General features: G+C 37.4%; 3 protein-coding genes across 10 annotated transcripts in view; all 3 read right to left on the reverse strand.

Moving 5' to 3' along the window:
* Nucleotides 1–4737, reverse strand: part of LOC132618386 (uncharacterized) — a 5066-nt gene extending 329 nt beyond the window's left edge. Inside the window, exons 1-6 of the mRNA XM_060333446.1 lie at nt 4603–4737; nt 3089–3218; nt 1031–1200; nt 553–826; nt 267–433; nt 1–40 (exon numbers count right to left, since the gene is read on the reverse strand). The exon at nt 1–40 is cut by the window's left edge and continues 329 nt beyond it. Of these exons, the coding sequence (XP_060189429.1) occupies nt 1–40; nt 267–433; nt 553–826; nt 1031–1200; nt 3089–3218; nt 4603–4630 (809 nt within the window). The 5' untranslated portion in view covers nt 4631–4737. The remainder of the gene's footprint in view (nt 41–266; nt 434–552; nt 827–1030; nt 1201–3088; nt 3219–4602) is intronic.
* An 18745-nt stretch (nt 4738–23482) lies between these two features.
* On the reverse strand, nt 23483–32885 carry LOC132619555 (BTB/POZ and MATH domain-containing protein 2-like). The gene is made up of 6 exons (XM_060334420.1): nt 32758–32885; nt 24564–24733; nt 24434–24458; nt 24098–24370; nt 23957–23979; nt 23483–23646 (listed from the first exon to the last, which is right to left on the reverse strand). Exons 1-6 carry the CDS (start codon nt 32883–32885, stop codon nt 23483–23485), a joined length of 783 nt encoding a protein of 260 aa, XP_060190403.1.
* Nucleotides 32886–39965: 7080 nt separating this feature from the next.
* On the reverse strand, nt 39966–54922 carry LOC132618961 (ubiquitin C-terminal hydrolase 12-like). 8 transcript variants are annotated; one of them, XM_060333945.1, is made up of 6 exons: nt 54523–54722; nt 53514–53643; nt 41807–41976; nt 41318–41591; nt 41056–41201; nt 39971–40505 (listed from the first exon to the last, which is right to left on the reverse strand). In XM_060333945.1, exons 3-6 carry the CDS (start codon nt 41970–41972, stop codon nt 40357–40359), a joined length of 735 nt encoding a protein of 244 aa, XP_060189928.1. In that variant the 5' UTR covers nt 41973–41976; nt 53514–53643; nt 54523–54722; the 3' UTR covers nt 39971–40356. The 8 variants fall into 8 exon arrangements, with proteins under 8 accessions (XP_060189932.1, XP_060189928.1, XP_060189930.1 ...); XM_060333947.1 differs by lacking the exon at nt 54523–54722 and adding an exon at nt 54392–54467; XM_060333946.1 differs by lacking the exon at nt 54523–54722 and adding an exon at nt 54231–54367.
* Nucleotides 54923–72089: the final 17167 nt, after the last annotated feature.

Below are 72089 nucleotides of genomic sequence, written 5' to 3' on the forward strand. Positions count from 1 at the left end.
AACCCCCAATTTACCCTGGTAGTTGAAAACCAAATACAATCTGTAAAAAGTAAAATAAAATAAAAAGGAAAATCAGAAACTATTAGAAATGCAACAAAGAATCTAATATTTTGAAAAAGAACACTAGGTTTTGATTTGTAGTGGTATTCGTCTTGCAAGAATTCAATATGAAGTGACACAAATAGAAACAAATGATTTCAGATATTTAAAGAAGTTTCACGTGACGAACTCAAGTGAACTAGGTAATAAATAAATATTTGCCTTACAAGATAGCTTTTTGCATCCACCATTTATCTGATCCTTGAGGCAAATGTTGCAATTTGCCTTCACTTTCTGATGGCGATCAAAGTCCTTAGCATCAACAGAACATAAGAATATTGAGATATTACGTCCCTTATTTTTTACATTGCCTTTTGGATATAGCCAGAGCTTCCTACACAAGAAATTAACGCAAGGATTCAGAAACAAATAAATTCAGAATAAGTGATGGTACGGTGGGAAAAAACAATATACACGACAAACAATTATGCGCCAAGGAGATGAAGTCAGTACCATTTGTAATCTCCCACAGTAAATTCTTCAGAAAACCAATCTTCGCCAAGATTGGAGAAATTACAGATCTTCCATTCACGCTTAAATGAGTCATTAGATTTTACCATGGACAAACATTCACCAATTGGTTGCCTTTGGACGACAAATACCTCTGCTCCAAAGACACATTTGTCGTCAACAAGGTATCCGTTAGAGGATTCTTTGAATGTTCCGTGAGAAAGAAATTTGGGAAGTCCCCATAAAGACTTGATAGGTTGAAAGCGCCGCATTTTTCCTAAATCAAGGCATTGTAGCATCATATCAGTTGAGCCAATTATTGAAAAATAAATAAGATGGAAGTTACTCCGTTTTATATTATCAACTCAGCCTATCATCAATGTTATTTCAATATCATACCAAAAAGCTTAGATGAGATACACTAGAGGAAAATGTATATGCTAAGAAAAGAAATAAGATGTATAACACACTAATACTGTACCTCGCACTGAAAGATAATTGTCACGGAGTTGATTGAACACAAAGAAGGTAAATATAGCATTGACCTCCCAACCAGCAGGCAGGAAACTAGTCCTTGAAATGGCCAAGTAAACTGAAATATGTTCACTTCCCTTATCGCTTCCCTTTCCATCAGGATAAATGATCATTTTCCTGTATCAACTCCAAAATCCATTCAACAATATAATTCAAATCATTTAGGACAAACTTCAATTAAAATGATCCACTGTTCTTTATACTAAGAATGATCATAATTCGTTAACTAAGTAACATACAACTGGCCACAATTTTGTCCTATTTTATAGTAACATAATTTAACTAGCCACAGAGATGACAAAAATAGTGTGAATGACATGATTTAAGAAAGAAGTTTTAGTATATTAACGTTAATTTCTGCACAGAACCAAAGAGAGAAAAATCTATCATTTTTTGACAAGAACCATAATGTCTCAGTGCATGGGAAGTTCCACATTAGCAGAAAAATGTGAGTGAATAATCAGCCTAGTGCACACGTTTTGAATTAGCTTCCTATTGAAATATCTTAAAAGCCTTTAACCAGTAGTCTGTTGGTTGGTTAAAGGGTAATTATGGATGGCATGTAACAGGTGCATGGGTATTTAGTATAAAGGAACAGATATTTTGTATGGAAAAAAACAGAATGGAAATTTGATCTTTCCTTCAGATCTGTATTGAATCTCTACAATTTGTTGGTCGCATGTATGAACTTCAGCTGATTTAGCTAAAGTAAACATTTGCTTTCCTGTTTCAGACTAAACAATTTGTTAGACTATTTAAAATCAAGCTGAACTTTCCCAAAGTCATCATTATTAATCCACTTCTTATTCTCTTTTTTTTTTTTTTAACATAATAAGGATCTACCATCTCCCAAATAGTTGTTACTCTTTTTTTTTTTTTTTGGGGGGGGGGGGGGGGGGGGGGGGCGCTAAAGGAAGGAATTTTAAATTAAGAGTCATTACAAACAGGGATTGATTTGGAAGATTCAGTCCCTATCACTGTTGTCAAAGGTGCGCTTAAGCCTTGAAGGGAGGCATGAAACATGTTGAGCGCTTTGCTTGCTTTAAGGGCGCTTCAGTGTCGCCATCATGTCTCTAAGACATACTTTTCCTTGCCAGTGAGTGCAGTCCTAAAGATGCGACACTAAACAATTGATAATTTTCTTTGTCCATATTTTTGTTATTCATGCTTATAATTATTTTTGTTATTCATGCTTATGATTATTAATCTTGGACTACACATACATATTTGTTTTTTTATCTACATTTGCGCCTTCTTTCATTATAAAGCCCATGCTTTATTTGCGCTTCGCGCTTTGTGCTTTGCGCTTTGCGCTCAGAGCTTTTTGGTACTTTGCGCTTTTGATAACACTGGTCCCTATGAAGTCTTTGCAGAAGGTAAATAAGCAAATAAAGGTAAAGAATTGTTACTCTATTAAGAATAAAACTTAGAGAGTCCCTGTACATTTGGTTCAAGGAAAGCGGGAGGGTAAAGGAAAGGGAAGCAAGAAGGTCAAATTGATATACATTTCCTAATCCAACCATCTCCTGTAATTATATGGTATAACTGGAAGGTAAGAAAACAGCATATACTTCCATATAGCTCAATCTACTAATTTCAGAAATCATTAAAACTTGAAAGTTCATACAGAGAGTAGCATAGCACCCGAACATTTCATTACCTTTAAATCTACTTCCTAAGCAATGAAAGGAAATGATTTTCTTGTGCGAAAAGGACCAAGGGAAACAGAATTTACCCCTACTGTTATCAAAGAATAGAAATAGCTTATGGTATTTTCCTTTTGACCTCTTGCTCCCTTCTACAACTCCTCATCATTCAGTTTAAACCAAACACATACAGTAACAAGAAATAGTCAACAGGACAATATCAAACCTTATTATTCTCACACTCCATCCTTCAAGAAGTGGGGAAGTCATTTAGCTTGGTACTTCATAAAATGTTCAATGGAAAATATAAATTTAAGAGCTTAATACAGCATTAGTGAGGATTGACATACAAGTCTTACCATTTATAACCACCAGCCTCAAATTCATTTGATTCAAACTTCTCAATGCCACTCTCTGAAAGTAGGGAGAAAGACTCAACTTTCAACAAGTAGTGTGCTGGTGAAGCCTCTCTAACTTCCACTGTCATTTCTGCCCATATTGCACATCAAACAAAAAGGATAAATGTTATTGCAATTATTCTTTTTCTAAAATTAAGGGTGAAAAAACTAGTCAAGTAAATGTTAGCTCCATCTAATAACCACAGTAGACAAAATATACTTCAATAAATAAAGTGTACTCTCTAACAGCTAAAACTTTTAGATAAAATGACACAATTCAGCACCATATCAAAACAGGCAAAAGGTTCCAGGTGCAAATCTCACCGCCACCCAAAAATCGATAAATATCTTAAGAATCTCGCAAAAAGCTTAAATAAGACGGTTACACAATTCAACAAAATAAGACCAGTCAAGTAATGTTAAAGTTCCATTTCACAATCATAAACCAGAAAATGTTTTTCAGTTTTTCCACGTTCGGTTGGTTAAAATGTTTTGAAAAACATTTTGACTAGCAAAACAACTTCATTAAAATCGAGGAAAATGAATAGAAGTGGGAAAAACATGTTCCATAAGTGACATTCCCAATTCGTTGTCTCCTCCCCTACCCACCAAACGCCCCCAACCCCACCCCTTGACCATTCTTCACCCCCGAACCCCCGCTCCCCACACCATCCCACCCCCATAGTGTTTTGCTAGGTACATATGGTTAGAATAGTTAGTGTTGATGGAAGTATATGAGAGATTGAATTTTGGAGAGAAATGAAAGTTACTCTTTTCAGAGACTAAATTTTTGTGGTTAGTCTGAAATTAATTAATACGTTTTTAGTTTAATTTAATTTCAAAAATGGCTGATATTAAGTGTCTATTCCTAAAAGATGTGTCTGCTACAAAAAGTCTTTTTGATCAGATGTGTGTGCTCTGAACAGAGACACTGATTTCTTCTCAATTTGAATTTAATTGGATTTAATCCTAGAGGAATTCTACCAGCAACACCGAAGTGGGAAGCTTAAATGTGTGCTCCGAACAGAGACACCGATTTCTTCTCAACTTGAATTTAATTGGATTTAATCCTAGAGGAATTCTACCAACAACAACGAAGTGGGAAGCTTAAATTAAATTCCTTAAGGACAGAGACTACTTTATTTCTTTCCCACTTCTGAAACCTATTTTTCTAACACATATAAATGCTCTGGGTTAATATTTTTTGCTTGCTTACCACACACCCACTTGTTTCCCAAGAAAACATTTTCCTTCATGCCAAACACACCCTTAAGCACAGAAAAACACAAAAATATAAGACAAACATGTCAAACCAAAATACGCATGCAGATGCCCGTATCAATACGTTTCTAGCAAAAGGATCGGCCAACATGTACTTCAACAACACGCACTTTGATATGTAATTTCATGCTTATTAACGCAAATATTCGAACACTGATTGGCCGCAAATAGAATATGCATGTAGAGGACTAAACCTTCATCTTCAAAAGCAAGCGATCCCATGTTAATGGTGCCTGAGCGTTATGCAAAACCCTAGTAGTTCACAATGTTTGTGTTCTTTAGGTTTGAAGTTCTTTCACTTTGGAGTTCTAAAAGGATTTGAACTTGCCGTGCGATTGGACTTTGGAGAGTCGTGCGTCTTTTATAGCTTTCAAGAAAGAGTTAAAAAGGGTTTGAATTTACCAAGCGTTTCCGGAGAGCACAATGCCTCTTTTCGTAAATACTCCAACAAAAAATTTAATGACTTTTAGTACAGTTATATAATCCATATATATATTATTTTAAAAGCATAAATATAAATGTAGATTCATCAAAATATCCCCTAAATGTTGATCGACTTTTATGCCTTTAAATATTTGTATAAATTAAGGATATAATTGTAAATCACCCAAGGATGGAATTCTTTTCGGATTTAAACTACACATGCCCGACCCTAGAAAGTTGGTATTATGTATAATTCTTTCCCTACATAATTGTTTTGGACGGATAGAAGTTCATCTAAAACAACAATAGTCCGAAAATTAGAATTAATCCTCCACTTCAACATACTCAGAGAGACAGAGACTATTAAATTGGTTAACTATTTTGTTTATACAAAAATATAATAAAATTATTAGATATCGTAAAAGTTTAATTATTTCTGTTAAAAATCATTCCATATTAGATAAAACTGTAATATTCAAAACATTGTATAATATCTAGGACTTTGAGATTTAATATTTCTCAAAATTTGTAATGAAAACGATTTGAGGAATCTTAGTTGTAATAGGAATGAATTCTTCGTAAACTTTTTCATTCTCTTTTACCTATTAAATAAAAGTTACCTTAGATTTAATTATTACCGTGTCTATGTTTTAATACTATGCAACTTTGTTCATGAAATTTATTTAACAAACGATCTTTGCTTATGGTGTCTTATAGCCTATTTGGCCAAGTTTATTTTTCCCCCAAAAGTACTTATTTTTTCAATAAGTGCTTATTTAAAAAAGGTGAGGTGCTTGGCCAAGCTTTTGAGTGAAAATAAGTATTTTTGAGGAGTAGCGAAACAGTTTTTCATAAGCTAAAAAAATAGCTTTTACCCAAAAATACTTTTTTGAAAAGTACTTTTGAGAAAAATACACTTAGAAGCACTTTTTAAAAGCTTGACCAAACACTAATTGCTGCTCAAAAGTACTTTTTAAATTAATTGGCCAAACACAAACTGCTTTTAGCCAAAAGTACTTTTTTGAAAAGTACTTTTGAAAAAAAATACTTTTTAAAATAAGCTATTTTTATAAGCTTGACCAAACAGGCTATTAATAATTTTATCACCAAGGTAATTATCACTGATTGTAAAGTCATTATCCCATAAAATATCATTATGGCACAATCTCTCAAATAGTTAAAAATTAAAGAAATATGGCACAATATCTCAAATGGTTAAAATTTAAAGTTAAAACCTCTTCTTTTTTTTTTTTTTTTTTAAGAAAAGAAAGTTAAACTTGATTGGTATTAGAAGTCTACACAAATTGATATCAGTCAAAAGTTTAGTTAAATTCATATTTGTTTTCTTATTTATTTTATAACTATTTTGTCTTTTACATTTCTAAGGAACATTGATACGGATCAATGTATCTCAAATTTTGTTTTCTTCTTCATTAGATACTAAATAATATCTCATCAAAGATATTATTACAAGTAATACTACTACCTAACATTTTTTTGTCCGTGATAAATTGATAGAGAATAATGTGCAGCGCACATTCGTAGAGACTCTATATAAATATATAAAGTAGAGACTTCTCGCTGATGTAGCACTCTAAAAAACAGTATTAGTATTTATTTATTTTTGTCAAATTTTTGCCTTTTTCAGTAACCAAAAAAAAAAAAAAAACTTAGCAAATAAAAAAAGGTGCCCCGTCTAGGAGAATTGAAGCATCCCTTGAAGACTATACCGAAACGGCTCCTTAACCTCCTCTTTTTCATTCCAGTACAACTTCTGTTTGTAATTTGTGACGCCTCTCCTCTTCTTCCTCGCGCTTGCCACCTTCTTCCTCTTTAGTGTCTCCTTCTCTTTTTCCTTGTGAGAGACACGCACACCAAATATCAAACAAATCAGTCCAAATTTCTGAAGAAAAAGAAGAAACAGAGCACAGATACGGCTTATTCCTCCCAACCAAGGAAAGAGTACGGGTGGTCATGGAGTGGGTAGCAACCGTTCTCTTCTGCTATTTAAAATCTATCCTCTGAGTCTTTGTTTTCAACGTATGGATGAGCATTTGGGGAAGAAGACGAGTTCTCATAGATTTCAAGCCTCGTCTTTCTTTAACAAAAAACATTTCTTAAAGTAAGTCTATATTAGTTTCCATCTTAGTTCTTTTACTGGTATGTTTGAATCTTGGATACTTAACGTATGTATCTTATAAAAATACTGAAGAGGCAAGTTATACACTCAAAAAAGGAAAAAAAAAATAGATTAGTGACAAAGCTTAGTGACTAAAAGTAGAATACTGTGAAGTGTGAACACGGAAGTTGATATGTAAGTCCTTATATTTGAGCGTGATGGACTATCGGTAATTACTAATGTTTAAACTATTAACTTGATTATAATTATGTTACTATCTTTACTACTATTCTTTTTTCCTACACTAATTGTTTGCAACTTTATATAACTTCTTTTGTGTACTTAATTTCATATATATTTTTTTCATTTTATGTATTTCAGAAATTTATAAAACAAAATTAAAGCTCTATAGAGCTTACGCCTAGGCCGGTGCTTAGTAAAATGTCTCGGCTCACGCCTTTCAAAACATTGATATGTACTTGTACATATTCAATTGGGGAAGATCATGTGGACACCAAAATAAGATTGTTGTATCAGTTTCTCGTTAATATGGATTTCTATTAGAAGATTTTCCATCAAACCTGTTTTTCTTACTTGCTATTGCCTTGCAACGGTTTCCACTATTTACTCCATCTCTTCAACTTCGTGCGTACATTGTTCCTCATGTATCAAGTTTCATTATTTTCGTTATCTTTAATCTGTCTGCGATTGAATCAATTATTATTTTTGCCTATTATCCAGTTCATTTTTATTTTGAGTTACAAACCAAGACATAAGCTGAAAAGAGTCAACACGAGTCTATAGGCCTATTATTTTTGCCTATTATTCGTTATCAAATTTTCGCTCCAAGAAATGTCAAAAGGTCTCCTCTCACTCCCCTTATTCACTTGTGTTATATTATGTCTTTATCTCTTGATTCAATTGTGCGAAAAATACTTTTCAAGAGATTATATTGTGGTTTTATCCAATAGGTACTCTATTATGGCTTAAGGATAACATAATTCCTCTTTGTTGAGAAAAGCAAAGGTCATGTTGTACAAAAGAATTTTTAGTGCAAACCATATTCCTGTATTAAAACTTTAAATAACCGTTTAGCTGTGGCATAATGACTTATTGCCTCCTCTGCAGTAGCATTATCAATTCTGTTATCCCTGTTTTCCATTTCGGTTATAGCCTGTTGTACTCATATTTTTCTTCTTTATAACTACTCAGTTTAATATGATTACCTATTACCTCTGGTTTTTCTATTTTTTACATTTTTCTTAATTTATCTTATGTGAGAAGATAAATACTGATATGTCACTACTAATAACCTTTGTACACTCTTTATTGGTAATTTAGAGTATCAACTGTCGCATTTAATTGTTATCTTAGTCACTGCATCTAAGCAACTGCTTATATAGTTCTAGATTGGTGATTAGGATAATATATCAACAAGGCATGTTTAACTGTTGTCACTTGTCTTGCTTTACAGCCTTGTGGGATATGAAGGCCTTCACTTCTTTGAACATGAGCCTTTAATTATTTTATGATGATACACTGCACTTGAAAACAAAATACTAAGCAATGAAGCCTGCTTACTGGTTCGTAATATCTTTAGCGTTTACCTGAATTTACCTTTTTTTTTTTTTTAAAAAATATTTGAATATTGGAAAAGGATGTTCGTAAGTTTAATGAGGTTATTTCTGATCGCGCGAAGTGCAGGTAAATTACCTAGTTAAAATAGAAAAGAGAACCAAATGAAATAAACTAGTACGAAGCGCATGCTCAATGGCCCTAAAATTAAAATTTAAAAAAGAGGCTTTTAATTTAGGGAAAAGGGGTAAATTTTATCCTCTACTATGCAAAGATCAATTTTATCCTCTGTTATACTTTTCATATAAAAATACCGTAATTATCCCCCGGTCACAATCCAACCAGAGGGCCATGACGGGCACTTGGAGCTAACCTACCGAGCACTACAAAATATACATACATCTCATATCCATACCTGAGTGGGCCATTGTGCTAGCTAATATATCTCATAATCTGTAGGGACACAAGCCCGAGAGAACTATACACATATATACGTCATCACACTGGGCCCATGTATATAAGCCGACAAGGCTGTCAAAATGATATAACAAAATATGGACTAAGGAGGACAAAAGACATCTAACTGTGCATATCTGTCTACGAGCCTCTACGTGGAATACATAACATAATAAGGATGGGACAAGACCCCGCCATACCCATCTGTACACAACGAAACATACCCGCCATACCCATCTGTACACAAAGATACATACCAATTGATCTGCAGCTCAGATCAAGTGAAGTGCTCATGTAAAACGCAGAGAAAACAACCTATCAGTCTGAATCGTCTCCTTGTCTACCTGCGGGCATGAACGCAACGTCCACAAACAAAAGGACATCAATACGAATCATGTACTAAGTATGCAAGGCATGAATAACAACATAATAAAAATGCTACGACCCAAATCGGAGGGCCGCGACTGACACTCAAGACCCTACTTGGCTGACTGCAATACTATTATTACACTCATAAGTCACAATCTTATGTGACCTTTTAAATTATGAAATGACGCTTTCGTCAGGTAAAACATGAAAAACCTTTTAATAAACTCTTTCATCATGTCAGGGACTTCTCCCCTATCGTTTAGTTAAAGAAAACCTTTAGTCACAATAAAATCTTTAAATCAATGCATATGAACACGTCGACCTACATAGCCGCTTTACACAACTGTCGACATCTCGACGCACTACCCACAGGAAACTGTCTGCAAAAGTCTCTAACATAAACGAGATACCATACATAAGTACTCTGACTCGGCAACACTCTGAATAGAAATGGAGTTCACCAATTCAGCTGATAGCCCGGGAACGTCCTATGGCAAGTGTCCTTTACTCAAATGTCTGCACTTGTGTGGCATGAGACACAGCGCCCCTAGACAAAGGAACGTCGGTACGAATAATGTACCAAGTATGTAAGGCAAAAATGAAACAACATATCAAGATTTAAAGGATAAGAAGAATCTATGAGTCAATTTGTACTTGTGACCATCGCTAAGGACCATCAATATGCATAATGTACTTTTGAAAACATGTAAATATGTATATGCAAATATAGGCCACATCGTGACCCCCTGTCAAATGTGCCTTATATTTATATACATGAACGCCACAACATATGCCACATCTTCACCCCCTGTCAAATGTGCCTTATATATGTACATGAAGCCACAACATAGGCCATATCTTCACCCCCTGTCAAATGTGCCTTATATATATATATATATACATGAACGCCACAACATAGGCCACATCTTCATCCCCTGGCAAATGTGTCTTATATACATACATAAACGCCACAACATAGGCCACATCTTCACCCCCCCCTGTCAAATGTGCCTTATATATGTACATGAACGCTACAACATAGGCCATATCTTCACCCCCCGTCAAATGTGTCTTATATATGTACACAAAAAGAATGAGAATTAGTGCAATGTATATAAGTATGCAAATGCATGATAATCTTTGTAAAACATCAAAAGACTCCCTTCGGAGCAACTTTAAGTTCAAAATGGGAACTTCTTCCCCGTTTCACTGTCTCCTTCGAGACTTAAAAAAAAAAATCAAATATGAAATGCATATGAGTAAAGAAACCTCATGAATGTCCCCTTCGGGATTTAGACACTATCATGGAAACATACGACCTATGGATGCCCCTTCGGGACTTAAAAAGTCAAGGAATAATCATAAAAAGGCTATAGGAATATCAAAGACTGAAGTAATCCTAGCGCTTCTAAGAGTAGAGTAATATGAAAGCTCGCTTACTCGTTTGTTCGTTCATATCATAGGATCATGCCAAAATGAAAGAAAGGATAGTCTTAACATACCTTTCCGGGGAGATAAGTGTGGAAGGCTCTAGAGAAGTGTGGAGATAAGAAATGGTGAGAAATTAGGTGATTTGGATGACTTAAAGGGGTATATATAGTAGTCCAATTCGGGTTGGGCTAGTGGCCCGAAATTAGTGGACTTTTTAAGAGGTTTCTAGAATTTCCGCGTAGGTTCACGGGCTTCTGGCAGTCCGTTTTAAAATGCCCATAACTCCCTACTACGATGTCGTATCGACAAATGGTTTGTTGCGTTGGAAACTAGACTCGACGAACTTCATTTTAGGCTGTTGAAACACCTCAAAACTCCTGATATACCCGAAGATAAACCTCTCTGAAGTTGACCTAAAATTTCTATCAAAAAATTTCTCAAATTTTCGACAAACTTATTTTCTTCGATTTGCTTGATTCCAGAACCTTTAGACACTTGCTTGACTCTTGTTAAAAGTATTCCTTAACCTTATAAAGGTCCCATGACCTCTCTGAGCTTACGTTAGTTTACTCACGACGCAAACAACGTGAAAATTTCCGTGGTGTAACAAAAAAGATATGGAAAGTAACATGAGATAAGAGAGATAACCTATACATCTGAATGCCTCATAAGACGGAAGTCATGCATACTTAAGCTTTTTAAAAAAAAATTCATACATACATATATACATATATATATATATATATATATATATATATTGATGCAGAACGTGCAGCTCGATCCATATATCATATCATCCTGCGTCCGGGGCATCCCGCGTCTGGGGTAACATTATAACATACCCACTACAGTGTTGTGCACATCTACATGTCATACCCGGCCGACTATGGTGCAGCTCGATGTGAGAAAATAGCTACATATATATAAAGCATGCACGAGAGCTCAAATAAAAGCTATAACTGTATCGCAGTGACGTAAGGTCGGTAAACCTCCGAGTAACATTATGGAACTATCATCATAAACATATCTCACCTTGAAAGAACAAAATTATAAGATGAGATCAACATCAATGAATAAAATCAATAATCATATGAGAAAGATCAATAATTATAAGACAATTATCAACAATCTCGTAAGAGCTTCGAAAATCATAAGTTTCTAGCATTTTTAGGAATAGAGACATTATGGATATCATGTGTAAATTCATAATAATAGGATCATGCCTTAAGAAATAAAGGAACAACCTTAACATACCTCGTCGTCTCTTTACTACTCCGTGCCTATGCTCCTGAGTTTGCAAATCTACATTCAAGATGATTTAGACTAAGTTTAGATTGTTGAAACGCTTATGAGATCGAACTAGACTATTAGGTGAGCTAACGAATTTTTGGAGATGCGAATTTTTGGGTAGCATCTCCCCTATATCACTTACTTCCACCAAATTCCAAAACAGCTCCCAAACTTCCTTAACAACATCAACAATACCATAATCAATAGGTTACATTCAATTTATGCTCAATTCAATACCAAAATTTCTTTTCATAATCAATCCATAATAACAACTTCAACACAATCCCTTATACACTTGTATACAACACTTCCTCATCATCATTATTATCCCTCATAGCAAGATTATACTCATAACATACTAATAATTATAGCTCAAGTTAATTTACAACTCAAAATATCATCAATCCATATTTGAACTTTTCCCCTTAACTCTTTTCACCTTGTACGACTTGCTAAACCTTCAAATCAACTTAACATAAAAGATAAGATGAAGAACATACCTTGTATTTGAAGAATTTCAACTCACACAACTTGCTGCAAGACTTAATCCCCACAACTCCAAGTGAAAAGCAAGAACATCCAACTTCCATAAATTAACTTAGGTTTTTAAGGTTGATCTTCTCTTGATTTGATTTGGAATGATTTGGAGTGTTTATGGATGTTAAGGGAAGCTTAGAGAGACATTAGGGATTTTATTTGGTGAAAAATGAGGCCCAAGTCGTGGAGAAATCAATATATAGGCCAAGTCCACCGACTTAAATTTTCTGGAAAATTCGAGCAAAGTACGTGTTACTGTTCATCCCATACTTTCAAAGTACGTGCTACTGTTCATCCCACACTTTCAAGTACGTGCTTCTGTTCATCCCGTTCTTGGAGGTAAAAAATTTCAACTTTCTTGAAATTTCGAGTAAAGTACGTCCAAAATGTACAGGACGTTCATTTTTGTACGGGCCGTAACTTATCCTGTAATTCTCAGAATTGTGATCTGTCAGTTGCATTGGAAAAAAGACTCGCTGAACTTGAATTTACATAGGTTATGGATTTCATAAATCCTCATATTCTAAGAGATATGCCTCTCTCAAGTTGGACCAAAATTTCTGTCCAAAATTCTACCAAGTTTTTCCAAAGTTTTGACAAACTTAATTCCTTCAATTCGCCTGATCCCGGAACCTTTAGATCTTACTTAACACTTGTTAAAAGTATTCCTTAACCTTATAAGGGTTCCATGACCTCTCTAGGCTTACGTTAGTTTACTTATGACGCAAATGACGTGAAAATTTTCGAGGTGTAACACCCTCTTCCACTTCTTCCTCCACCACAACTACATCCTCCTCGACACCACCATTGCCTCTACAAATTTAGCTTCGGAATGCTAACCAGTGCTCAAACTTCCCATACAATTGAGGCACTTGTTATTTGTTAGTACTCCTACTTAATAACTTCATGCATGATTGCTTACTTATTTAATCCATATCTCGAGCAAATTTTGAGCCAGTAACACCCAATTAATTTACTTTCACATCCCATCTAATATTCTTTTTGACCCCGAATTATCACATCTCTATGCATGTCAATGAACATTGAGTTATCCTCCTCTGAAACCAAAGAAGCAGAATGCAGTTGACAATAACCCTTCATAAGGAAATAAAGGGCTGTTATTGAAGGGAAAGATGAAATGGTCTGTCTGTTGATTGAAGAAATGTGGAAGAAGGAGAAGGGGAGGGAAGGGGTAATATGGGTTGGCCGCAGCGAAGTGACATGCCATGTGGCATCCACTTCATCAAATAGTCCTTCAGTGCCATGTGGAATTGTGTTTCCATTTTGAACAACCCTACAAATCTCTATTCTGACCAGTAACGTAAATGCATTCAATAGCGTTCTATCGAAAAGATTGTGATAAACTCGGTAACAGGGTTCCAGTCGGTTAAGCATGACAAGCTAATTAGCTATGCCAGTTTTGGATATGGACAGCAAGTTGTTATTCTGCAAACTGTGTGTGAACTTATAAGAAACAACTAACGCATTATGTTTAGACATCACCAAACTACTCATACTTCATCTCCGTTATCTCAGGACAGAATATGATGTTACTAAGGTAGTGGCGAACATTTCATACACATAATTGAGACAATCAATGTAGCCTATGATTTGTACATTTTCAAAAAGGGGGAAAATTTGGCATTTACCGAATAATACAAGTTACTAACTAGAAAAATAGCACTACTGCCTAAGCCTGTTAACCGGTCCGGTTGGACCGGTTCAAACCGGTAACCGGACCGGTTAAACCAGAACCGGTGGACGGTTTTACCGGTCCGGTTTGCATTTTTTGGGACCGGTTAACCAGTAAATCGGAACCGGCCGGTTAAAACCGGTTAACAGGTTAAAAAAAAAAAAAATCCGTCCGTTGGCTGACTGGGCTGGAACGTTGGGCAACGGTCCATTTTGCAAAAATGGCCGTTGCCAACGGCTCCAAACTCCCCTTTTGGCCCCCCAACCCCACCAAACTTTTTTTTTTTTTTTTTTACACTTTAACCCATCCCCCACCTTATATAAACCTCTTTCATTTTCAATTTAATCCACACCAATTCACTCTTCTCTTTCTCTCAATTTCTCTCAACTATAGCTACTTTGCAATAGTTTGCCACTTTAAATTCTCTCAATTAAATATTATAAAGTTTTATTCTAATTTCAATTATTAATTTTGCAATTATAAAAAAAAATTGTTGGTGGAGTCGGTGATTTTGTAACAATCCGAAGTAGCTCCAAAGCATCGGTGGATTTGCAATTCTAGCCACATTCACTTTGGTGGAAATTAGTCCGGTAATTTGGTACCTTCGTTCCAACTCTATCATTATTTTCCGCTATTTAATTTACGCAATTTAATTTGTTGCAATTTATTTTCTTGTGATTTATTTGAGTGTGATTTAAATTAATTCTATTTAATAATGTCAAAGAGATTCAGACGTGGTGCCGGTAGTAGTGGTATTGTTAGGAGTGGGTTTAATGAGGAAATATTTGTAAACGAAACACCTAATTTAGGTATTGATATTGGTGGAAATAATCCACTTTTAGATCATCAGGTAATGCAACAACACTATACCGAAACTTTTAATGAAATTGATGGTGATGATGATGATGATGAAACACAAGCCCTCGAAAATCTAATAGGAGATACATGTTGACACCCAATTTTGTCCCTCCTTTATTTCAATTTATTTGCTCGGGTTCTAAATTTATTGACGAGCTAAATACTTTATTTTCACTATTTTATATTTATTGCTGCTACTACTATTAATATCGCTACTTTTATTTTCAACATTATGAGCATTACTTTATCACAAATCATTTTCGGGTTTGGAATCGTTAAATTAATTACAAGACAACACTTTGCAAAATCTTTATTTTTCAACATATTAATTATTAATTGTCTTTACATAGTATATATTGTACCAGTTATTAAATTAGAAGCCCAAAATAATGTAAATAAAGGAAGAAGGATCCATATTTTTCATCCAATTGCTGGCCCAAACAACAAAAACGCAGTATGCCAAATAAATGGCCCAACCCATGTTTTTAATTTCATCAGACCAGCCCACAACCATTCCCCTACCCGGTCCAAACGAAAAATTACCCGACCCGGCCCATTTTTATTTATTTATTATTTTCCTAAACCTAATCTCCCCCCCCCCCCCCCCCCCCCCCCCCCTTTTCCTTCTCTTTCTCTTCAGCCCCCTCTCTCCACTCTCTACCCTCACCCGCCTCCCTCACCCTTCTCTCTCCCACGCTCCCTCCACTCACCACTGTCCCCCACTTCGCTCTGTTCCCCACTCCTTCTCTCATACGCTCCTCTCTCTCCTTTCTTAAACCCGAATCGAAACCCTATAAAGAGGAGGGTCTTGAGGCGTTTCAAAGAGGGATTGAGTTTTGGGAGGGGACTGAACATTGTTTTAGAACGGAGAGGATTTGATGAGTAAGAAACCCGAATCAACAAGGATCTGGAACCCGAAATTTTCAGTACTTAGGGGATTTTCAGTATTTTGAGGGATTTTTTTTAGATTTTGAGAAAATAGATTCAGTATTCGAGGGACGGACTTTACCACATTCAACATTTCGATCTTTCCATTACTTTAGATTTTGAATCTGTTCAAATCCCAGTCTGTTTCGAGTCATTTTTTGTACTTACGTTTTAAGATTATTAAAAATCAAACCAAACTTCTTTTTTGAAAAAAGAGTAATCGGTTCTATCGAAATTTTCGATTCGAAAGACTTTTTTCGAGTTCGAGTTCGTCGCGTTCGAGTGTAGATTCGAGACTTGACGTCCCCACTTCACTGCACCCGAAAAAGGTAAATTGTCATCCTTTTGCATGACGCTTTGAATTCACTGTCAATGTTCGTATATTTGTATACTCGTTGGTAGCGGCTAGATTAATTTACAATTAGTCTTAATGGATCTGTTTCAAGCTTAATTATTATGGTTAAGTTGTTGGCTGTCGACGATTGCATGAATTAAACTGGTTCGATTTGTTCAGGGCAGGCTCTATTATGATTTGGTTAGTTTCATATGGATTCATATAGTAGTAGAGAATGCTTAGGTGCAATACAGGGTTAGTTCTAAGTTTTATTTTTTTAAGTGTATGATGAATTCTCCTTAGATTAGGTTCGTAAGCTTCATATATATTCAACATATAAATTGGTTGGTTAGTTTGGTCTTAATGTATGTTAGCATTTAGATTAGTTCTATCTTAGTTTATTTATATATGTTAGCATTAGCATGCAGTAGTTGAATCCAGTTGGCCAATATGTATATCCTCATACTAATTCACATGTTCATTTGGTTGTTCAATCAAGCAGTTTAAACACTCCATGCCCGGGAATTACTGTTGGTATTGCTGGCATGAAATTAGGCATGACCTTTTTGCCTTAGGTTATAATCGACATAAAAGAATAGATTAGAAAGACTTATCTCTGGGTGGTGAGTTTGGTTAAAACTATGAGCAACTTAAAGCAACATGCCATATGACCTGTTCGTAAAGATAAATAATACCCTTTTGTGTCTTGTATGATTTCTTGGACTGTTTACATGATCATGCCACTTACACTCTAATTTTCAGTGTATTCTATAGCTCGTTCTTTTATGTCATAATTTATATGGAATCATCTGTGGAAGCATTTGTCTGCTTTTCCCACTTAGTTGGTCAACTGCAACATAGGAATTTGAAGAGTATGTTGTACTTTCGCATACTCTCTCAAATAGTTCTGTGTTTAAGTCTGGTTTCATTGTTAGAAGAAGTTGTTGTTATTGTTCATTGGGTAAATAGGATATCTGCCAATGTGCGTATGAAATATAGGTATTTGAACTCAACTGTTTCAGTTTCAGTTTCTGTCTATGAAGAAAACGTGTTTCCCTCCCGACAGATTCCCCTGCTAGTAGTTTTGATAAGCACCATATAATAAGCAAATGTAAGGAGATATTTGTTTAACTAGTTAATAAATGATAAAAATGAGAGCATGCAGAATGGATTCTGCCCCCTTAAATAGATGCTCATTTGTATAAAAAGTTTGTGTCTGTTGTTTCTTAATGGTACCCTTTTTGTGATTGAAAACTGGAAGTGGGAATGCTGCAAGTATTGATGAAAACCAAGTCATAGTTTAGTTCTTGCAGATCTTTTTTTTTCCTCCACAGCTATTGTTGAATACCGAAAGTAGCAAGCAGTTTTTTTTTTTACTTCATACCTTGGTAACTGTTGCTTAAATGTATGACAAGAAACAAAACCACTCATACTATCCTACTCAGCATATGCGCCTGTGTTAGCTGTTATTCAGTAAACAAAAATCTCTGTTTCAATTAGTGAATGGTCTGCCAGTGTCTTGTTGTTTTGATTAAATCTGTAAAAGTATTGGTTTTTTTAGCATAAGTTCTTTAACTTTCTTCTCTATCCCCCACAATTGTTTTAATCAGGTTTCTTTCTAATCCTTTCATTTCTTTTTCTTTGTTTGTATGAATACCGGAGCTGAAGAGTTTCACTTTGAGACTCCACGACATCGCTGCCACCCGAAGTCATACATCACCTTCTTTCGGTCCCTCGGTTAAATAGCAACATTGAAAGGATTTCCTCCTTTCGCAGAAGTCAGATCTGAGTCGATTACTTTATTCCGTCTCCGTCTTGTCTTTTTATATGACTTGTTGCTTTTTGTTTGACTAAATTACCATTGTTTATTTTGGGTCGTGACTTTAGCTACACAAAACAGAGACTTCTTAGTATTTGGACCTTAGCTAATAAATAGTTATTTTTAACTTTCGTAGTAAAAGTTTTAAATTTATACGTGTCGCATGGTAAAACTAATTCCTTAAGATGTTAGTAAACATGAAAATTTAAACTTTGAGTTAGAACTTGAACCAAATGACATTAGTTCGTTATTTTACTTTTATTGGATGAAGATGTTCTGCCAAGGTAAATTTCCTTTTCTAATAGAAAAAATATATGTTTTCCTAAATATTATACTTGCCAATTTTATACTCTATATTATATTTATACGCATATGTTCAAATTACTATCATTCATCGTGATTTATAAAAACGTTACACATCCCGCATTTTTTTTTGTTTATTTATAACTAAACTCTTTCATGCAAATTATTATTTTTCCACAAATCCCATTTTTAATAGCATTGTTACATGCATATCTATAACTTTAGCAATACTTACAAAATTATTTTCTTTTCTATAAAATCATATTTACACTCAGCCTAATCAATTGTAAGTCTGGTCGGTTAACCATTGTTAATGGGTCTTAAAGGATGCCTAATACCTTCCCTTTAGACTAATTGAACCCTTACCTAGAATCTTAAGTTTCGCAGACTTTTAAAACAAAGTTAACTTTAAAATAACTTTAATAAATTTAGGTGTCCTAATTCACCATAAATAATTAGGTGGCGACTCCTTAAAATAAATAAAAAAATAAGAATCACCAATATGTTGTACTTCTACTTTAACCCGGTTAAAAAGGGGTATGACAATACAGGTCCTGCCCAATCACATACACAAGACAAACCGCCAAGAACTCGTAGGCCAACCGCTAGAATTTGGAAATTTATGACTAAGGATAAGGAAAGACAAACAACTACATGTAATTTATGTAGACAAGAATTTGTTTTTAGGCAACAAACTAGTAAGGATGGTGGAACGGGTTCACTAATGGGTCATATGAGAGGTAAACATAAGGAAATTTGGGGAGAGCAAATGGGTTCAAATGTATGGGGTATTCAAATGATAATAGACCCACGAACCGGTAAAAATTTTAGCTATGACAAGAAAAAAGAGCGTGTAGAAATAGCTAAAATGATAGCTTATGATTGTTTACCATTTTTCTTTCCTTCGGGTTTGGGGTTTGTTACTTATATTCAACGTTGTTACAATCCAATGTTTGAAGGTATTCCTAGAAAGTACTTGCAGAGCGGATATTATAGATTTATATAAAAAAAAAATATAGGTTTTATTTACACCATGTATTTAATTCTTTAAATTATAGTGTTTCTCTTACCGTCGATTTAGGTTTTAGTCTTAACGAGTTAGATTTTTTTGCTATTACATGTCATTGGGTTGATGATAATTGGGTGATGCAAAAAAGAATTATAGCTTTTTTATATGATGAAGGGAAAGGTCGTCATGACGGAAAATTTTTAGCGAATTCAATGTCAACTATTATGATTTTTTTTAACATTTATAGAAAAACACTTTGTGTTGCTTTAGATAATGCTTCTAATAATATAAAATGACTGGTCTTTTAAAAAAGGAATTAAACCCTCCATAAAAAATATTTTTCATGTGAGATGTAGTTGTCATATTTTAAACTTGATTGTTAGAGATGATCTTGACTGTTCTGAAGATTCTATTCAAAAAAATTAAAATGCGGTTGCTTTTTTTTTTTTTTTTTTTTTTTTTTTGTAATGCTACTAGGCAAAAAATGAGAGATTTTAAGAATTCTTGTGTGCAAAATGGCCTTAGACCTAGGAAAATTCAAGTAGAAATTGACATTAGCTGGAACTACACTTACATTATGTTACAACAAGCATATGATTATAGGATTCCCATACAACAAGTTCACAACCATTTTAATACAGATAGTGATGATTGGTTAAATATTACCGATCGGGAAGATATTAAGGAATGTATTGAATTGTTACAAAAATTTTATAATGCAACTCTTACTTTTTCTAGACAATTCTATTCCACGATAACCGAAATTTTAGCCTACTTAGCAGAAATAGCTAGAGTCTTACATGAGTATAAAGATAAATCCGGTTATCAAGCGGCTATTTTTAATATGACAACAAAATTTAAGAAGTATTTTTTTTCCATCCCAACTTTATTTATATTGGGTTCTCTTTTAACTCACTGTTTTAAAATGTCTTATACTAGAGCATTGGTTGGTCAAATTTATAACTATTTAGAAATTGACAAGGAAGTTGAACCATCTTTAGAACAAGCCCGCGATTGATGCGTTTAAAAAAGTCTTTAGTCATTATTCTAATTTGGAAGAAAGTGCTACACCTGTTGCTCCACGCCCTAGTACTTCTAAAAGTAGCAAAAAGGGCTTGTCGGGTTTTTCGAATTTAAAATTTTTACATTCACATCCAACTCCTTCTCATAATCCAAACTTTGATGAATATGACCTTTATTTGATGCAGCCAAATGTAGATATCAACCAACTAGATGATTTGGACGTCTTAGCATGGTGGAAGAGATACAAGGCGAGTCATCCGGTACTTTCAAGAATGGCTCGAGATATCCTTATGGTTCAAATATCAACTGTGGCTTCGGAGAGTGCATTTAGCCAAGGAAGACAACTAATTGGAGATCATAGACACTCATTATCCGGATTTAGCTTGCAAGTACTAGTTTGCATTCGCGATTGAATTAGATCGAAGCGACGCAACCAAAACTCAGAAGCGGTGGAAGGCGAAGAGGAAGAGTTGAAGATTTGATAGCAAGTGGAATAGACCAAATGGAAGACTTTGAAGATATATCCATGACCGAATATGATATGGCGGATATTAGCCGAATGATTGACACTTTTTGATTTTATTATTCTACTACTTTTTTGCAATTCATGTATTATTTGCAAGTTAAACAAAACTACAACTTGCAAATAAATGTTATCCATGAATGAATAAAATATATGGCTCATTGAGTTTTCTTCTATTTACTTGTGTTCATATTTTTACTTATATTAAATTAGGAATATACCTAAAATATACTAAAAATATACTTATAATAGACATCTACTTAAATTAAAAAATAGAAAGTTATATACTTGAAAAATAACTAAAATATACTAAGAATATACTTAAGTTATAAAATAGAAATTTATAAATTTAGAAAAAACTTAAGTAATAAATAACTTAAGTTATAATACATATAGCTTAAACATATATAAGTATATATAGTATACATATAACTTATATATATATATATATATATATATATATATATATATATATATATATATATATATATATATATAAGTTATAAGTACATACAGTATACATATAACTTAAACATATATATTTATTTAAGTTATATGTATTATAACTTAAGTTATTTATAAGTTAAGTTTTTTCTAAGTTTGTAAATTTCTATTTTATAACTTAAGTATATTTATATTATAAGTATCTTAGTATATTTTAGGTATATGTAGTATAACTTAAACATATAACTTAATATATATATATATACACACTAGTTATGTGAGGCCCGTGCTGAGCCCGGGCCCAAACTCAAGATATAAAAGTACATATTTTAACTAAAGAAATATAATTTGTGTTAGTACAAGTGTACAACAACAACAACAACAACCACCATATACCCATTGTAGTCCCGCAAGTGGGTAGTTATATGAAAGCAAAATTTTCATTCCACTCCTTTAATACTTTAACTTCCATTTTGATGAAATTATTTACTTCAAATCAAATGTGGAGCCAGAATTTGACATTTATAACTTATGTATCCTAATTTTCTGAAGTTATTTAGTTCCAAATAAATAATCTATACATAGTTAATGAACTTTGAAGACAAATACATACTTTAACTTTTGCAGCGGATGGAGCTGCTTCTCTCTTAATTAGGAATTAGGGGTTCGAACATGGATATGGAAAAAATCTTTGGAGGAAGGCTCCTCCCGAATAAGCGCGATACAGAACGAATTATTTGGATTAATTGGGCTCAAATGCGGATATCAAGCACCAACCAGAAAATCAAAGAACATGAAAAATGAGGTAGGAGGTTCGATAGCTTTTGAAAAGTAGACCTTAAAAATAAAAAACAAAAAAATTGACTTACATAAATAAGATTAGGACCTAAAAGTAATTAATTAAAAAGTTTTAAAAAATTTGAAAATTATTGTGAGGACTACAAAAGTCTCCAGGTTCGATAGCTTTTGAAAAGTAGACCTTAAAAATAAAAAACAAAAAAATTGACTTAAATAAATAAGATTAGGACCTAAAAGTAGTTAATTAAAAAGTTTTTAAAAAATTTAAAAATTATTGTGAGGACTACAAAAATCCCCACATTTGCTCTTATATATAATAGTAACAAAAAGTTAATTTGAGGGATCATGTATTACCAAAATAAGTTTGGAAGTGTCTAGATTTATTGAAAATATACTTTAATATATATGCAATAAATATCAAATACAAGGGTAAAATTGAAATTGCAAACCATTTGGTTAGGAAACTCTCCAACAAGAAAGTTGAGAACTAACTAAGGCCTACAAAATTCATTACATTGCCACTTATTATATATAGTAACATATATGTTGTTAGTTAGTACATATATAAACTTTACTTATACACTTATATAACATATATAAATATACCTACAATATACTAAGAAATATTATAATATATATATACTATACAAAAAATAAAAAATAAAGGGTTTTTTAAACGTTTAAACCCGGCCGGTTCCGGTTTCCAATTTTGGAACCGGTTAATCGGTAACCACTGGCCGATTCCTACTTTTTGACCGGAAACCGACCGGTTTTCTAACCGGTTGTTGGTCCGGTCCGGTTTCAACCGGTTAATGGGCTTACTAATGCCGAATGATCTTCATAACAAACTACAGTTTAATACAAAATGGGCAACAACAACTTCACCAATGCAACAGAGGGGCCAGGAAAGAAGGGCAAAACTTATTGCACCGAGTTTTTCCATCCAACCAACGGATGCAAGACATGTGTTTTCACAAACAAAATTTATCACATAACCATGACTACGTGATATGCATTCTTACTTTAATGTTTGGTTAATAAGGACAAAACGATTGGTTGGGTGTCCAGGCAAGTATTTACCCGCTTGGAACAGTAACTGTTGTGTGGAGAGACTCCATAGCTACTAATAAACTGTAAACCAAGCTAAGATAAGCTCTTTACGCTATGCTTAAACACAACTTCCAGGTCAACCTCCACCACAATACAATCATTGACAAGATAGCCGTTTTTCTTACCATGCAACTGAGTTAAAGGCAAAAAACCTTGATAACCCCAAGAAGGCGAGCTAGTTGACAACCACATACAGTCTGTAAAAAGTAAAACAAAAAAACAAAAAAAAAAAGGAAAATAGAAACTGTTAGACATACAAAAAAGAATCTAATATATAGGGGAAAAAACTAGTGAATTATAGTAGTATGCATCTTGCAAGAATTCCATATGAAAATTTGCTACTGATACAAATTAAACAAAAAAATATTTGCCTTACAAGATGGCTTCTTGCATCCACCATTTATCTGATCCTTGAATTTGCCTTCACTTTTGGATGGTGATCAAAGTCCTTAGCATCAACAGAATATAAGAATATTGAGACATTACGTCCCTTATTTTTTACATTGCCTTTTGGATTTAGCCACAGCTTCCTACACAAAAAATTAACACAAGGATTCAGAAAGAAATAAATTCAAATGATTGACGGTACAGTGGAAAAAACCAATATATACGACAAACAATTATGCGCCAAGGAGATGAAGTCAGTACCATTTGTAACCTCCCACAGTAAATTCTTCAGAAAACCAATCTTTGCCAAGATTGGAGAAATTACAGATCTTCCATTCACACTTAAATGAGTCATTATATTTTACCATGGACAAACATTCACCTACTGACTGCCTTTGGACGACGAATATCTCTGCTCCAATGACACACTTGTCATCAACAAGGTATCCGTTAGAAGCCTCTTTGAACGTTTCGTGAGAAAGAAATTTGGGATGTCCCCATAAAGACTTGATAGGTTGAAAGCGCCGCATTTTCCTAAATCAAGGCATTGTAGCATCACAGTTGAACCAATTATTGAAGAAAAACAATGGAAGTTACTCTGCTGATCGGACTGTCATCAATGCTATTTCAAGATATCATATAACTAGAAAGCTTAGATGAGATACACTAGAGAGAAATGTATATGCCAAGAAAGAAAATAAGCTTCTATAACAGACTAAAATTGTACCTCGCACTGAAAGATAATTGTCACGGAGTTGATTGAACAGAAAGAAGGTAAATATAGCATTGACCTCCCAACCAGCAAGCAGGGAACTTGTTCCCGAAATGGCCAAGTAAACTGAAATATGTTCACTTCCATTTTCACGTGCGTTCCCATCAGGATAAATGATCATTTTCCTGTATCAAGTCCAAACGGTTCAACAATATAATTCAGATCATTTAGCTGTGTAGTCTCGTTGTACTAAAAATGTTCATAATTCCTTAACTAAGTAATGTACAACTGGCAACAATTTGTCCTATTTTATAGTAACATAAACTGACTAGCCATGCAGATGACAAAATTGGTGTGAGTGACATGATTAAAGAAAGGAGTCTTAGTATATTTACGTTAATTTCTGCACAGAACTAAAGAGAGAAAAGTCTATCATTTTTTGACAAAAACAGAATGAAATTATAGACTTCTCCCTATTCTTCTGCATATCTTATGGAATTAAGCTGATTTAGCTAAAGTTAACACTTGATTTCCTGTTTAAAACTAAACAAGTCGTTAGACTATACTAAATCAAGTTGAACGGTCCACAAAGCAGTGGCGGAGCCAGGATTTTCATCTAGGGGTTCAAAAGTTCTAAAAGGTAAATACACGAAGAAGTCAGAGGGTTCAACATCTATTACATATACATAAAAAAATAATTTTTAACTTTGAAAATACACCGTAATTTTTTGCCGAGGGGGTTCGCATCCCCCTGGAGCTATCGTGGCTCCGCCCCTGCCACAAAGTCATCATCATTGATCCACTTCTTATTCTGTATTTCTTCATTTTAAACTTAAGAAGGATCTACCATCTCCCAAAGAGTTGTTATTTTCATTTTTTTGGTAAAGAAAGGAACTTCATATTAAGACGGGAAATTAAGAGTCACTATCACTATAAGCAGGGACTGATTCCCTGCTTTGTTATTTCCGATTTGTCTTATTCCGACCTGCTTTGTTATTGCCTATTTGACCTGCCTGCTTTGTTATTAGCTTATTCTGAGCTGAGAGTATCTGAAAAAGCCTCTCTACCTCCACCTCCCAAGGTAGGGATAAGGTCTGTGTACACTCTACCCTCCCCAGATCCCACTGGTGGGATTACACTGGGTATGTTGATTGTTGTTACTACAAGCAGAGACTGATCTGGAAGATTCAATCCAGATAGTCTTCGCAAAAAGGTAAATAAGTCAATAAAGGTAAAGAAGGGAAGTAGCATAGCGCAGCACTTTTCATTACCTTTATGTCTACTTCCTAAGCAATGAAGGGAATTGACATTTCTAGCAGTGTTATTAAAAGATGTAGAAAATTGAAGATGAAGACACTCTATTTAGGAATTTTCACTGTGTAATAATATTCATCAGTCTCTACATCTATTTATATACAATGTTTTATTCTTTCACGTGATGGGCATTTTTGTTTCTTATTTCAGTCAAAGAGTTGAGTCTCTTAAAAACAACACCAGCACACTCATTTGTCTCCTTTACTTTTCTCTCTCTTTTCCTTTGTGTTTTCCACCCGTTTCTTCATTTCTTAAAAGCAACACCAACACACTCATTTGTCTCCTTTACTTTTCTCAAAGCATCTTTTACGTTTCTCTCTCTTTTCCTTTCTGTTTTCCACCCGTCTTCTTCATTGCTCTTTCTCTTTTCCTTTGTGTTGTTCATGGGGGTTTTGTACTCCAACATCCCCCCTCAAGTTGGAGGGGATAGTCATGACCCCCAACTTGTCCAAAATCGCTCTGTGAGAAACCCCAGAAAGAGTCTTAGTAAATAGATCTGCAAGTTGATCTTTAGAGGGAACAAAGGAAAGTGTAATCAGACCGAATTGGAACTGTTGGCGCACAAAATGACAGTCTAATTCGACATGTTTGGTGCGTTCGTGAAAGACCGGATTACGGGCTATATGGATGGCAGCTTGGCTATCGGAGTGGAGCGGAATTGGGAGTGAGATCGGAGCAGAAAGATCTTCAAGAAGACGGATTAACCATGTAAGCTCAGCAGTAACACGACGCATGGACCGATATTCTGCCTCTGCGGAAGACAAAGAGATCGAGATTTGTTTCTTCGATTTCCACGAGATGGGAGCACCTCCAAGGGTAATGAAAAACCCACTAACTGATTTGCGAGAATCTTTACACGATGCCCAGTCCGCATCGCAAAAAGCCAGTAAAGAAAAGGATGGATTGGAAGATAGTAAAATTCCTTGACCCGGATCTGAGCTCAAGTACTGTAAAACTCGTAAAGCAGCTGAGAAATGTGACAAACAAGGTCGCTGCATGTATTGGCTCAGAGCAAGAACGGCAAAGGACAAATCTGGGCGAGTATTGGTCAAATAATTCAACTTTCCGACCAAGTGACGATAAAGCGTGGGGTTATCCATGCGAGGACTGTCATCTGCTCGAAGCTTGGAAGAAGGATCCAAAGGAGAGCCAACCTTAGGCAAATGAGAGACATTGAATTCGAGAAGTAGATCTGAGGTAAACTTTCTTTGATTCACAATAAAACCATGCTCTTCTCGTAAGATTTCCATGCCAAGCAAGTAGTGAATTTCTCCCAAGTTTTTAACTTTGAACTCTGTATTGAGAAAACATTTGATATTCTCGAGTTCACTCAAATCATCCCCTGTTAGGAGAATATCGTCGACATAGACTGCTAGGATGGAAATTAGTGGTCCATTTTGCTTAAAAAACAGAGAATAGTCGTTTAAGGAAGAGGAATAACCTTTGAAACTTAATGCTCCTGCAAGTCGAGCATACCACTGCCGTGAAGCTTGCTTTAAACCGTATAGAGATTTTTTCAGAAGACAAACATGATTAGGACTAGGAGGTATCATTCCTGCTGGAAATTTCATAAAAACCTCTTCTTGGAGGTCACCATGCAAAAACGCATTGTTGACATCTAGTTGTGAAACAGACCACTTTTTCTTAGCTGCAATGGTAAGTAAGCACCGGATAGTAGTCATTTTCACAACAGGTGAAAATGTTTCTCCATAGTCTATACCCTCTCTTTGGACATCCCCCCTCACCACAAGCCTTGCCTTAAGTCTTTCAATACTGCCATCTGAGAGGTGCTTTACATTGTAAACCCATTTGCAAGGTAAATCTTTTTTTCCCTTAGGTAGCAGCACGACTTCCCAGGTTTGATTATTTTCCAAGGCCTTAATTTCTGAGTTCATGGCCTCTCTCCATCCTGGATGTTAAGAAGCCTGGCTGTAGCAACTAGGTTCAGTAATGTTAGAAATAGAATGGAGTAGTTGCTGATTGTTGATAGATAAGGAAGAGAAAGCATAATTCCTAGGCTTATGAGAGTGATCAAAGCAAGTTTTCCCTAGATCAGTGAAGATCACACTATTGCAAATGTAGTATTTTAGATAAACACGTTCATGAGAGATCCTGCTAGACCTTCTTGGTGGATTTGTGATAGGGACAGAGGTAGAAGGAGAAATTGGTGGAGTAGAAGAACCTGAGTAGGTAGGCTCAAGTTGTGGTGATAGAGGCTGATCTGTAGAATTAATTTGGTGAGGAGAACTTAGTGGCAGATGATCAAAAGTAGTATGTGGAGGTTCTGAGGGTGTAACTAGGTGAAAAACATCATTTACAGGTGGAGCTGATTGAGTTTGAAATGGAAAATCAGAATGATGATCTAAGGAAGAAGGGGAATTGAGGAAAATAGGTGTGTGTGAGTTATCAGATGAGTTGAAAGGAAAGTGTGATTCATGAAATCTCACATCTCTGGATACAAATACTTTCTTTGTATCAAGAGACAACAACTTATATCCTTTTTGTTGTAAAAGATATCCTAGTAAAACACAAGCAGTAGCTCTTTCATCAAACTTGGTCCTTCCCTGTCCCAGGGTGGAAGCATAACACAAACACCCAAAATTCCTTAAATGATCATAAGTAGGCTTTTGTCTAAACAATATGTCATAAGGTGTCTGTCCCTTGAGCACACTAGATGGCAATCGATTAATGATGTGTGTAGCAGTTAGAATAGACTCTCCCCAGTAGGACATAGGCAATTTGGATTGGAGCATCAATCCTCTAGCAATCTCTAAGAGGTGTCTATGCTTCCTCTCAACAATTCCATTTTGTTGAGGGGTAGCTACACAAGACAGTTGATGCAGAATCCCCTGTGAGGCTAGAAATGCTGATTCTTGTGTGCCTTTCCCCAACTCCAAAGCATTATCAGACCTGATCATTTTAACTCTCACATTGAACTGTCTCTCTACCATAGATAGAAAGCTCTTTAATACAGGGAAAGCATTACTCTTAGTGCTTAGTAAGAATGTCCATGTTCCTCTACTGAAATCATCTACTATGGTGAGAAAGAACCTGAATCCATTGTAAGTATTACACTTGTAGGGTCCCCAAGTGTCTATATGGATGAGATCAAAAATGTGTTTGGACTTTATGCTACTAGTAGGAAAAGGTTGTCTAGTTTGTTTAGCTCTAGGACAGACATTACAAATAAAATCAGAATTGAAATCACAAGGAAGAAAACTTAAATGTTTCATTGCTGAAAATGGGAGATGTCCTAACCTTACATGCCAAAGCTTTACATTAGGAACAACATTAACATGCACTGGATTAGAAACTGAAACTGATTGTGAAATGGAATTTCTTCCTTTTGGAATTGAAAATACATCATTGGAATTGAAATTACTTCTAGACTTGACACTATTAGGCTCCAATAGATAGAGTCCCTCTCTAACTTCACCAAAAGCTTGAGGACTCTTCATTGAAAGGTCCTGGAACAAACATCCAGTGGTTGTGAATAGGACATCATATTGAAACTGGACACAGAATTTGTGGACTGACAACAAATTATACTTAAAATCTGGCACAAGAAGCACATCAGTTATGACATGACCTGGTAAAATAGAAATACTGCCTATATGAGTTACACTTACCTTGAAAGAATTAGGTAAATTGATATTCAAAGGCACAAGGAGAGGAATTAGAAATAGAAAAGAATTGGGATCAAAACACATGTGTTCTGAAGCTCCTGAATCAATGATCCAAGTATTTTGTTTAAGACTAGTAAACACAGAACTTGAGTATTTAAGAATGGTACCAGCCACTGCATTTGCATTGATTCCTGTTTTTCCTGCTTGTGTCAATTTACTTTGCTTGTACATTTGCATCATTTTTGCAATCTGTTCCTTGCTAAACTGCTCCTCAAAATTCCCATCATTGACTCCAAAATCTTGTCCTCCCATGCTTTCCTCTGCCTCATGAGTTAAACTTGCATTTGCTTTAATCTGGGGCTAATAGTTTCTGGAATTAGTGAACTCAAAATCTGTAGGGAATCCATGCAGTCTGTAGCAATCATCATGCACATGTCCTGTTTTTCCACAATAGGTGCAAGATACATTTGGATCATATTTCTTCTTACCCCTAAATTTGTTCAGTGGCTTGGCAGTCCTCTGGTTTGAATTATTATATTTCTGATATGTGCTTGGTCCTCTCATTGCTTGGTTTTTAAATTTCTGTGCATTTCTTCCCTGTCCATTAGCCATGAATGCTGCAAACTCAGCAAATAAAGTGCTGTTTGGTTGTTTTGCCTGACCAATTGCCATAAATGATCCAGAATCAGAGGGAAAGTGTGCATTTGCATATACTTCCCTCTGGTTCTCATCCTGCAAAAGCAAGGAATATGCAACATCTATTCCAGGCAAGGGATTCATCATAAGTATGTTACCCCTTGCCTGAGCATATGCGCCATTTAATCCCATTAGGAATTGAATCAACCTCTGATCTTCCAGGGATTTTGTTAATTTTGCTTTCCCATCACAAGTGCATTCACATGAACAGCAAACAATCATATTTATCTCATCTAATTCATCCCATAACCTCTTAAGTTTGGTGAAGTACCCAGCAATGTCACTATTACCTTGTACTAGTCCTGTCAACTCCTTTTGTAGATGGTAGAGTTTGGCACCATTTGACTTGCCAAATCTCTGTTCTAGACTGTCCCAAAGTTCTTTTGCAGTCTTGGAGTTCATCACACTGTCTGCAATATCCTTAGATAATGCATTTGATATCCAGCATATAATCATATCATTGACACAACTCCATTGTTCAAAATCTGCAGACTTTAGATCTGGGGCTTTACAAGCTCCATTGATAAAACCAAGTTTCCTCTTGGCTGATAGAGATAGAAGGATGGATCTCCTCCAACCTGGGTATCCTCTTCCATCAAAAACAGTGTTGACTAGAGTCATACCAGGTGAATCTGAATTGTTTAGGTGATAAGGATGTCCATTGTCATATGTGATTCCTTTCTCACCACTGCCTGATTCTGTTACATTTGTTTCAGGCATTTTGGCTTACTAAAATTTGAAGATGATTTTGAGATTTTGACACAGATCTCGATCGAGCTTAGAGTTGCCCTGATACCATGTAGAAAATTGAAGATGAAGACACTCTATTTAGGAATTTTCACTGTGTAATAATATTCATCAGTCTCTATATCTATTTATATACAATGTTTTATTCTTTCACGTGATGGGCATTTTTGTTTCTTATTTCAGTCAAAGAGTTGAGTCTCTTAAAAACAACACCAGCACACTCATTTGTCTCCTTTACTTTTCTCTCTCTTTTCCTTTGTGTTTTCCACCCGTTTCTTCATTTCTTAAAAGCAACACCAACACACTCATTTGTCTCCTTTACTTTTCTCAAAGCATCTTTTACGTTTCTCTCTCTTTTCCTTTCTGTTTTCCACCCGTCTTCTTCATTGCTCTTTCTCTTTTCCTTTGTGTTGTTCATGGGGGTTTTGTACTCCAACAAAAGAAGGGAAGTAGCATAGCGCAGCACTTTTCATTACCTTTATGTCTACTTCCTAAGCAATGAAGGGAATTGACATTTCTAGCAGTGTTATTAAAAGCGAGCGCCTTGTCGCCTGTGGCGAGAGGCGAGGCGATGGAGTATCGCCTTTTTCTGGCGAGGCGAGAAGAGCCGACGAGGCGATGAGGCAAGAAAGGCGTTGCCTTCCAAAAAAAAAGGCTGAATTAAAAAATAAAACACAGAGTTAGGGCTTTGCGATACTTATCTCTTTTAGTCGACTGGAAGTCTCCAACTGTGCAACTTCTACATGTCTCTGTTGAGAATCTTAGAATTCAAAAACTTGAAAATCTTGAAGAAGAATTAGTAGGCGTTTGGACATGCGATTTCATCTCATGAGATGAAATCCCAAATCATCCAAAAAGGCATGATTTGGGATTTGAAATAATAATTTCAAAAAATATAAATGTAAAATTTTACCCATATGTTTATATTTTATAAAAAATGACCCATAAGTTGGTAGATATATTTACCAATCATGTTTACCAACCATAAGTTGGTAGATATATTGTTCGTACCATGTGGGAGGATTATATTAAAGAGTAGATACATTACTATTCATGTTAAATTTTCCTTTTATTAAACTAAAGTTTGATTAATTGATGTTGTATTTTTTAGAAATGCCTTCTAGTAGCGTATTAATTTTATTATGAACTATGATTTACACATTTGGTAAGATTGTATAAGAATTGGGAAAATTTTGATGATTTTCACAACTTGTGGGGTTTTTATGTTTATAAAAAAAATTGCAACTTAAAAAATCCAAATTGCATGTTCAAACATGATTTCAGCTCACGATTTTATCTCATGAGTGAAATCATGTCCAAACGGCTCCTTAGAATATCCTTTTAGTGTTGCAGGTCATATGAATTATTGAGTCATTCAAGTTCTAGGCTTTTAGTGTGTACTATCTACTTTTGATTTTTGAATTACAATATTTGCTAATATGTTATTGGTATCGAAATTTTGATAATTTAAATATGCAATTAAATATTTTAAATTTTTGGTATTAATTGCCGCCTCATTTCAAAAAGGCGAGACAGGCCCTTGTGGCCTTTTATCGCCGCGTGACTTCCAAAACACTGATTTCTAGTGGAAAAGGGAAAAATGGGAAACAACATTTACCCCCCTCATCATTCAGTTAAAATAAACACATACAAATATATAATATCATGAAATAGTTAATAAAACAATATCAAACCTCATTATTCTCAAACTCCGATCCTTCAAGAAGGGGAAACTCATTTAGCTTGGTACTTCATAAAATGCTCAATGGAAAATATAATTTAAGAGCTTAATAATGCATTAGCGAGGATTGACATACGAGTCTTACCATTTATAACCACCAGCCTCGAATTCATTTGATTCAAACTTCTTAATGTCACTCTCTGAGAGTAGGGAGAAAGACTCAATTTTCAACAAATAGTGTGCTGGTGAAGTCTCTCTAACTTCCACTGTCATTTCTGCCCATATTGCACATCAAACAAAGAGGATAAACTTTATTGCAATTTTTCTTTTTCAGAAATCAAGAGGAAAATAAGTCAAGTAATATTAGTTCCATTTAATAATTACTGTAGACAAATATCCTTCAATAAATAAAAGTGTTCTTTCTAGTGACTAAAACTTTTAGATAAGGTGACACAATTCGATATCAGAACAGGCAAAAGATTCCGAGTTCAAATCTGGCCACCCAAAAATTGATAACTATTTCCACTTATTGACCCATGAAAAAGGATACTGTGTAATCTCGCTAAAAGCTAAAATATGACCAGTCAAGTAATGTTAGAGTTCCACTTCACGATCATAAACATGACAAAGTATCTATATAGAGATATTTAAGTAAAGACAACCATACTACTCGTTTCTAGCAAAAGGGTCAGCTAAGATGGACTTCACACACGCACTAACGGTCTATATAGAGACACACACACACACAAATAAAGACCAAAAGAAAGAAACACGTGTAACTTCATGCTTACTGAGGCACATTCGAACACTAAGGGCTCGTTTGGTACGATTGATAAGAAAAAATAGTCCTGGGATAAAATTTAGTGCCGCTTTATCCCACGTTTGGTTGGAATAAAAACTCGGGATAACTAATCTCGGGATTAGTTATCCCGGGATTATAGTGTTTTTTTAGCCCGCCTTAAGGGTGGAATAACTAATCCCGAGATTAGTTATCCCATGATAAGTTGTTTCCAACCAAACGAGCCCTAAGGGTGTGTTTGGTATGGATCAGAAAAATATTTTGCAAATTTTCAATGTTTGGTTGGTCAAATATTTTGATCTTCTGAAGCAAAATCAAGTTTCTAAAAAAGGAAAATGAATATTCCAAGTTCGACATCTAGGGTGTGTTTGGTATGATTGGAAAGTTTTTCGGAAAATGTTTTCCTTTTTTCTCTTGTTTAGTTGCACTTAACATCTTGGAACAACCAGGTGAAAATGTTTTTCATAAAAATTTCAGGAAAAAACATTTTTCGGATTAACAAAAACACACCAATGCATTCCCCAAAGCCCCACCCCAACAACCCCCAACTCCACCCCCACCCCAACAAACCCAACCCCACCCCTCTCTCCCACCACCCTAAACCACCCCCCACCCTACCACAACCCAAAACCCCAACACCAAGCTACCCACACCCCACCTTCCACCACCTACCCATCCCAAACCGCACTCCACTGCCCCCAGCCCCTACCTTCCACCCCCACCCCCTTCTAATTTTCTTTTTATAAATTTATAAGAAATGGAAAAAAAAATCTTACCCCCCCCCCCCCAAACCCAGCCTACACCACTTCCCAACCCGTATTCCCCGTCACTAAAAGTTGCACTCCTTATTCAAAAACTTCATATTGGTTTTGCTTTGAGTGTATGTAAATGCTCTTAAAATGATATTTTATAACAAGTGTACCAAACACAAGGAAATGAGTAAGAAAATCATTTATTTTCTGAGAAAACATTTTCTTGGAAAATATTTTCCTTACCAAACACACCCCTAGTTTCCACTTTCCACCGAAACCCCATAACTTGACCATCCACCCCCGAACCCTCACTATCCATCCCATGACACCCTAATAGTTTTAAAATTATACACCCTCCGTTCCAATTTAAGTGTCTTAATTTTTTTTTTTTTTGCTCTAGAGTGTCTGTGTATATCATCTTGCATGGCAAGTTTAAAACTAAAATGGCTAGTTTAAAACCAGAATATTCAAAGCACATTATAATACATTACACACATTTAATTTAGGACCACAAAATTCCAAAGATTTTCTTTATTCCTTACACTTTTTGTCAAGTCAGACTAAGACATTTAAATTCGGACACCGGGGGAGTATATAAATATTTTTGGGATAATATAGTATTATTTTTAGCTTACTTATGGAGCACTAAAAACTAAGTAAAAAACTCAAATATTTTCCAAGAATTTTTTTTTAGTAGAACATTTTCCTTCGTACCAAACACACCCTAAAAAGCAAATAAAATATGCATGTAGAGACTAAACCTTCATCTTCAGAAACAATGGACCCCATGTTAATGGTGCTGAGCGTTATGCAAAACCCTAGTTAGTTCCCTATGTTTGTGCTGCTCGCCTGCCCTGTAGTTTTGATATATACTTTGCAAAGTTCTTTCCGCTTTAGAGTTCTTAAAGGATTTGAATTTTACGGTGCGTTTTGGACTTTTGGAGAGTCATCCGTGGCTTCCAAGAAAGCTTTGGAGTTAAAAGAAGTCCGAATCTTTCTTTTAAAAGGCTTTTTGGAGACTCGCCTGGTCTCACATGGGGCTTAATTTTATTAGGCTTACTCCTCAAGCGCCTAAATATATTTAACGTCCAACGCTTGAGGCTACTCAATAATTTCTATTAAGATCATGCGTCAAATACCTTAATTAGCACTGTTGACTCTCAAATTCTTTAAAAAATGAATAATAAAAGTTCAATTCATCTATAAAAATATGAAGATTGGTAACTCAAATAACAATCCATAGTAGTGTTACATAATTACTAATTGACGATATCATGACGATGAATATTATTTGAACATCTCTCTAAAAATAGCTAGACAATTGAAATTTATATCTTTACTTTCTAATGGTCTTCATGTCTTATTTCTATGTCTCACAAAATTATCAGACTTTTATTATTTTGCTATTTGAAAGCAATTTTATATTTATGCATGAAAGAGTAATAATTTAATTTACAGTGTTGCATGTATTTATTGATTATTCTTTTAGGGAGATAATATGTGTAGCTTGATAATTTCTTTTTTAGAAATTTGTGACTTTTCGACTGTTTGGAAGTTAACGCAATATAGTTGATATGTATCTCATGATAAATTTAACACTATTGCATTGTTTACAACACAACAACAACATACCTAATGTAATCCCATAAGAGGGGTCTGGGGAGGGTAGAATGTATGGAGACCTTACATCTACCTTTTGCGGGATAGAGAGGTTGTTTATACTTGTAAAATATGCTAGATATTTTGTTTCTTATGAGTTTCTTTAAATTTCTTAAACTATTAATGTACTTTTTACTTTTTTTGCGTTGGTATTCTATTTAACTAAAGAATAAATTAAAAATTAAAGATTCATTGGACTTATGACTCATATTTCGAGGCTTAGATATCATCCATTACTATTAAATTGTCCCGACTCACATCCCAACCTTTTAAAGCACTGGTTTGAATTTTCCCAGTGTTTTCGAAGAGCACAGTGCCTCTTTTCGATGAATCCGCGACTTTTCTAGCACAAAAAAAAAAAAGTTGAACCAAACTAGTACAAAAAAAAACACATTAATAGGTTTCACGTACAAAATTTGTGCGTGAATGAAAGGCCCTGAAATTCCTTAGTCAACAAATTACAATTTCAATTATTGTTCTCAATTGTACATGTAGAGTAGCCAAATGTAGGTCTTTGGAATTGCGGACTCCTCTATTTTTTAATTAATAATACATAAAAGCTTAGGCGGATTCAAAATTTTTAATTTATGGATTTTGAACTCTAGAAAAGTCAGTTTACTTTGGATAAATTATTTATGCATATTAAGTGATTTCTTAACAAATAAATATTTTTAACCAAATCTAGTAAATACTTACTTCGGACACCTTTTCAACCCCTCAAATGACGATCCGAACGTTTACGTATCCATGATGTATTAGGCCTACATTATTGTACGCAGAAAAAAATATCAGGTTCTATATAAAATATTGACGTTTCGGAGTCTTGACACACGACTAATCGTTGGTCAAAGTATGGAAAAAACACTAAGTTTTTTCAAACAAAACTTACTTCGGACACCTTTTCAACCCCTAAAATGACGATCCGAATGTCTACGTATCCTTGATGTATTGGGCCTACATTATTGTACGCAGAAAAAAATATCAGGTTCTATATAAAATATTGACGTTTCGGAGTCTTGACACACGACTAATCGTTGGTCAAAGTATGGAAAAAACACTAAGTTTTTTCAAACAAAACTTACTTTGAAATGTCAATATTTGAAAAAACTTAGTGTTTTTTCCATACTTTGACCAATGATTAGTCGTGTGTCAAGACTCCGAAACGTCAATATTTTATATAGAACCTGATATTTTTTTCTGCGTACAATAATGTAGGCCCAATACATCAAGGATACGTAGACGTTCGGATCGTCATTTTAGGGGTTGAAAAGGTGCCCGAAGTAAGTTTTGTTTGAAAAAACTTAGTGTTTTTTCCATACTTTGACCAACGATTAGTCGTGTGTCAAGACTCCGAAACGTCAATATTTTATATAGAACCTGATATTTTTTTCTGCGTACAATAATGTAGGCCTAATACATCATGGATACGTAAACGTTCGGATCGTCATTTGAGGGGTTGAAAGGGTGCCCGAAGTAAGTATTTACTAGATTTGGTTTAAAATATTTATTTGTTAAGAAATCACTTAATATGCATAAATAATTTATCCAAAGTAAACTGACTTTTCTAGAGTTCAAAATCCATAAATTAAAAATTTTGAATCCGCCTAAGCTTTTATGTATTATTAATTAAAAAATAGAGGAGTCGGCAATTCCAAAGACCTACATTTGGCTACTCTATATGTCCAATTGAGAACAATGATTGAAATTGTAATTTGTTGACTAAGGAATTTCAGGCCTTTCATTCACGCACAAATTTCGTGCGTGAAACCTATTAATGTGTTTTTTTTTGTACTAATTTGGTTCAACTTTTTTTTTGTGCTAGAAAAGTCGCGGATTCCTTTTCGATAAATACTCCAAGAAAACATTTAATTGACTTCTATTGCAGTTATTTAAAACATAACCAAACCACAAATGAGAGAGAGAGAAAATGAAATAAACTATACAAAGTTATAGCCTGTTTGGCCAAACTTCTAAAATTAGCTTATTTTAAAAGTACTTTTCAAAAAAGCACTTTTGGCGAAAAGCAGTTTGTGTTTGGGCAATTAATTAAAAAAGTACTTTTGAATAACAATTAGTATTTGGCCAAGCTTTTAAAAAGTATTTCTATTTGTATTTTTCTCAAAAGTACTTTTAAAAAAAGTGTTTTTGAGCAAAAACAGTTTTTTTTAGCTTCTGAAAAACTGTTTCTGCTACTCCCTAAAAGCACTTATTTTCTCCTAAAAATTTGGCCAAATACCTCACTTTTTTTCAAATAAGCATTTATTGAAAAAATAAGTACTTTTGGGGGGAAAATAAACTTAGCTAAACAGGCTATTATCATATCAATATTAGACAACATAACCTCTAGTACTCTCCATACACACCAACCTAGTTATATGAAGTGGAAGTGTTTGTTGGTAAAAAATTATTTAAATGGTTTTACACTAGGCTAATAAATATAAAATTATGTCTTGCGTTTTTTATTTAGAAAAAATAACTTTTCCCGCAATTTATTCATCTTTCCAAAAGATTACACTTTAATAAGAGGGAGTTTACAAAAAGTTGCTAATACTGCCTAATCCGGTATCAAAAATAGACATCTATCCTATACGAGAGATGAGGGCAATATAATGCATAGTAAGCATGGATACTTGGTCACTAAAATGAACATCAAGTATCCAAGTCTACAAAAAATGTAACTAAAACTACAAATGTGTACACTAGAATACACCAGCTAATGTGGTTCCCAAACGATATCATTTTTCTTCCTCTTGGTTGTTCTGAAGGCAGTGATGCTCCATCTATCCATGGCAATGAGTCCTTTGAATTATGGAGGTAACTCCTCAAAGACAAAATACATATTGTTGTTCTGAGCACCGTTGCTTAGAGTGTCGAGTTTGTCCGCAACTTGATCAGCTTCTCTATAGCAGTGTTATTGTATGAACCTTCAAGTCATCCACCTCTTTCTGGATCCTCCATGGAGTGGTATTGAGATAATTTACACAATAAGATCATGTCCATTATTTAGGCATCATTTGATACCAAAGAGTGAAAAAAAAAAAAAAAAAAAAAAAAAAAAAACTTCTATCCAGTTGCTACTACCTTCTCCCAGATTCAGAGAGTAGACAAAAGAAGATGACCTTCATAGTTCCTGACCCCATCCACTTCCACACTTTCCATTCTTGCAACTGCCATAGGAATTGAGCTTGACAAAACCAATAGATGGCTTCATCCATTTTACCAGAACAATCCTTAAAGCATTTAGATTTCTTCCCATAAGTAGTGCAATGCTGTCCGAAGTTGATCTAACCTGAACTCTGAATGTTGGGTTCATGTGGCCATGATTCTTATGCCCGTCATGTTAGCTCACCATTTCATCACTCCCTGCTTTTGTAGCTACAATCTTAGGCATGCCATCTACTTTGTAATACGTCCTCCGCTACTCCTATCTCTGTCTCTCTGTACGCAATAAAGATTATGGAGAAACTCAACCATTTTCTATCTGATGTGCCCTTCGTAGTTCGTGACTACACACTACTACTACTAGCTTGTCTATATGATTTTTATTTTCTAGTTAATTGTAGCTTCCGTATAAAATTGGTACACTTGTCTGTGTTTTAGCCACACACATCCATTTTAGCAGTTGATTCTATGGTTTTAGTCAGTCTCTAAATCCATTTCTTCTTGGTAGTGGGCGCCCCACCTCATTGGATCATTTCTGTCCGATATGTGGCTCGTAACCACATAGCCAGATATAAGAATACAACTAATACATAGCCTAGGCAGCACAACCTAAAAAAGGTGACGATAAAAGGTGATGCTGTGGAATAACACTGATTTAAAACAAATCTCTATTCTCACCACTCACCAGTAAAGTAAATGTATACAACAGCATTCTATGAAAAAGATTGTGATACATTCTGTAATTAAGTTGCTTCGACAGTCCAGACAGTTTGGTAGGACCAGTTTAGATCATATTTTACTGTCAAACTGCAAAGCCAATTTTGCATATACGCAAACTGTGCGTTTACGTTGATGAAACAACTAATTCATTAAGTTTAGATGTTGCCAAACAACTTCTCATACTTAATCTTCAATATCTCTGAACAAAATAATTAAGAGATACAATCTAACTAAAGTAGAGGTGAACGTTTCACACACATAATTGAGACAAAAATTGTGGCCAAACGATTTGTTCATCTGGTAGAAGGGGGAAAACAGGGCATTCACCGGATAATACAAGTTAACTACAGTTGGATATTAAATGGGCGATTGACAACCCCAATAACATAGAGGGGCCATGGAAGAAGGGCAAAACTTACTGCACCGAGTGCTTACATCAAACTAAATAAGGGCAAGACAAGTGTCTTCATATACAAAATTTATCACTTAACCATGACCAAGTGATATGCATTCTTACTTTAATTTATAGTTAACTAAAGCCAAAGTGATTGGTTGGGTGTGCAGGTAAGTATTTATCTGCCTGGGACAGTAACTACTATGTGGAGAGACCCCAAGCTACTAATAAGCTGTAAATCAAGTCAAGATAAGCTCTTTACGGTATGCTTAAACACAACTTCCACCTCAGCCTCCACCACAATACAATCATTGACACGATAACCTTTTTCTGATCATGCATCTCAATTAAAGGCATAAAAGCTGGATAACCCCAAGACTTCACGGTAGTTGAAAACCAATTCCAATCTGCAAAAAGCAAGAAATAAAAAAAAATAAAAAAATAGAAACTATTCGACATGCAAAAAGGAATTTAATATTTTGGAAAAGAAAACGAGCTATTAAATTATAGTGGCATTCAGGAGCGGATCTACAGTAGCGGGTGTGGGTTCTCGGGAACCCACATCCGCTAATGTAGGTCCTATTATTATATTGAAAATTATAGTCAAGTATAAGTTTTTTTCAGTTTGGAACCCACAACTAAATGGTTGATGGTTCAATGGCAAAGAAGGGGACACTTAAAAAGGATATTGTCCAGATGTAGGCGAGATCGATTCCTGGACTCATTTTTTTAATTCAAATTTGCTTCTTCGTTATAATTTTTATTTTATTTTTTATTTTTTTTGGAACCCATAACCTTAAAATCCTGGATCCGCCTCTGATGGCATTCATCTTGCAAGAATTCGATCTGAAAGATTGCTACTGACACAAATAGAAACAAATGATTTCAGATATTTAAAGAAGTTCCATGCGAAGAACAACTCAAGTGAACTGGGCAACAAATAAATATTTGCCTTACAAGATAGCTTCTCGCATTCACCATTTATCTGATCTTTGAGGCAAATGCTGCACTTTGCCTTCACTTTTTGACAGTGATCAAAGTCCTTAGCATCAACAGATTTTAAGAATATTGAGATATCACTTCCCTTACATAACCAGAGCTTCCTACATAAGAAATACAAGGATTCAGAAATCAGAATCAAATAAATTCAAAATGAGTGATGGTACGGTGGGAAAAAAAATACATGACAAACAATGCGCCAAGGAGATGAAGGAAGTACCATTTATAACCTCCCACAGTAAATTTTTCAGAAAACCAATCTTGGTCAAGATTGGAGAAATTACAGATCTTCCATTCACTCTTAAATGAGTCGTTAGATTTTACCATGGACAAACATTCACTGATTTCTTGTCTTTGGATGACAAATATTTCTGCTTCAAACACACATTTGTCATCAACAAGGTATCCATTTGAGGCCTCTTTGAATGTTTTGTGAGACACAAATTTGGGAAGTCCCCACAAGGACTTGATAGGATCAAAGCGCCGCATTTTTCCTAAATCAACGCATTGTAGGCTGTAGCATCACAGTTGAGCCAATTATTGAAAACTAAATAAACTGGAAGTTACTCTGTTTCTACTCTGTTTTGTATTATATATCAACTTAGCCTATATCATAACCATATAACTAAAAAGCTTAGTTGAGATACACTAGAGAGAAATGTATATGCTAAGAAAGAAAATAAGATGGTCTAACACGCTAATATTGTACCTCGCACTGAAAGATAATTGTCAGAGAGTTGATTGAACAGAAAAAAGTTATATATAGCATTGACCTCCCAACCAGCAGGTAGGAAACTTGTCCCCGAAAGGGCCAAGTAAACTGAAACATGTTCACTTCCTTTATCGCTGCCCTTTCCATCAGGATAAATGATCATTTTCCTGTATCAAGTCCAGAAATCCATTCAACAATATAATTCAGATCATTTAGGACAGACTTCTGTTGAGTAGGTCCCTCCGACATGTGGGCCCACCAGAGTTGAATAGTAAATACGCGTGATACTGTTCATGCATATAAAACGCGGTTTACTGTTTGGTACTGTTCCCGCGGTTTACTGTGCACGCGGTTTATTGTTCACGCGGCGTTACTGTTCACGCCTTTTTCTGAAGCTTATAAATAGAGTTCTAAGCTTCATTTGGAAAGATGGCCAAAAATAACTCAAGAACTCAAGTAGAGAAGAGTTAGAGAGAGCAAACAAGAAAAAAAAAAAAACAGAGAGTATTCCATCACCTTATTAGCAGAATATTGTGATGAGATTTGTATTGAGAGTATACCCAAGTTTTGTGATACTTGGAGATTGTATTGTGTACCGCTATTTTGATAGTGAAACTGTTTCGGAGTTGTCCCGTGGTTTTTTCTCGTCAAGGGTTTTCCACGTTAAAAATCTCTGTGTCATTTACTTTCCGCTGTATTTTCGTATTGCCGTATAAGTTACTATTTATATACTATTCCCGTATACGACACTATTCACTTATACGGTATTGTTCATCTGAAGTCGAAAATACTATCAGTAAACAGTATTGAAGCTGGAAAGATCCTGTGATATCCAAGTAGTGATATCTAAAGAATCCCAACAAGTGGTATCAGAGCAAGGCTGGCTTGGAGTGACGTCAAAGTAAAAATGACAAGTGCAAAATACGAGATTGAAAAGTTTGCTGGTAATAACAATTTTACCCTCTGGCAGAGACGAATGAAGGATCTTCTCATTCAACAGAAGGTTCACAAGGCGTTGTCTGGCAGATCCAAAAAGCCAGAAACCATGACCGAAGACCAATGGGAAGATATGGATGAGACAGCTGCCAGTGCAATACGGCTCAACCTTTCAGACGAAGTTCTCAACAACATCAGTGTGGAGAACTGCACTACTGCACAGGAGATCTGAAAAAGGCTGGAGGAGTTGTACATGGCAAAGAACTTGTCAAACAAGTTGTATTTGAAAAAGGAGCTGTACAGTCTGCGCATGCAGGAAAATGCAGATCTGCTACAACACCTAAGTAAGTTCAATAGCCTTATCTCTCAGTTATTACAATTTCAAGTAACTTTTGATAATGAGGATAAAGCGATACTCCTATTGGCATCTCTACCTCCGTCATATGAAAATCTAGTGACTGCCCTGTTATATGGGAAGGACACTATGAATTTTGAGCAGGTGTCAGGATCCCTACTGTCTTACAATAAGACCAGTAGAGTTGTTAGCAATGAGTCACAAGCACTCGTGACGGAGACCAGAGGCAGAAGCAAAGGGAGATCCCAAAGGTCTCAAAGTGATCGGTCCAAGGGAAGATCAAAAGCAAGAGGTAATGATTACTCTTGTTACCATTGTGGCAAAGCAGGCCACATGAAGAAACATTGTCGTGTATGGAAACGAGAACAAGCTGGAGGAAACCAGAAAAAAGAATATGAGAAAAACACTGCTGCTGCAATCACAAGAGGTGATGAAAATGTTGCAGTCATTGTTGACGAGTGCCTACATATTGGTGATCAGATGAGTGAGTGGGTGGTGGATACTGCAGCCTCATACCATGCTACACCAAACAAGGAGTTGTTCACCACATACAAAGCAGGAGACTTTGGTCATGTGAAGATGGGAAATACCACCAGTTCTAATATTGTGGGTATTGGAGATATATGCATCAAGACAAATGTAGGCCACCAGCTGATGCTGAAGAATGTGAGGCATGTTCCAGATCTACGCCTCAATTTGATGTCTGGAATCGCCCTAGATAGGGAAGGCTTCGAAAATCACTTTGATGATGGCAAATGGAAACTCACCAAAGGAACGATGGTTGTTGCAAGGGGTCAAGTTTGTTGTACACTATACAAGACCCATGGACAGATTTACAAAAATGGGTTAAATATTGTAGCTGATTCTTCACCAAGTTTGTGGCACAAGAGACTTGGCCACATAAGTGAAAAGGGGCTACAGATTTTGGCAAAGAAGAACAGAGTTCCTTTTGCCAAAGGTATGTTACTTGATCAATGTGATTTCTGTTTATTTGGAAAGCAACATAGAGTTTCATTTAGCAGTAAATCAACAAGAAAATCAAAATTGTTAGAAAGAGTGTATTCTGATGTATATGGTCCTGTAGAATTTGAAAGTCTTGGAGGACATAAATATTTTGTAACTTTTATTGATGATGCCTCGAGAAAAACATGGGTGTATCTGTTTAAGTCAAAAGATCAAGTGTTCCAGATTTTCAACAGTTTCACGCCATGGTGGAAAGAGAAACCGGAAAGTCTCTAAAATGCCTTCATACAGATAATGGAGGTGAATATATTTATCATGAGTTCAGAGATTACTGCTCCAGACATGGGATTCGACATGAGAAGACGGTCCCAGGGACTCCTCAACACAATGGAGTTGCAGAGAGGATGAATCGCACCATTGTGGAGAAAGTCAAATGTATGAGAAGAACTGCAAAGCTTCCTAAGTCTTTCTGGGGAGCAACTGTGCTTACTGCCTGTTACATTATCAACAGAAGTCCTTCAGCCCCACTCAATTTTGAAGTCCCGGAGAAGGTATGGACAGGTAAAGACATCTCTTATAATCATCTGAAAGTATTCGGGTGCAAAGCATTTGTGCATGTGCCAAAGGAGCAGCGGTCAAAGCTTGATGATAAAGCCATACCATGCATCTTCATTGGTTACGGAGATGAAGAGTTTGGGATCCAGAGGTAAGGAAAGTTATCAGAAGCAGGGATGTGGTCTTTCATGAAGATCAGACAATGAAAGATCCAGAAAAGGAAAAGCAGCAATCAGACAAAGTTACTACTGAAGTAACTGTTGATCCTCTCCCACAACCCACAAATGAAGATGATGCTCAAGATGAAGATGTACCATTACAAGAGCATGACGATCAAGGGGAGATGATTCCAGAACAGGAGACTGGAGAACTTCAGCTTAGGAGGTCAACACGACAGCACCAACCAAGTAGCAGATATCTATCAACAGAGTATGTCCTATTGACTGATGAGGGGGAGCCAGAAAGCTTCCAGAAGGTGCAGGCTCATGAAGATAGAAGCAGCTGGATGAAAGCTATGCAGGAGGAGATGGATTCCCTCAAGCTATCCTGGCTCTGATACCACGTGTTGGGATTCTTTAGATATCACTATTTGGATATCACAAGATCTTTCCAGCTTCAATATTGTTTACTAACAGTATTTTCGACGTCGGATGAACAGTACCATATAAGTGAACAGTGTCGTATACGAGAATAGTACCGTATATATAAATAGTAACTTATACGAAAATACGAAAATACAGCGGAAAGTAAATGACACAGATATTTTTAACGTGGAAAACCCTTGACGGGAAAAAATCACGGGACAACTCCGAAACAGCTTCACTATCAAAATAGCGGTACATAATACAATCTCCAAGTATCACAAAACTTGAGTATACTCTCAACACAAATCTCACCACAATATTCTGCTAATAAGGTGATGCAATACTCTCTATTTTTTTCTTGGTTGTTCTCTCTAACTCTTCTCTACTTGAGTTCTTGAGTTAATTTTTTTTTTTTGCACTTTCCAAATGAAGCTTAGAACGCTATTTATAAGCTTCAGAAAAATGCGTGAAAAGTAACACTGCGTGCACAGTAACACCGCGTGAACAGTAAACTACGTACACAGTAAACCGCGTAAACAGTAAATCGCGTGCACAGTAAACCGCGTGAACAGTAGCAAACAGTAAACCGCGTTTTATACGCGTGAACAGTACCACGTGTATTTACTATTCAACTCTGGTGGGCCCCACATGTCGGAGGGACCTACTCAACAATCTTGTTGGGATTCTTTAGATATCACTACTTGGATATCACAGGATCTTTCCAGCTTCAATACTGTTTACTGACAGTATTTTTTACGTCAGATGAACAGTACCGTATAAGTAAACAGTGTCGTATACGGGAATAGTTCCGTATATATAAATAGTAACTTATACGGCAATACGAAAATACAGCGAAAAGTAAATGACACAGAGATTTTTAACGTGGAAAACCCTTGATGGGAAAAAACCACGGGACAAATCCGAAACAGCTTCACTATTAAAATAGCGATACACAATACAGTCTCCAAGTATCACAAAACTTGGGTATACTCTCAATACAAATCTCACCACAATATTCTGCTAATAAGGTGATGGAATACTCTCTATTTTTTTTCTTGGTTGCTCTCTCTAACTCTTCTCTACTTGAGTTCTTGAGTTATTTTTGGCCATCTTTCCAAATGAAGCTTAGACCTCTATTTATAAGCTTCAGAAAAATGCGTGAACAGTAACACCGCGTGCACAGTAAACCGCGTGAACAGTAACACTGCGTGAATAGTAAACCGCGTGAACAGTAAACCGCGTGAACAGTAGCAAATAGTAAACCGCGTTTTATACGCGTGAACAGTACCACGCGTATTTACTATTCAACTCTGGTGGGCCCCACATGTCGGAGGGACCTACTCAACAATTCTCTCCCTCCCGATGACATGGGGAAGAATGTTCTTGTGAATCACCGAGAGCTCGTACCAGCTAGCTTGGAACAAACTTCAAGCTTTCGCCTTGAGACCGCCTTTGTCATCATATCAGCTGCATTTCCATCTGTGTGGATCTTCTTCAACTGGAATCTTTTTGTCTCCGTAGCATCACGAATCCAGTGATATCTAACATCAATATGCTTGGTTCTTGAATGATATGTGGAATTTTTGCTCAAGTCTATTGCACTCTGACTGTCGCAATATACAACATACTCGTCCTGCTTAATACCCAGCTCCTTGAAAAAAGTCTTTATCCACAGCATCTCTTTGCCACCTTCAGTCGCGGCAATGTACTCAGCTTCGGTTGTGGATAGAGGTACACAGTTTTGCAACTTGGACTGCCAAGATACAGCTCCCCCTGCAAAAGTAAAAAAATAACCAGATGTAGATTTCGTGCCATTAAGATCTCCGGCCATATTCGCATCTGTATATCCTTCAAGAACTGATTTTCCTTTTCCAAAGCTCAAACATAGCTTGGAAGTTCCCCTCAGATATCTAAATATCCACTTCACTACTTCCCAATGTTCTCTACCAAGATTAGAGAGAAACCTGCTCACAACTCCTACTGCATGAGCGATATCCGGTCTCGTACAAACCATAGCATACATGAGACTTCCCACAGCTGACGAATACGGAATAGCCAACATCTTCTGCTTATCTTCTTCTGTAGAAGGGCATGACTTCTTACTGAGTTTGAAATGAGACTCGAGAGGCGTACTGACTGCCTTTGCCTCTCTCATGTTGAACCTATCAAGAATTAGTTCAATGTAACCTTCTTGTGACAAGTATAATCTTCCACTCTTCCTGTCACGTGTGATCTCCATGCCTAAAATATATTTAGCTGGTCCCATATCATTCATATCAAAGGATTCTGATAGCTCTCTCTTCAAATTGCTGATCAATGCTCTGTCCTGGCCAATAATCAGCATATCATCATGAATGAGTCAAACTTCCTGTACCACTACCGTGGAGCCTGCTTCAACCCGTACAAGCTCTTCTTTAATCTGCAAACCTTGTCTTCTTTCCCTTTGACTTCAAACCCTCCTGGCTGCTGCATATAAATTTCTTCCTCCAAATCACCATGGAGAAATGCTGTTTTCACATCTAGTTGCTCTATCTCAAGGTCTTTACTTGCTGCTAACCCCCGTACTGTTCTGATTGATGATAATTTTACAACAGGAGAAAAAATTTCATCAAAGTCAACACCTTTCTTCTGGCTGAAGCCCTTCACCACTAGACGGGCTTTCTGCTTTACCAGGTTTCCTTTGCCATCTTTCTTCAACCTGAACACCTATTTATTTCTAAGGACCTTCCTTCCTTTTGGTAACTTCACGAGCTCATAAGTATGATTCTTCTTGAGGGAATCCATCTTCTCCTGCATAGATTTCATCCAGCTGCTTCTATCTTTATTAGCCTGCACCTCCTGGAAGCTTTCTGGCTCCCCCTCATCAGTCAATAGGACATACTCTGCTGATAGATATCTGCTACTTGGTTGGTGCTGTAGTGTTGACCTCCTAAGCTGAAGTTCTCCAGTCTCCTGTTCTGGAATCATCTCCCCCTGATTGCCATGCTCTTGTGATGGTACATCTTCATCTTGAGCATCATCTTCATTTGTGGGTTGTGGGAGAGGATCAACAGTTACTTCAGTAGTAACTTTGTTTGATTTCTGCTTTTCCTTTTCTGGATCTTTCATTGTCTGATCTTCATGAAAGACCACATCCCTGCTTCTGATAACTTTCCTTGCCTCTGGATCCCAAAATCTGTAGCCAAACTCTTCATCTCCGTAACCAATGAAGATGCATAGTATGGCTTTATCGTCAAGCTTTGACCGCTGCTCCTTTGGCACATGCACAAATGCTTTGCACCCGAATACTTTCAGATGATTATAAGAAATGTCTTTACCTGTCCATACATTCTCCGGGACTTCAAAATTGAGTGGGGCCGAAGGACTTCTGTTGATAATGTAACAGGCAGTAAGCACAGCTGCTCCCCAGAAAGACTTAGGAAGCTTTGCAGTTCTTCTCATACATCTGACTTTCTCCATAATGGTGCGATTCATCCTCTCTGCAACTCCATTGTGTTGAGAAGTCCCTGGGACCGTCTTCTCATGTCGAATCCCATGTCTGGAGCAGTAATCTCTGAACTCATGCTAAATATATTCACCTCCATTATCTGTCTGAAGGCATTTTAGAGACTCGGTTTCTCTTTCCACCATGGCGTGAAACTGTTGAAAAATCTGGAACACCTGATCTTTTGACTTAAACAGATACACCCATGTTTTTCTCGAGGCATCATCAATAAAAGTTATAAAATATTTATGTCCTCCAAGACTTCCAACTTCTATAGGACCACATACATCAGAATACACTCTTTCTAACAATTCTGATTTTCTTATGGATTTGCTGCTAAATGAAACTCTATGTTGCTTTCCAAATAAACATAAATCACATTGATCTAGTAACATAACTTTGGCAAAAGGAACTCTGTTCTTCTTTGCCAAAATCTGTAGCCCCTTTTCACTTATGTGGCCTAGTCTCTTGTGCCATAAACTTGGTGAAGAATCAGCTACAATATTTAACCCATTTTTGTAAATCTATCCATGGGTCTTGTATAGTGTAAAACAAACTTGACCCCTTGCAACAACCATCGTTCCTTTGGTCAGTTTCCATTTGACATCACTGAAGTGATTTTCGAAGCCTCCCCTATCTAGGGCGATTCCAGACATCAAATTGAGGCGTAGATCTGGAACATGCATCACATTCTTCAGCGTCATTTGGTGGCCTACATTTGTCTTGATGCATATATCTCCAATACCCACAATATTAGAACTGGTGGTATTTCCCATCTTCACATGACCAAAGTCTCCTGCTTTGTATGTGGTGAACAACTCCTTGTTTGGTGCAGCATGGTATGAGGCTGCAGTATCCACAATGGTAACAAGAGTAATCATTACCTCTTGCTTTAGATCTTCCCCTGGACCGATCACTTTGAGACCTTTGGGATCTCCCTTTGCTTCTGCCTCTGGTCTCCGTCACGAGTGCTTGTGACTCGTTGCCAACAACTCTACTGGTCTTATTGTAAAACAGTTGGAATCCTGACACCTGCTCAAAATTCATAGTGTCTTAGGTGTTGTAGCAGATCTGCATTTCCCTACATGCGCAGACTGTACAACTCCTTTTTCAAATACAACTTGTTTGACAAGTTCTTTGCCATGTACAGCTCCTCCAGCCTTTTCCAGATCTCCAGTGCAGTAGTGCAGTTCTCCACACTGATGTTGTTGAGAACTTCGTCTGAAAGGTTGAGCCGTATTGCACTGGCAGCTGTCTCATCCATATCTTCCCATTGGTCTTCGGTCATGGTTTCTGGCTTTTTGGATATGCCAGACAACGCTTTGTGAACCTTCTGTTGAATGAAAAAAAATCCTTCGTTCGTCTCTGCCAGAGGGTAAAATTGTTATTACCAGCAAACTTTTCAATCTCGTATTTTGCACTTGTCATTTTTACTTTGACATCACTCCTAGCCAACCTGGCTCTGATACCACTTGTTGGGATTCTTTAGATATCACTACTTGGATATCACAGGATCTTTCCAGCTTCAATACTGTTTACTGACAGTATTTTCGACGTCAAATGAACAGTACCGTATAAGTAAATTGTGTCGTATACGGGAATAGTACCGTATATATAAATAGTAACTTATACGGCAATACGAAAATACAGCGGAAAGTAAATGACACAGAGATTTTAACGTGGAAAACCCTTGACGAGAAAAAACCACGGGACAACTCCGAAACAGCTTAACTATTAAAATAGCGGTACACAATACAATCTCCAAGTATCACAAAACTTGGGTATACTCTCAATACAAATCTCACTACAATATTCTGCTAATAAGGTGATGGAATAATCTCTGTTTTTTTTTTCTTGGTTGCTCTCTCTAACTCTTCTCTATTTAATTTCTTGAGTTATTTTTGGCCATCTTTCCAAATGAAGCTTAGAACTCTATTTATAAGCTTCAGAAAAACGCGTGAACAGTAACACCGCGTGAACAGTAAACCGCGTGCACAGTAACACCGCATGAACAGTAAACCGCGTGCACAGTAACCCACGTGAACAGTAGCAAACAGTAACACCGCGTGAACAGTACCACACATATTTACTATTCAACTCTGGTGGGCCCCACATGTCGGAGGGACCTACTCAACAATTCTTGGTATCACATGATGAACATTACTCAACGTTGGATATCCAACGTCAGATGAACAGTACCATATAAGTAAACAGTGTCGTACGAGAATAGTACCGTATATATAAATAGTAACCTATACAGCAATACGCAAATACAGCGGAAAATAAATGACACAGAGATTTTTCCTTTTCTGTATCTTTCATTGTCTGATCTTCATGAAAGACCGCATTCCTGCTTCTGATAACTTTCCTTGCCTCTGGATCCCAAAATTTGTAGCCAAACTCTTCATCTCCGTAACCAATGAAGATGCATGGTATGGCTTTATCATCAAGCTTTGACCATTGCTCCTTTGGCACATGCACAAATGCTTTGCACCCGAATACTTTCAGATGATTATAAGAAATGTCTTTACCTGTCCATACCTTCTCCGGGACTTCAAAATTGAGTGGGGCCGAAGGACTTTTGTTGATAATGTAACAGGCAGTAAGCACAGCTGCTCCCCAGAAAGACTTAGGAAGCTTTGCAATTCTTCTCATACATCTGACTTTCTCTACAATGGTGCGATTCATCCTCTCTGCAACTCCATTGTGTTGAGGAGTCCCTGGGACCGTCTTCTCATGTCGAATCCCATGTCTGGAGCAGTAATCTCTAAACTCATGATAAATATATTCATCTCCATTATCTGTATGAAGGCATTTTAGAGACTTTCCGATTTCTCTTTCCACCATGCTGTGAAACTGTTGAAAAATCTGGAACACTTGATCTTTTGACTTCAACAGTAGCTCTGATACCAGAATTGTTGAGTAGGTCCCTCCGACATGTGGGGCCCACCAGAGTTGAATAGTAAATACTTATGGTACTGTTCACGCATATAAAACGCGGTTTACTATTTGCGACTGTTCACGCGGTTTACTGTGCACGCGGTTTACTGTTCACGCGGTTTACTGTTCACGCGGTGTTACTGTGCACGCGGTTTACTGTGCACGCGGTGTTACTGTTCACGCGTTTTTCTGAAGCTTATAAATAGAGTTCTAAGCTTCATTTGGAAATATGGCCAAAATAACTCAAGAACTCAAGTAGAGAAGAGTTAAAGAGAGCAACCAAGAAAAAAACAGAGAGTATTCCATCACCTTATTAGCAGAATATTGTGGTGAGATTTGTATTGAGAGTATACCCAAGTTTTGTGATACTTGGAGATTGTATTGTGTACCGCTATTTTGATAGTGAAGCTGTTTCGGAGCTGTCCCGTGGTTTTTTCCCGTCAAGGGTTTTCCACGTTAAAAATCTCTGTGTCATTTACTTTTCGCTGTATTTTCGTATTTCTGTATAAGTTACTATTTATATATACGTACTATTCCCGTATACGACACTATTCACTTATACGGTACTGTTCATCTGACGTCGAAAATACTGTCAGTAAACAGTATTGAAGCTGGAAAGATCCTGTGATATCCAAGTAGTGATATCTAAAGAATCCCAACATTCGATAAAAATGATCCACTCTGTAGATTCTTTATACTAAAAAAGTTCATAATTCCTTAACTAAGTACTAATATATAACTGGTCACAATTTATCCTAATTATAGTAACATAATCTGACTAGCCATGCAGATGACATAAATAGTGTGAATGACATGATTCAAGAAAGTAGTCCTAGTATATTAACGTTAAGTTCTGCACAGAACTAAAGTGGAGAAATCTGTCATTTGTGACAAAAAGCACAATGTCTCACTGCATGCAAAATTCAACACAAGCAAAAAATGTGAGTGAATAAGCAGCATAGTGCACACATTTTTAATTAGCTTCCTATTGAAATATCTTAAATGCCTTTAATTAGATAGTCGGTTAGTTGGTTAAAGGGCAATTATGGATGGCATATTATAGGCGCATGAGCGTTTAGTATAAAGGAATTCAGCTGATTTAGCTAAAGTTAACAGTTGCCTTCCTGTTTCAAACTAAACAAGTAGATAGACTAATTTAAATGACACAATACATAAACAAGCCCTTTAACTTGGCACAAGTTGGCAACTATGATCCTAAACTTCGCTAGTGCACAAGTAGGCACTTAAACTTGCCAAAAGTTGAACATATAAATACAAATGCTAACGTGGCAGTGACATAGCACTGAACAAAATTATGTGCCACGTCAGCGCCACATCAACATTTGTGTTTACATGTTCGACTTTTGGCAAGTTTAAGTGCCTACTTGTGCACTAGCAAAGTTTAAGATCATAATTGCCAGCTCGCGCCAAGTTAAAGGGCTTGTTTATGTATTTTGCCAATTTAAATCAATTTGAACTTTCCCAAATGCATCAATATTAGTCCACTTATTCTGTATTATTTTATTTTAAACTTAATATAGGAATCTACCATCTCCCAAAGTGTCATTTCATATCATAGCGCAGCACTTTTCATTACCACTATATCTACTTCCTAAGCATGAAGAGACCAGTGGGAAAAGGAAAACGGGAGACATTTCCGTTTTTACCTCTTGTTCCCTTCTATAACCCCTCATCATTCAGTTTAAACCAAACACATACAATATCAAAAAATAGTCGATAGGACAATATCAAACCTCATTATTCTCACAATCCAATCCTTCAAGAAGAGGGGAACTCATTTAGCTTGGTACTTCATAAAATGTTCAACGGAAATTATAATTTAAGAGCTTAATAATGCATTGGCGAGGATTGACATACGAGTCTTACCATTTATAACCACCAGCCTCGAATTCATTTGATTCAAACTTTTCAACGCCACTCTCTAAAAGTAGGGAGAAAGACTCAATTTTCAACAAATAGTGTGCTGGAGAAGCCACTCTAACTTCCACTGTAACTTCTGTCCATATTGCACATCAAACATAAAGAATAAACTTCATTGCAATTATTCTTTCTAAGAATTAAGGGTAAAACCTAAGTTGCGCGGACTCTTCACGGTCGTTCCCGCACCCGTGTCGGATTCTCCAAAAATACACTACTTTTGGAGTATCCGACGCGCACCCGACGATATTTTTGAAGAGTCCGTGCAACATAGGGTAAAACTAGTCAAGTAAATGTCAGCTCCATGTAATAACTATGGTAGACAAAATACTTCAATAAATAAAAGTGTTCTGTCTAACGACTAAAAATTTTAGATCATATGACACAATTCAGATGTCAGAACAAGCAAAAGGTTCTGAGTTCAAATCTCACCACCACCCAAATATCCAATAGATATTTCCACCAATATGATATGAAAAAGGAAATTGTGTATCCTCGCCAAAAGCTTAAATAAGACTATTACACAATTCAACAAAATAAGATCAGTCAGGTAACGTTATAGTTCCATTACACAACTATAAACAAGAGAGTATAAATATACAGAGTAAGCAAGGAAAACCACAAAAAAAAAAAAAAAAAAAACATGTCCATCAAAAGTACCCATACAGAATACAGATGCTCCGATCAGAGCCTTGTTTGACAAATACACGCACACGCAAAGGTACTTGCACACACTAACATCAAACATGCCCTCTCTAGAGAGAAATATGACAGATTGTGTATGAATTCTTTAAAATAGGTATAGCATTCAACGTCGGTACTATTACTCGTTTCTAGCAAAAAGATCGGCTGACATGGACTTCACACACGCAATAACAGTCTATATAGAGACACAAACAAATATCTATACAGAGACCAAAAGAAAGAAACATATGTACTTTTATGCTTATTAACACACCTTCGGAAACTAAGGCTGTGTTTGCTATGAAGGAAAATATTTTCGGGTTTGTGTGTGGAGGAAAAAATAAACTTCAAAGATGACTTGTGAAGCCTGTTTCCTAACTTGTTTACTTAGGAAAAAACTTTTGACCAACCTAAAAAATTAAAAAATGTTTTTTTACACACACTAATTGGAAGCAAATAGAATATGCATGTAAAGACTAAACCTTCATCTTCAGAAGCAATGGATCCCATGTTAATGGTGCTGAGGAGAAAAACGTTACGCAAAACCCTAGTAGTTTTAATACTTATTGCAGAGTAATTTCACTTTGTTGTTTCTAAATGGTTTTGAATTTTGCCGTGCGTTTTGGACTGGACTTTGTAGAGTCATCTGTCCTTTTAGCTTTTCAAGAAAGCTTTGTGTAGTTAAAGAATGTAACAGCCCAGCCTAGTAGTGATATTGTCCGCTTTGAGCTTAGGCCCGCACGGTTTTAAAATGCGTCACTAGGAGGACATGCTTACTTATATACCCAGTACCTCTCCTGTGTTATGCCGATGTGGGACTTTCCTCCTAAGCTGAGGTGTCACATACACCACCTCTTAAGGACTCAGCGTCCTCGCTGAGGTTTGCCCCACCACATGGGATTTGCCTAGACTCAGCTCTGAGGTTTGCCCCGCCTACCCGGGATTTGCCTAAACTCAGTTGAACTCTAGCCCCCCATCGACAAGGCTGACACAAGAGTGGCTCTGATACCATCTGTAAGAGCCCAGCTCACTAGTGATATTGTCCGCTTTGGGCCTAGGCCCGCACGGCTTTAAAACGCATCACTAGGAGGTAAGACATGCTTACTTATATACCCAACATCTCTCCTGTGTTATGCCGATGTGGGACTTTCCTCCTAAGCTGGGGTGTCACAAAGGAGGACATGATTTGAAATAACGAGATGCAATGATATTTGGACATGAGGTGGTAAATGATTGGTGTGAGTAATTATTAAAAATATTTATTAATTTATGAGTTTTTTATAAAATATATAAATTTATGGGTCAAGTTTACATTTTAAAATCATGGCATGAAATCGTACGTCCAAACGCCTACTTAAAAAGGGTTTGAGTTTTACCTAACGTTTTCTGCCTGTAAATGTGTGTCTAGTAATGCTCAATGGCATCTTGGATGCATGCCATGTGCCCTTACTACTATATAAAAGCGTGGGTTTCTATATAGCTTTATCGTCGTCAGTCATCATCACCTTAAAAAAAACAAATGGACCCCATACTTAAAAATCAAGTAATATAAAAAAATAAAAAAAGTGAGCCCCATATTAAGAAAAAGCAATATAAAAAAAAACGTGCACCCCATATTAAAAAATCAAGCAATATTTGTATAATTTCCAAAGTATCCTATTAAGTCAATAATGATGGATTCATTGCCACATGCGTATCAACCCATTAGTAGGAGCAAATGAAATTATTGTACAGCAAAAAACATTGACTCCATATTATTGCTTTTCTTCAAAAGGTTAAGTAGTCAAACCATACAATTTCCTTTCTTTTCTTATATTAGCCTGAGATCAAATCTAAATATTTAACTGTTGTATTTGCTATTCTGCCATGTCATTTATTTGTTATGTTTACTAAAATAAATATACTTAAAATACTTATATTTTAAAATAAGATAGAATTTAATTACTTTTTCATTTTTATTCTTACTCTAATAAATGTGAAAAGAGATTAATGTCGTAAAAGAAAAAATAATATCAAATGGAGATCAAATAATGAATAAGGTAAATTATTCAAATTATAATTTTAATTGACGTTTCCTTAAAAACCATGCAAAAGACAACATGACAAGTAAAATGAGATAAAACGAGAATATTTACCAAAAATTAAAAAATAGTAGTTCTTCATTTAAATAGAACATCTAATTTCTACTTTGTTTCATTTTAAACATGTAAAATTAATTTAATAATTTGAATTAGAATTATCCAAATCAAAATTTGATAAAAAATAATAAGTATTTTACACCTTTAAATTAATCAAACTAAAATTGAAAGTATCAACTGATGCTTAAATATTGCTATTGTTTTATCTCAAAGAGAGGAAAATAGTTTCCTTTTAAACAAGTCTTCTCTTTTAAAAAGTATTAATAAATTTTTGCAGACTTTGTATTCGTAGCAAACACTAATATAATAAATTTTTAGATACGGAGCACAAACTACAATGTTATATTAATCGTGTTTTGAACATAGTATATATACATATATATATTATCACTATCCAAACACAACTACATACACATAGATACACTATATTCCAAAGTATTGGGCGCACGGGCATACGACATCTAGACCCCATATTAAAAAAAAAAAAGCAATGTAAAAAAAAACGTGCACCCCATATTAAAAAACAAACAATATTCATGTAATTCCCAAAGTATCCCCATTAAGTCAATAATGGTGGATTCATTGTCATATGCATATCAACACATTAGTGGGAGCAAATGAAATTATTGTACAGTAAAAAACATTGACTCCATATTATTGCTTTTCTTCAAAAGGTTAAGTAGTCAAACCATACAATTTCCTTTCTTTTCTTATATTAGCCTGAGATCAAATCTAAATATTTAACTGTTGTATTTGCTATTCTGCCATGTCATTTATTTTTTATGTTTACTAAGTAAATACACTTAAAATATTTATATTTTAAAATAAGATAGAATTTAATTACTTTTTCATTTTTATTCTTACTCTAATAAATGTGAAAAGAGATTAATGTCATAAAATAAAAAATAATATTAAATGGAGATCAAATAATTAATAAGGTAAATTAGTCAAATTATAATTCTAATTGACGTTTCCTTAAAAAACCATGCAAAAGACAACATGACAAGTAAAATGAGCTAAACCAAGAATATTTACCAAAAATTAAAAAACAGTAGTTCTTCGTTTAAATAGAAAATCAAATTTCTACTTTGTTTCTTTTTAAACATGTAAAATTAATTTAATAATTTGAATTAGAATTATCCAAATCAAAACTTGATTAAAAAAATAATAAGTATTGTTTAGGTCCAATCTACATACATTAACAATAGAATATTTTACACTTTTAAATTAATCGAATTAAAATTCAAAGTATCAACTGATGCTTAAATATTGCTATTGTTTTATCTCAAAGAGAGAAAAATAGTTTCCTTACAAGTCTTCTCTTTTAAAAAATATTAATAAATTTTTGCCAACTTTATATTCATAGCAAACACTAATATAATAAAGTTTTAGATACGGAGCACAAACTACAATGTTATATTAATCGTGTTTTGAACATATATATATATATATATATATATATATATATATATATATATATATATATATATATATATATATATATATATATATAGTCAAATCTCTCTATAATTGTCATTCGTTATAACAGTATTTCACTATAACGGCCTGCTTTTCTCCAAAACTAATTTTTCATGTTATATTTTACTTCTCTATAACAGCATTCTGCCTATAACAACAATGTCATCCGTTATAGCGGTACACTCTTTGTAAAATTACCTCTCTATAACAGTCATACTCAAATAGCGTGTAATAATATTTTGTAAGAAATATATTATGTGACAACAAAAATATCGATGAAGAGCCTCAACCTACTGCTACTTGGAGATAGAAGAGTCAAATGTTAAGCACTTAGACAGCCTTCAAAGGAAAGCTATTGAATTTCCTTTTGCTAAAAGTTTGGACAAAAACTTTCGTCAGTTGAAGCGTTATATTATCATTAAGAGACTAGAATTTAAGAAACAGCCTATAATTGTAGAGTTCTTACGTCAAACGTGAAATATTTAAATTTTCAATTAATTTCAAATGCATATGTTCCATATATTTTAATTCTTTATTTGTGTGGTACAACTAATTATGGATTTAGTAGTAATTTATTAGTCTTTTCAATTTTTAATTTATGAGATATGAAAATCGATTGAGATTTTAAAATTTATAAGTATATTGTTTTCGCTTATAACATAAAAAGTATAAAAAGTTAATTGTTTGCGTACTTTTATTTATAACAGGTAAATGAGATCTAAATAGCGAATGTCAGTATACATGCATAACAACACCTCACTATAGCAGCCATGAAATTTCCGGACAAACGCTGCTACTATAGAGAGATTTGACTGTATATATATGTGTGTGCGCGCGCGCATAAAAACAGTGCAAACTTATGTATGTTTATTAGTAATATAAAATATATATATATACTGAGATCATTCATTGTTTGCTACTTATTAAAAGTAGTATAGTAAGTATGAATTCACTTGACGTCACTTTTTCCAACCACACCATTTCTTGGCTCGTTCCTTTATATATCAGTGAAAGATATGTATTCATCTTTTTAATTAATTATTTTTTCGTTTTAATTTATGTAACATATATATTTTTTTTTGTTAGTCTAAGAAATTACAATTTTTATTTATAATTATTAATTCTAAATTTCTTATTTTCTTCTTAATAAGATAATCTATAGCCACACAAATATTTATAACGTATGACGTATTGTAAATCATAAATTTCTAACTTTTTTTTTTAAAACTGTATCTCGTCAAACATCAATACAAAATTTAAATGTATTAAGGGTTTACCATCTCTCAAAGAGTCGTTATTTTTTTTTTCTAATAAGATAATTTATAGCCACACAAATATTTATAACGTATGACCTATTATAAATCATAAATTTCTAACTTTTTTTTTAAACTGTATCTCGTCAGACATCAATACAAAATTTAAATGTATTAAGGGTTTACCATCTCTCAAAGAGTCGTTTTTTTTTTTTTCTAAAGGAAAGGAACTTTAAATTAAGACAGGAAATTAAGAGTCCCTAAAAGCAGGGACTGATCTGGAATATTTAGCTATAAAGTCTTAGTGGAAAGGTAAATAAGCAAAAAAAGGTAAAGAGTTAGTTACTTTATTGAGTGTATAATAGCGCAGCACTTTTCATTACCTTTATATCTACTTCCTAATTAAGCAATGAATGGAAATGACATTTACCTAGCTTATGGCATTTTCCTTTTGACCTCTTGCTCCCTTTTACAACCCCACATCGTTCAGTTTAAATCAAATATATACAATCTCAACAAAATAGTCATTAGGACGATATAAAACCTTATTCTCACACTCCATCCTTCAAGAAGGGGGGGAAGTAATTTAGCTTGGTCCTTCATAAAATGCTCAATGGCAAATATAATTTCAGAGCTTAATAGAGCATTAGTGAGGATTGACATACGAGTCTTACTATTTATAACCACCAGATTCATTTGATTCAAATTTCTCAATGCCACTCCCTGAGAGTAGGGAAAAAGACTCAATTTTCAGCAAATAGTGTGCTGGTGAAGCCTCTCTAACTTCCACTATCATTTCTGCCCATATTGCACATCAAACAAAAAGGATAAATGTTATTGCAATTATTCTTTTTCTAAAATTAAGGGTGAAAAAACTAGTCAAGTAAATGTTAGTTTCATCTAATAACCACAGTAGGGACTGATCTGGAAGACTTAGCTAAAGTCTTAGAGGAAAGGTAAATAAGCAAATAAAGGTAAAGAGTTGTTACTTTATTGAGATTATAATACCGATGCACTTGTCATTACCTTTATATCTACTTCCTAATTAAGCAATGAATGGAAATGACATTTACCTAGCTTATGGCATTTTCCTTTTGACCTCTTGCTCCCTTTTACAATCCCACATCGTTCAGTTTAAATCAAATATATACAATCTCAACAAAATAGTCATTAGGACGATATAGAACCTTATTCTCACACTCCATCCTTCAAGAAGGGAGGGAAGTAATTTAGCTTGGTCCTTCATAAAATGCTCAATGGCAAATATAATTTAAGAGCTTAATAGAGCATTAGTGAGGATTGACATACGAGTCTTACTATTTATAACCACCAGATTCATTTGATTCAAATTTCTCAATGCCACTCCCTGAGAGTAGGGAAAAAGACTCAATTTTCAACAAATAGTGTGCTGGTGAAGCCTCTCTAACTTCCGCTATCATTTCTGCCCATATTGCACATCAAACAAAAAGGATAAATGTTATTGCAATTATTCTTTTTCTAAAATTAAGGGTGAAAAAACTAGTCAAGTAAATGTTAGTTTCATCTAATAACCACAGTAGGGACTGATCTGGAAGACTTAGCTAAAGTCCTAGCGGAAAGGTAAATAAGCAAATAAAGGTAAAGAGTTGTTACTTTATTGAGATTATAATAGCGCTGCACTTGTCATTACCTTTATATCTACTTCCCAATTAAGCAATGAATGGAAATTTGGTTGAGTCTTGAACGAAGACATTCGGAGCCGTTTGGACATGATTTCATCTCATGAGATATTTGGACATGCAATTTTGATTTCTTAAGTTGCAATTTTTTTTATAAACATAAAAACGCCATATGTTGTGAAAACCATCAAAATTTTCTCAATTCTTATACAATCTTAGCAAATGAGTAAATCATGGTTCACAATAAAATTAATACGTTACTAGAAGGCCTTTCTAAAAAATACAACATCAACTGATCAAATTTTAGTTCAATAAAAAGGAAAATTTAACATGAATAGTAATGTAACTACTCTTTAATATAATCCTCCCACATGACGAACAATCTATTCACGCCGAGCATGCATTTCCCTGTTGGTAAATATGATTGGTAAATATATCTACCAACTTATGGCTATTTTTTCACAAAATATAAACGTACGAATCAAATTTTACATTTATATCTTTTGAAATCATGATTTCAAATCCCAAATCATGCCTTCTTGGATGATTTGAGATTTCATCTCATGAGATGAAATCACATGTCCAAATGCTGATTTCATCTCATAAGATGAAAATGCATGTCCAAACGCTTATAAAATGTTTTTTTCCCATTTATTATTTGTATAAAAATTAATTTCGACCACACGTGGTCGAAATGCATTTTTCCTATTAAAAAATTGACCCGGTGTGATCAAAATTCTATAAAAAATTAAATAAAAATTAAATTCTTCAAATTTCGACCGTCCGTGGTCGACTGTTTTTCGATCAAAAGTGTGATCGAAATTTTTAGGTCGAAAATGCCCATTTTTTTAGTAGTGTTACTTGATATTATCTCTCCTAAAATAACGGCTATTATTGCGCTTATCTGCCACGCTCCTCCTTCACGGAGCCGTCATGAGAGCCCCTTCCAGCGCATCAAGTGAAGGACGCCTCTCCACGATGGGGATTACCCCATCTACTGGAGGAATGTTAGAAAAAACATCATATGCTAATGTTACCACTGCTCCATCTAATATTTTACTAATCCCAATTAGTGGAGTGAAAGAGTCTGTTGTTGCTCGACAATCAAACCACAATGGAAGTCATGCCGTCATATTCAAAGCGAAAGACTATAACGGAATCATAACTGAAGATTATAGATATACCTTGGTAGGTAAATTCCTAAAACCTCTACCATAGATTGATAAACTCAGGTCGAAGTTTAAGGAAAACATAGTTCTTAAAGGAACAACAACAATTGGAGTTTATGACAACTTTCATGTATTCATAAACCTCACAAATCATGAAGATTTTATAACTGTATGGTTTAGACGAGTGATTGAGTTTGATGGACAACAAATATGGCTCTCGAAATGGTCGCCGGATTTTAAACCAGAGGAACATCTACCAATTACTGTAGACGGTGAAAACCGGATATGAACCAGACCGGTGGCAAGGTAAACCGGTGATAGGAAAGGAGCGAGAACATACCGGATGCTATCCGGTCCTTTCCGGGGAAGGCGTCTGTACCGGAGCTAAACGAGTATGTCTTCTCCGTTATCGAAACGGCCAAGTCCGCTGATCCGAGCGTCTATGGCCGTTGTCCCGAATAGCCGTTGGACCGAGTGGCCGTTGGTCCGCATAACCGTCGCATGCGGACCCCGCACCAGTAGCGTGCTGCCATAGTCAACTACCTACCATGCATGTGTCAGACGGCGCCGTCAGTCCAATCCCACCAAATCCGTGCAGGGCTGTCCTTGTCATGATTATTTTATTAGTCTTCATTTGTGTGAGATCCAGAAGTGTGGCACTATAAATAGAGCATGTTCTCCTCCCTTAAGGGGGTTGGTTCCTACATTCCTCCAAGAACACTTGTAATAGAATAGCCCATATATACAATCTTTCCTTCAATTTCTGATCCGGCCACGACCGTTTTGTTCACGTTTGTAGTGTATTTAATCCATCGAGTATTCTACATTGTTCATAAGCACTTGTGTTCGTAAGCAAATCGCCATCATTGGCCATTTCATTAAAGAACTCTTGCATATACATTTCCTCTATCTCATATATATATTAAGATCCAAGCACATATCCTATACCCGCTTACAAATTCAATTGATTATCCGATTTCGGGGTAAACAGTTTGGCGCCCACCGTGGGGCTAGGATAATAGTGGCCTTCGATCTTGACTTATACCACATTCATCAAAATTGAAAACGCCCTGCCCGTCTCTACGAAAACGGACTAAATGGCCGACGCCGAGCAATCCGGTCATGTCAACAATACCGAAATTGTGGCGGAAAACGCAGGCAGTGGATTACGGAGATTGCCAAACCCCGCTGACCCGAACCCCGTCGATTCAAGGGAGGGACTCGACCGGCAAAATACCGTGGATCAAGAGAATTCCGCCCTGCCGGCCACCGATCCTCTAAATACTCACAATTCCGCTACATTGTCTCGGACCCAGGCCCGAGAAAACCTGAATGCGCCAAACGACGGTGTGAACTTACGTTTAATCTTTGAAATGTTGCAGGAACAAAGAGCGGCGATTGCCGAGCAAGCAATAGCGATTGCCCGGCTACAGAGCGGAAAAGGTGAACCGGGGCCGGAAAAGGCAAAGGATACTGCTGAAATCGGAAGAAATGAGACACGAATGGTTGAGAGTGACGGTTCCGGAGCCGGCTCCTCTACCGAGGTTCTAAAGATGCTCGAAATTTTGGCAAAACGGGTAGATTCGACTGAAAAGAGGGTCGAAACATACAATTCTCGGGTGGACCAAATACCGGGGGCCCCACCTTTGTTAAAAGGGCCGAATTCGAAAAGGTACATTCAAAGACCTTTCCCACCAAGTGCGGCTCCGAAGTTGATCCCGAAGAGATTCAAAATGCCCGATATACAGAAGTATGACGGCACAACGGACCCGCACGAGCATGTGACCTCATATACCTGTGCCATAAAGGGCAATGATATGGAGGAAGATGAGATCGAGTCGGTGTTGCTGAAAAAATTTGGGGAAACTCTGTCGAAGGGAGCGTTGACATGGTACGACCACCTACCCGAGCATTCGATCACTTCTTTCGAAATGCTCGCAGATGCCTTCGTAATGGCGCATGCCGGTGCCATAAAGGTGCAGGCCCGCAAGGCCGATATCTTCAGAATAACCCAGAGGGACGGTGAGCTACTGCGGGAGTTCGTCAACCGGTTCCAGAGGGAACAGATGGAACTATCCCCGGTGCCAGAAGAATGGGCCGCACAAGCTTTCACGAAGGGGCTCAACATGCTAAGTTCAGCTGCTTCGGCCAAATTAAAAGAAAGTTTGCTGGAATACGAGGCCATAACGTGGGCCGATGTCCACAATCGGTACGAATCGAAGATTCGAGTGGAGGAAGATCAGCTGGAGCTCTCCTCGGTTAAAATAAAAGTGGATAGAAGTTTCGAGAAACCAAGGAAAGGTTATGAAACGAAGTCCGAATCATCTAAAAAGAGGTTTCGGCCATACTCCCATTCGGAGAGACCAAATTTCAGGTCGAAAAAATCGAGGGAAGGCCCGAGCCACTTCTCAGGTCGAGGTAGCAAGCGGATCGAGCGCCCGTCAAACAGTAGGGGGCTCTCGCTCAGGAGCGATGTCGGGAGCCCTGCCAGCAATAGGGGCCCACCGAAGATTTCGGAGTACAACTTCAACGTCAGTGCCTCGGATCTTGTCTCGGCCATCGGCCGCGTCCCGGATGTGAGATGGCCGAAACCACTAAGGTCAGATCCGGGGCAACGGGATCCGAACATGGTCTGTGAATATCATGGAACCCATGGTCACAAAACTGAGGATTGCCGGCAGTTGAGAGAGGAGGTGGCCCGGTTACTAAAAAACGGTCACCTCCGGGATCTATTAAGCGAGCGAGCCAAAAACCACTACAAGGAAAGGGAAGCTCATCGGAGGATCGAACCGGTTGAACACCAGCATACAATCAACATGATAGTGGGGGGTATTGACACCCCTCGGGGCCCGGTAATGAAGCGGACAAAGATTTCCATTGTTCGGGAAAAGCGCACCCGAGATAATTTATCCGAGGGTTCTATCTCCTTCAGCGACGAGGACGCACATGGCATCATTCAACCGCACAATGATGCGTTGGTAATTTCTGTACTTGTCTTTAAAACTAAGGTTAAGCATATCTTGATTGACCCAGGTAGCTCAGCCAACATCATCCGGTGGGGAGTGATCGAACAGCTAGGGCTGCTTGATCAGATCGTACCGGCAACCCGGGTACTCAGCGGGTTTAACATGGCAAGCGAAACCACAAGAGGGGAGATCTCATTGCCCGTGAACATCGAAGGCACCATGCAACAAACCTTGTTCTACGTGATCGAAGGGGACATGAAGTACAATGCATTATAGGGCAGACCATGGATACACAGCATGAGGGCAGTACCTTCAACGCTGCATCAGCTGCTGAAATTCCCCACCCCGGAGGGGGTGAAAACCATCCGCGGTGAGCAACCCGCAGCAAAGGAAATGTTCGCGGTAGAAGAGTCGGCGCCCCGGCCCAAAGAGCCGGGTCACGAAGAAAAAGGTGTAACCGGAGGGGAAACCCCCAATAGCAATCAAAGAATACCGGGTCAGATCCGGTGCATGAAGAGGATGACTTCGGGGTACCTAGATCTTTTGTCACGCCGGATGACTCGAACGCGACCAAGTCGATCGTAGAAGAGCTGGAGCAGGTCATCCTGTTCGAATACTTACCGGACAGAAAGGTATACCTGGGCACGGGGCTTACCCCGGAGCTCAAGCGTAAACTAATTGAATTTCTTCAAGCTAACGCCGATTGCTTTGCATGGTCGTATATAGATATGACAGGTATATCACCGGATATAGCGTCTCACAAGCTCAGCTTGGACACAAGATACTACCCGGTAAAGCAAAAACGAAGGCCTATGGCGGAACCAAAACACGCCTTCGCAAAAGACGAGGTAACCAAGCTTTTAAAAATAGGTTCCATCCGGGAGGTGAAATACCCGGAGTGGCTCGCTAACGTAGTGGTGGTGCCCAAAAAAGGTAATAAATTTCGAATGTGTGTCGATTATAAGGATTTAAACAAGGCATGCCCGAAGGATTCATTCTCGTTGCCTCACATCGATAGAATGATCGATGCAACAGCCGGACATGAAATGTTAAGTTTTCTCGATACTTACTCCGGGTACAACTAAATCCGAATGCACCCGGAGGATCAAGAGAAAACGTCCTTCATTACCCGCTACGGTACTTACTGTTATAACGTCATGCCTTTCGGATTAAAAAATGCCGGTGCAACTTACCAACGCCTAGTTAATGAGATGTTCGAAGAACAAATAGGGAAAACGATGGAAGTTTATGTTGACGATATGGTTGTTAAGTCCCTGGAAACAGAGGACCATTTAAAACATTTGCAGGAAACCTTCGATGTGCTCCGCAGATACAACATGAAGCTCAACCCGGAGAAATGTGCCTTCGGGGTAGGGTCCGGTAAATTTCTGGGTTTCATGGTGTCAAACCGGGGCATTGAAATCAACCCGGACAAGATCAAGGCCATCGAGGCCATCGAGGTTGTGAACAACATAAAGGGGGTGCAACGGCTCACCGGGAGAATAGCGGCACTGAGTCGCTTCATATCAAGGTCCTCCGACAAGAGCCACCATTTCTTCTCCTTGCTCAGGAAAAAGAATGACTTCGTTTGGACACCAGAATGTCAGGAAGCCCTACGGGGGTTAAAAAGTTACTTGTCCAGCCCCCCGTTGCTACACACGCCGAAGGCCGACGAACTGCTTCTCCTCTACCTAGTTGTCTCCAAAGTGGCGGTAAGTGGCGTTTTGGTCCGAGAAGAATCAGGTACGCAATTCCCTGTCTATTATGTGAGTAAAATTTTGGGGGACGCGGAGACCCGGTACCCTCACTTAGAAAAATTGGCGTTAGCATTGGTAAGCGCTTCCAGAAAGCTCAAACCTTATTTTCAATGCCACCCCATATGTGTAGTGACCACTTACCCTTTGAAAAACGTCATGCATAAACCAGAGCTGTCCGATAGGTTAACAAAATGGGCTGTAGAAATTAGCGGTTACGACATCGAGTACAAACCCCGAACGGCCATCAAATCCCAAATCTTGGCCGATTTCGTAGCATACTTTGCCCCAGCCATGGTCCCCGAGGTCGAAAAAGAACTTTTCCTGACCTCGGGAAAGATCATGGGCATTTGGACTCTACACACGGACGGAGCCTCGAACCTTAAAGGTTCCGGGCTGGGAATCGTCCTTAGGACTCCAGCCGGGGATGTCATTCGACAGTCCATTAGAACTGCTAAATTGACTAACAATGAAGCCGAGTATGAGGCTATGATTGCAGGTTTGGAGTTAGCTCGAAGTATGGGAGCCGAAGTCATCGAAGCTCAATGCGATTCGCTCTTGGTCGCAAACCAGGTGAACGGTTTCTTCGAGGTAAAGGATGAACGGATGCAGAGGTACCTCGAGAAAATCCAAGTGGTACTTCATCGATTTAGAGAATGGACCGTGCAGCACATACCGAGGGAACAGAACGGCGAGGCCGACGCCTTGGCAAACCTAGGGTCCTCGGTTGACGGGGAGGAAATCACCCCCGGGACAACAGTGCGCCTGTCGAGCGCGGCCATAGAAAACGGACACGCAAAGATAAACACAATGGGCCTAACTTGGGATTGGCGCAACGGGTACATCGACTACTTGCGTGATGGTAAGCTCCCACACGACCCAAAGGAGTCACGATCATTAAGGACAAAGGTAGCTCGATTTTGCTTGGTGGACGTCCAGTTGTATCGGCGATCCTTCCTCGGCCCACTGGCTAAATGTTCGGGGCCCGGTGAAACGGAATATGTAATGAGGGAGGTGCACGAAGGAACCTGCGGCAACCACTCCGGTGCCGAAGCTCTGGTCCGAAAGATCATCAGGGTCGGTTATTATTGGAACCGAATGGATGAGGACTCTAAAAATTTTGTCCGAAAGTGTGACGGATGCCAGAAACATGCCCCGATGATTCACCAGCCCGGGGAGCTACTGCACTCGGTGGTCTCACCTTGGCCTTTCATGAAGTGGGGAATGGACATCGTGGGCCCGTTACCACGGGCACCAGGTAAAGCCCGTTTCATTTTGTTTATGACTAACTATTTCTCTAAGTGGGTTAAGCGCAGGCCTTTGAAAAAATCAGAGAAAAGGAAGTCATCAACTTCATATGGGATCACATCATCTGCCGTTTCGGCATCCCTGCCGAGATAACTTGCGATAATGGCCCTCAATTCGTAGGCAACAAGGTCAACAGTTTCCTTGAAGGTTTGAAGATCAAGAAAATCGTATCAACCCCGTATCACCCATGTGCGAACGGACAGGCAGAATCCCCTAATAAAACGATAATCCAAAATCTGAGGAAATGACTTGAAGCATCAAAGCACCATTGGAGGGACGTATTGCCGGAGGTGCTGTGGGCTTACAGAACCACACCCAAATCAAGCACCGGGGAAACCCCGTTCTCGTTGGTTTACGGGGCCGAAGCCCTTATCCCCGTAGAGGTCGGTGAACCGACCCTCCGTTTCAGGTATACCACCGGGGAGTCGAACGAGGAAGCCATGGCCGTAAAGCTCGACCTCACGGATGAACTACGCGAAAGCGCGTCTGTCCGCATAGCGGCCCAAAAACAGAGGATGGAAATATATTACAACCGAAGAGCGAACCTTCGACATTTCCAAGATGGGGACTTGGTGCTTCGAAAAGTTACCTTGCACACCAAGAACCCCAACGAAGGAAAGCTAGGTCCGAACTGGGAGGGCCCGTACAAGGTAACCGGTATAACGGGCAAAGGATCGTATCAATTGGAATCAATGGGCGGGCAGCGTCTGCACAATAACTGGAACGTGGCCCACCTAAAGAGATACTACTGTTAAAGTATGGCCCATATTCCCTCATTAATCTCTCTCTTTTGCAGGGGGTCTAGCACGGGAGGAAAATAGAATTTAGGCTTGAAAGCACGTGTTGCACTCTTTTCCTTAGTACGGTTTTGTCCCAAAAAGGGTTTTCCGACAAGGTTTTTAATGAGGCAACAAGTACAACGTGTTACCCGATGTTGGACGTAGCAGCACTCACCCGGCCTCAGATCTCGGGTCAGTGCTGGGGGAGTACCACGCCCATAACGAAGATGATAGGGAAACTCAACGTATGCTACGGCAAAGCAAAGGCCCGGCCACCGGCCATAGCCTTCAATGTAAGGACCAAACGATCATAACGAATCGTGTCCCATCTAATATTTGCTACGGCAAAGCAAAGGCCCGGCAACCGGCCATAGCCTTCAATGTAAGGACCAAACGATCATAACGAATCGTGTCCCATCCGATATTTTCTACGGCAAAACAAAAGCCCAGTTACCGGCCATAGCTTTCGATGTAAGGACCAAACGATCATAGTGAATCGTGTCCCATTTTTACACTTACTACGGAAAAAGAAGAAAGAGTCAAAACTCTCATATGAGCAAACATTTTGCAAAATCAAAGTTGTCAAAATTTACTAAAGTTAGCAGCTTTTACTAAGACCGAAACTCGGCAAAGGCAACTGGCCGAAATTTGACAAACCCCCCAAACGGGGGCTGCCACATCAAAAACTTTGTTAGCCAAGGCTAACAAGACACCGGCTCTAAAATACAGCCGAACAAAAATGTCGGCTTTAATAAAACGCTCCTCGAATATTCGGAGACGACAGAACTATCGAAACATCGGACAAAATCCAAACGGGCCCGATGAATCAATGACTACGAGTCACCTTGTCCCAAAACGGACCAGCAATAAACAGCAAAAATAAAGACAAACAGTCAAACGAGGAAGCAAGAAAGATGCACTTTTCATTTATACAACGAATGATTCTTTATATCAAAAGAAGAACAAAGCCCTATGAAAACAAAAATGCCAAAGTACTGCCCCTATGCTACCCGGCACGACTAGAAGAGGATGAATGCTCGGACTCGGTCCGCTCGGAGTCGTCTGACTCGGACCCGAGGGCAAGGTTAGCCTCCTTCTCCATTCCTTTGGCTTCAAGTATCAGGGCCGGAAGATCCTCAAGGTCGTGCTCAGCTTGCTCGAGGGTAAGATGCCGAGACTTCCATTTCTCATATTCAGCGACAATAGCGGTATGAGCCTCGGCCGCCTCCACACTTTTCCAAGCTTCCTCCAAATCGGCCTCAGCCTTGGCTAGTTTGGTTTCCAAATAAGCTCGGTTCCTCTCAAGATCATCCCTCGTAAGATTGGTCGCATCCAGCTCGGCCTTAAGGATATCATTAGCGTTAATCGCCTCCTCAAGTTCAGTTCTAAGGCCCTCGCATATGCGAGCCTGCTCTTCGGCTTTCTCTTCGAATATCCTGCTGCGCTCATTGAACAAAGCAGCCTTGGACTCAAGCTGTCGGTTCCTCTCGGTCAAGCCCGTAGCATCAACCTTCATCGAGTCAAGTTCTCCCCGAAGTTGGGAAACCGTGGTCTCGAGTTCATCTAACCACAAAGCAAATAGGGTTTTATCCCGGCTAAGGCCAATCTTCTTGGCCTCGAGACTCCGATTGTAATCAGTCATGGCGGCCAGATCACTCTTCAATCGACGGTTTTCGTCCTTAACCGCATCAAGCTCGGGGCGAAGGTTGGCCAGCACGACCGCCCGGTTTAATTCTTCTTCTTTCTCCCGAAGAAGGTGTTGGTATTTCTCTGTCTCTCGGCCCTGAGCATCGAGTTGGCCCCGAAGATCGTCTATCTCATGTCGGGCATAGATGAAGGCCTCATTGACCAGCACCACACTCTGCGGATGAAACAAACCAAAAGACTTAGGCAAGGTGAGGATGACATTCTCAAAATGAAATGTATAAGGGTGGCTAAGAATCTTACCCGGTTGCCCGTGTGCACACCCTCGTTAATAAGGCATTCCCAAGTATCCTCGGTCATTTTGCGTCTATCCGAATCTGATACAAAGGGACGAAAATAGCTCGCTACGCCCACCGGACGTGATAGGAAGCTGCAGTCCTCGGGGACGGTGATTACTGTTGATCGGGTTCTCCTTGGCTCCACGCTCGGGGCTGGGAAAATGTTCACCAAGCTGTCCCTGGCACCGGATTCGGAGGCCCGATAGGCCGGCCTCGTGGCTCGAGGGATAGGAAGATGACTGAATCCCGCTGCTTCGCAGGACCCGGGGGGAGTTCTCGAGAACATATCATGTAAGTCATCCACCCGCGTAGCCGGGGTAGATGAACTTGGAGCAGCCTCGATAAATTTTGCAAAGGCCAAGGGCTCCACAGTTGTAGCAGGCTCGTGCTCGGGAGACGGACGCGCGCCTGTGGGGGCTTCCTTTTTGCGGCGTCGGAGAGGACGCAGGAAGAACCTGCTGTGTCAAATTCGGGCGCCGATGCTGATGGGGCGGTCCCCGACTCCGACCTAGGGGCTACCGAGCCCTTAGGCAAACCTGAAAAGACAAGATGTTGGCAGAAACCAAAGGGCGGAACGAGTAAAAGGAGAATGCGGTAGAAGAAGAATAGAGGGATACCGTGATTTTGAGCGATCCATCGGCCACGGGACAAGTGGGCCCATGTCCGGTCTTCATAGGGATGCTGGGCAAGAAGCACCGTGACCCAGTCGTTCAGATTCCGGATGACCGGACGAACGTACCCATTGGCTAGCAAAAGTAAAGAATTTCAAGGAAGAATCAAAATTTGACAAAGCAATACCAAAGCAATTATTCGAGGCTTGGGACTTACGCTTGTTATTCCATTTCTCCGGGAAAGGCATATGCTCGGCTGGAATTATGTCCTCGGTCTTCACCCGGACGAATCGCTCCAACCATCCCCGGTCCCTGTCTTCGTCCATTTTCGCAAAGAACGGATTCCGGCTGCGCTTGGCCAGTTTCAATACGCCACCCTGGAACAGCCTCGGGGAGTATAGGCGTATCAGGTGGGCTAGTGTGAACTCCTTCTCGGCATTTTTGGCCAATGACCGGAGACACGCTACGACCCTCCAAACATTTGGGCCAATCTGGGCCAGCGTAACGCCGTAGATGCGGCACATATCGAGAATGACCGGATCCACCGGAGGGTTTAGTCTGAGAGTGAGGGGTATGTGTAAACGTACAAGAACCCTTCACGGTGGTCGGTAAAGGATTCATCAGGTCCGGGAGTGAAGACCCGAACAGGACGAATGTCCCACCCGCAATCGGCCCGGACTATGTCAAGCTTCTCCTCGGTGATGGATGAGGGATACCGCCTCACGTCGAATCCCCTGTCTGAAA

Source organism: Lycium barbarum, chromosome 11, assembly GCF_019175385.1.
Source record: "Lycium barbarum isolate Lr01 chromosome 11, ASM1917538v2, whole genome shotgun sequence".
Taxonomy (NCBI): domain Eukaryota; kingdom Viridiplantae; phylum Streptophyta; class Magnoliopsida; order Solanales; family Solanaceae; genus Lycium; species Lycium barbarum.

What these genes read in the sequence shown, in the direction of transcription:
- LOC132619555 (XM_060334420.1), bottom strand. Translation starts at nt 32,885, where the DNA reads ATGACAGTGGAAGTTAGAGAGACTTCACCAGCACACTATTTGTTGAAA. An exon ending in CAATTATCTTTCAGTGCGAG is followed by an intron (nt 24,459 to 24,563) that starts GTACAATTTTAG and finishes ATCTTGAAATAG; the next exon opens with CATTGATGACAGTCCGATCA. An exon ending in ACTGTGGGAGGTTACAAATG is followed by an intron (nt 23,980 to 24,097) that starts GTACTGACTTCA and finishes TTTTTTGTGTAG; the next exon opens with GAAGCTGTGGCTAAATCCAA.
- LOC132618961 (XM_060333943.1), bottom strand. Translation starts at nt 54,758, where the DNA reads ATGGGATCCATTGCTTCTGAAGATGAAG. An exon ending in GAGGCTGGTGGTTATAAATG is followed by an intron (nt 41,977 to 53,513) that starts GTAAGACTCGTA and finishes GACTTGATACAG; the next exon opens with GAAAATGATCATTTATCCTG. An exon ending in ACTGTGGGAGGTTATAAATG is followed by an intron (nt 41,202 to 41,317) that starts GTACTTCCTTCA and finishes TTTCTTATGTAG; the next exon opens with GAAGCTCTGGTTATGTAAGG.